Source organism: Borostomias antarcticus, assembly GCF_949987555.1.
Source record: "Borostomias antarcticus genome assembly, chromosome: 1".
Classification (NCBI taxonomy): Eukaryota; Metazoa; Chordata; class Actinopteri; order Stomiiformes; family Stomiidae; genus Borostomias; species Borostomias antarcticus.
In genome coordinates this window covers 22,123,974-22,193,973 of record NC_140234.1, presented here as the reverse complement: position 1 = coordinate 22,193,973, position 70,000 = coordinate 22,123,974, and the positions used below count along the sequence as shown (strand labels likewise).

Here is a 70,000-nt window from a genome sequence, read left to right as displayed (position 1 = left end):
AACGTCAACGGTGCTGGGTGAAATGTTATGAAGGCCAGACAACAACGGAGGATTGAGTCCCGCACCTTTTGACTTTGGCAACTTGTAGGACATGACCAGCTACCCAGGAAACAGAGAGACTTGTAGGACATGCACATTTACACAGAGAACAGAGAGAGAGAGAGAGAGAGTTTCCTGGACACAGATTGAGCCTTGTATTAAAGTAAGAACATTCAATCTATTATTAGGGTTAATCTATGCTGGATACCCCCTCTTCCTCATGACACTTTAGTTAGATTTAGTCAAGTTTACAGTTCAGGATTAGATAGTCCTGCAATCCTTAATTTCATTAAACACCAACATGTCATTTTAGGGATAACGGCAGATAATTGTCTTGCCCATTTAGAGTTCTCAGGTATTTGAAAAGTGGAAGGGGGGTTATCTTAGATTTACCAGCAGCCAATAACCCACCTGGACATGAACAACAGGAAGCGAACATGATTCCCTGGTGGTTCATGGCCTCATTAGTTGTAGTGTCAGTGCTGTGTGAGAGTATTACAGGTATGTCTGGGCCTGTGCTTGCACAAAACAGAAACTCATTAACAGAACTTCCCATGGTGGCGGGGGGGGGGGGGGTGTTGTCAGTGTTCCCCTTATTAGTGAGCCCAGACGTTCCACTGGCGTGTGGTAGTAAAAGTCAGCCCCGTTAGGCCACATGTAGCCCATTAGTTCGACTCGCACCGACTCCGGACCCGTTTCCCTGGCGCCCGGCGTGGCGTCCCCCGGAGCGCCGAGGCCAGACCGGCGTTGGCGTCCCTCCCACCAGACGGGATGAGACGAGCGTGACCGTTTAACACCTTAGCAACGCCCCGCGCCCGCTTTACTGCCCGCCACTCGGCCAGACAGCTTTTGGCCGGCGTCCGGTCCAGGAAGAAGCACATAAAGGAAATTAAGGTGTCTCAAAGTGAGCAGCCATCTTGAAGAGTTCGTTGAGATTTTCCACCATTATGAGGATAATGGGGCAGGTGATTAAAACGTTCAAGATGTAGTCTGCATTTTGTGATGTCATGTAATTTCAGGGTGCTGGTGAGAAATGTTATTCTTGAGGGTAAAAGCTGCATTTTTCCCCCCAAGATTGTCAATCATCCAGTAAAGACAAGATCACTGGAAGCCTACCTCAGTCTGTTCTCAATGAACATACTGTGAAAAACGGAAACTTTTACCCACAAGAATAACATTTCTCACCAGAACCCTGAAATTACATGACATCTCAAGTCATGAAAATATCTATTATTCTTTAAGATGCACTTGCAAATAAAAATAATCATACTGGGGGGTAACACAATTATATACAGTCTGGGTCCCTTCCCACTCTTTATTGTGACCCAAAAATGTAATCAGCCAAAAAAAAAAGTTTCTCAGTCAGTAATTTGTTCGACAAAGTGTAGGGCATAGTTTGTGGCATCTTAATTAGATCCAGGGTCTGTTTTGCTTGTTTCCTGCTGCTTGTAATGTTGTGGGAAAAGTGGAAGTTTGCGGAGGGAAATATGCTGATAGAGGTTTTTTGTATAATCCATTGATTCTGAATTATTTTGTATAATCTTCTGGAACTCAAACCATGCAGCGTCTTGAGGTAAGCACTGAAATCATTCCTCATGATTTTGAGCTCTGCATTTCAGATAGGAGACACATTTCCACATGTAACCGAGTGAAACAAGAGTCTTTGTGAGTTCAGAGTAAGTAGCGAGTTGTTGGGATTCCACTGTGCGATTCGAACCCAAGTCTCCCAGTATAAACACCATCCATCCGTGCCAACGAAGAGCTAGCTTTTCATTGGCATAGCTGGTTAAAATGGCGCCTGTCTCACTATGGGCCCGAAACGAATGGGTGACACACAGAACTAAATGTAAAAACCAGTAGGTCTTCCTGCAGGGAATAAAGGAGGGCCGAAATTATACAGGAGAGGAAACTGGGGGGAGAGAGAGTGGCGTGCTCAGGTTGAGAGAGTGGCGTGCTCAGGTTGAGAGAGTGGCGTGCTCGGGTTGAGGCCCAAATTAGGCATCTGGCCTGTCGGGTCCCTGTGTTTGTGGAGCCCACTGTTAATCCGGCGTGTGAAGGAGAAGCAGAGATTATTTTACAGAGCAACAGTCGCTGCATATTTATCTTAAACAGGGCTCCATATGGCTGCAGGCCTCCTGTTACGGGAGCCAAGGATCTGTTCATGCCATGCTTATTTTTCTTATCAGCCTCTAATGAAATGAAGGGAAAGTGGAGGAGCGGGAGGGGAGGGGAGGGGAGGGGAGGGGAGGTTTGCGTTTCCCCCGGAGCAGAGCGCAGAGTTGTGGGGTGAAACACGAGGGGCTCCGGGGCCCTAGAACACCAGGGCCACAAAGAGGCTGGCGGTGTGAAAAAAAAACCTCCGCCTTATTTTTGCTTACCTTTGTCTTTTTCTTCTTCTCTGGTTTGCGCTCTCCTTCTGGAGGGCCGTGGTTGATAGAATGTGCCCATTGTTTTCCCGTGGCCGCCGACGCCGCTAACACTCATTAGGCTACGACAGCGCTGCGTTTTGGAGACAGATAGACCCCCTACAAAGAACAATTCCACATCACATGCTGTGGTCAGTGATTCTACCCTCTGAAGCCATTGAGCATAATCAGGATGTATGGACAAACTCCCTTTTTCACAAGGTATTGAGGATAGAACTATGCACAAAAATACACACACACAAAACATGGAAACTCATAGATGTATCCATTATGTTTAGATCAAGATGCATGGAAAAATCACACCCAGGTGGTGAAGTAAGTGGTGCAGATTTTTGAGCATCTCAACTGCCCTCTAGTGCTGGAGTGCAGCGGTATTGGTGACTCCTGATTGGTCTAAATCTCATGCTATGAACAGACATATGTCATCACGTTTAGAAGGCGGCTGTTTTATTTATAGTTTTGTCCCATTGAAATGAATTATGGAATGTTTAGTTGTTACAGTGGTGGCAGTTGGTGATGTCCACACATTTTGCAAACTGCTGCTACTCCTACAATTTCCACGGTATTTTCACATATTATACACCGACATATTCAGATTGTTATGCTTTCACTCACATTCAAATATCTAAGCATTGCTATTTATAGTTCAGTAAATATTCAGTGTTATTTGAAAATCATGCCCATGCCCACCCCATTCACACAAACGGCAGAATGTAGACCTTCACTCTAGTGGTAGTTGGCAACTTCAAATTCATACCCATTTTCTAACTTCTCACTACTCCTACAGTTTTTAAGCCACACGGATATTATATATCAAAATGTTCATCTGGTAACCAGGATTCCTACGGTATACTGTATATACAGTATCTAAGCTGTGACATTTTTACCCCTTTTACCCCTGTCTGAAGCAGGCCATGCTTTCTTCATTCCCGCCCTCTAGAGCTGGTGTCCAACCATAGTGGCGACTCCTGATTGGTCTAAATCTCATGCTACGTACGGACACACGCACGGACACACATGTTATGTATAGAAGCGGCTGCACCACTTCAAAATCCATGGGAGCTTTTCTGCTGCGAGACACAGTTTCAGACGTCCCCAAAAATAGACAACAACCACATCATTGGCCTATCCCATAGGCCTACCTGACTAACATGGAGATTATGCAGCGAAAACAAGCTAGAGTGGAGTGGGGAGCAGAGTCAGCAATGAGAAGAGCCAATGTGATTGTCTGGAACCCCAGGAATCCCAAAGTAGAGGCGTGTGCCAACGTTTGCGGCTTCCAGCGCTCGCTTTAGTGCCGGCTGGCAAGGCCGGCCGTCGGGCTCCGGAGCTGGTCTAGTCTTTCAGTACCTCTCCGCCTCTCTCCCCATCTCCATCTGCGCTGTATTACAGGACGCTCGGCCTAGACTCGCCACTCTCCGAGCTGCCTTTATGGATCTAATGGAGGCTGGTTCTGATTAAGGTCTCCGTTACACAGACTGGCTCCTCACTCCCGCAAAAACACCCGGCCTTCCGTTCATGTCCCCCGACAGAGACCGTTTTCTTTTCTGGAGCTGTGACGGTTAGCGGTTATATAGCTGGAACAGTGTTGAGATATGGCGTGCAATTTCGGGCGCAGGCGACTTTTATCCCCCCCCCCGGTTCTCTACTTCCTGGAATCGAATCTTACTCGAGAGCCGCACGGTCACCTCAGTGTTATGCAAGACACTTGATCAGATAGGATTAGCAGTTTGTAGGAGAAGGCAGTTACAGTATGAGCGGTGTTTTCATTTGGCCTTACTACATTGGTGTCCTGCTCTCTCTGGTTGGGTTGACCTCAAATGAAAGGGTCTGGACCGCTACGATGTGGCTTGCACAATCCCATTACAACGGCAGACCAACTTCTAACATAGTCAATCATAGGCCTGGGCAAGTCTGTGAGTGCCTGCAAGTTTGAGTCCTGCGAGTATCTTACTAACGTGCCTGTGTTTTATGCTTCCACCCCCACTGTACGTTATATCCAGAGGAACTGATACATTGAAATGTTGTACATGAGTGTGTTACATTTGCACATAATTGCACTGGGGAATGTAATGTTGTCCAACCCCCGTCTTGCTGGCAGCCATGCAGGGTCTGAGCAGGGATAAGACGAGGGAGAGGTGATAGGTCTCCCTCCCAGGTGTGGCTCCAGAAGAAACACCGCCAAGAGGATGTGGTTTCTCCCCACCACCCCAGCCCGGCTCGGGAAGAATGCTGAGTTATTGGGAAAAACGGGACAAGGAAAAGATACAGTGCATACTGACCAGGGCAGCACTATTTTTCTGTTTTAATAGCTAAATTAGGCACACATGGCCCCAGCCTCACACTTTTTACCTCAGCAGTTTTGTATAAGCTGCTTTTCAGCGCTCTGTATCACTCTGTCCCGACAGTGTGTTTACAACACATGTTTATCAGAGCTTTATGGCTGTTTGTAATGGCTGACTCGTAAAAGTTCCTCAGTCCTGAATCATCTGACCCGGGATAATAGCTGAGAAAGTCCAGAGTTAGCAAGACTGTTTGAAAGGTATGCTTATGGGGGTGAAATACTAGCTGACCACCAATCGAAAGCAGAAGGATCTGAATTTGGATGAACCTGACCACCATTTTGTAGGGATTAATCAAAATTTCCATTCCTATGCTGGGGACCATGTAAATAGTAATCTGTATTGTTTTTGGCTGGGTTTTCTCATCCAATTTATTCATCGACTCATCTATTTTCTTTTCTTCCTGTTTACATTCCCCCCTGAATGTGTTTAAATAAATAAAGACGTTTTTTTTTTAAAGCTTGTTGTAAACAACATTTTTGCCATACCCATATTCTCATTATATGGCAATAATTTAAAGTCACTTCCTTCTTTGCAGTGCTCAAACAGGATTTTAAAAAGTTGATTTTTAAATGGATTCTTGCTTCCCCAGTCACTGTAAGTCCACTTGTCCTTATGCCTGTGACATCGGCTAAGAACCTAATTCTGTGTGCTCCCCTCTCAAAAACCACTGCAGTGCACTCTCCCTGAGGAGAGATAAAAATATGCTATTGTGTTACCCCATTGGTTAAAAGTACAAATCAGGGGGAAGTCTTGAGAGCACGCAATAGCCACAGAGGGAATGGTCGGACAGGGGGTGCAAATCAAAATAAAAACACTGGAACATTCCAACAAAGGTTATGTGTCTTTACAAAAACAGGAGACGCATCACTTGTATCCTAGAGATACCGTAGCATTATTGTTACAACATTATTGTATATTGTAAAAAAAAAAAAAAAGCATCTACAACAAGTATATATGTACAATTCAGTAGTTGTCAATATGATCTGAAGCGAGACCAAATCACCCTTGGCACCCAATGCCAATATCACCCACATTAATAGAGCCTGTCTGTATTTTGTCAAACAAGGATAGAAGAAGAAAAAGGAAGAAGTATAATAGCATATTTACATGTACCTGTACCATTCCTAGAGTAGCCATCAATAAGAAGCCAGTAGAATGCCACAGTTTTTTGTAGCAGTTTTATTGCACTGTGACGTTTATTATGTCTTCTTTTCCTCATGCCCTTGAACAGTCAAGTACTGTGTTGCTATCCTTGAGGTTCGCAACCAACAAAGCGTGCTTCCTCTCGGGCCTGGCGAGTCCCCCCTCACAAACCTGTTCTTGTTCAGTCCTTGACCGGCCGCACTCATTAAGTTGAGGTATCAGTTTAATGATGCCGACCGTGGGCATAGTCCAGATGTCTCGGTGCTCGTGGTTCCATATGAGATGTCCTTTTCTAGCTCCTACTGTCTGACATTCAGCCTGCGTGCTTGGACACCCTCCAGCTTAGGAGCTTTTGTACCCCCCACCCCCCCAGCGCCCTGTTCTTTCTAGACCAAAACAAGCATCTCAATGTCAACTAAACATTACTCATCGCTGCTACACTCCCACAATGCACCCCCTCCTCACTTCTAGCCTTCACACCCCCCCCTCCTCCTCTACTAGTATCAGTTCCACACACAACAACTCAGTCTCTGCTTTCACAGACCAGGAGGCCGAGGACGACCGCGTCCACTGAGCAGCCCCTGCCTCGCTTTATTGCATTACCCATAATCCCACTCGCACGCTACCGTAGAGCGTGGGGTGTGTGTGTTTGTGTGTGTGTGTGTTGGGGGGCTCAGAGTCAGAGTTGGCACGCGGGGCAGGGTCCTCACAGAACAGACATCCCCTCCTCTGCCCTCCAGTGAGAGCAGCAAATGGCACTCGCTCTCCTGGCATAACAACACAGAGAGAGTCTGGGGGAGGGGCGATGTGGGGGGGGGCAGTCTCACCCGCCTGGCATTCTGCTCATTTAGCACCACTGCATATGGTGGCTGAGAAGGAAAATGGGTTGGGGGGGTGGTTAGGAGGGGGATACTGCTGGCTGAGTCCAAGATGAAAGGTGGCTAACAAACTTGCAAATATGCTAGGTTATAGTAGCCAGTTAGCAGAGATGCTAGTTAGCATAGATGCTAACTAGCCTCATGAGACCATTCTGATGTCGCAAGCTCATGATAGAGACATTTTTTTAGCCCGATCGGAAAACAATCTCGCCAATCAGAATTGGTTCTGAGGAATTTGAAATACAAACAGCTACACTGGGCGGGTTTATGACCGCTAGGAGCAGTTGAAGTTAGCGTGTGAACTTCTTAGATTTTTTTCTGATGGTTCATCCAATCACCTGGAAAAAGTAATGAAACCAAGCAAGCAAACAAGACTTTGACAAAGGCCACTAGGCTGAAACGTTGCCTGTTAAATCACCCAGCATCGACAGCTTGAGTGCACGGTTTCATTTCTTTTTCCAGTATATTTCACCCGTTACCGACACTTCTCCAAGACTACAGTGTGTGAATTCTCCTTTTTCCTCATCCAATCACATGCCAAGTATATTTGGTGCCTGCCCTTTTCCAGACAGTTTCCAATGGAGAGTTCCCAGATGGTTATGCAAAGTAAACCATCTGGCACGTCAGGTTAGATGCTAACTGGAATAAATGGTAAAAATGGTAAATGGACTAGGCTCCTACACGGCCTCTCATTCACCCATTCGCCCAGCAGCTGCTAGCCTGCTCATTGGGAGCGATTCAAGGTTCAATGTTTTGCTCGAGGACACTTTGAGATGTGGACAGGAGGAGCCAGCAGTCAAATCGCTGACCCTGCAGTCATTGGACGACTTGCTCTACCTCTTGAGCCACAGCCGCCCACAGGCTGCCCACAAGTAGTAGACAGCAGGTCTGGTGTACCAAAGAAAGATATAAGTCAACTTCAAAATGCTGCAGCACGAGTCCTCACTCAGACCAGAAGGAGGGCACACATCACACCAATCTACCCTACCATGAACCCTACAATCACTACTCTGGTCACTTGTCTGTTTTAGATTTTAAGATTATTCTATTAGTTTATAAAGCACTCCAGTCATGCAGCTGAATACATGTCAGACATGTTTTTAAGATACACACCGAGTACTGTAGGTCCCTGAGGTCCTCTGACACTGAACCTTTAACGGTTGCTGGAGTCAGGACCAGGAGACACAGGGAGGTAGCCCTCAGCTTTTATGCTCCCAGCCTCTGGAATACCTTGGCAATAAACCTAAGACTGGCTAAAACTGTGGGAACTTTTAAGCAGGAACTTTTACTTTTATCATATAGCTGTACTTGTGTTATAATTAAATCTTCTTGATATTAATCTTTTTCACTGTTTCTTTAAAACTTCCTATTCTCTTTTTTTCATATATTATCTTGTCTTGTTTTCTTGTTTTGTGTACCATTTACTATGAACCATGTTTTTATTTATCTTTTCTTATTCTGCAAAGCACTGTGTGCTACATTTGCTTGTATGAACATGTGCTCTATAAATGACTTTGACTTTGCTTTTCTGTTTTGGTGCCCTTTCCTGTAGTACAACAAACATTTGTGTGTGGGTTCAGTAAAAAAAACACGCTGGACTCTCTCAGTGTTCCGTGCGAGCATAATGCTAGGCCCTGGTTTAGCTAGCATAGCTCCAGACCCCCATGGGACTGGTCAAGTGGTTCTGAGGTGGTAGCCCGACCCCAGACCGCTGGCCTTCGTCGTGCCCCCCCTACACACACACACACACAAACACACACACACACACCCCGCTGCCAACCCTGAGGAGATTACAAGCGCACCCAGCGGGCAATAAAACGGGTTGGCGCCAGAGCCTGGGCTTGTAGTTCCACGTTATCCCATCTGTCAGCAGGAAACAGAGATGGATTAAGAGGAGCAGGGCTCTTGTGTGTGTGTGTGTGTTTGGGGGGGCAGCCATGTCTTGTTTGTTTCCCTGTCATGACCCCCCCCCACAAGCCCCCCACATGTCAGCTGTCACTGTTAATGCAAGAATTAATCCCCAAGTAGAAGGAGAAAGGGCCCAGAGGTCTTCATATCACTGTCTCCACCATGGCCTGATTGATAGGTTGATAATATGCAGGCCCCAGCCAGTTGTTAGCCTGAAGCTCAGTTAAACACACGTCTAATGATGCCTCAGGCACGCTAATGCTGACCTCTTGGGGTTACTTTTAGGGTGCAATCAAGTCGAGATGGTTCCAAACATATTAACTTCCCATTACCAACCGCATTACACTTTGAAGGACTTTTATCAGCCCACCAAGAAGAATAGAAAGTATGTCCCATATAGAAAGCAGAACTACTTTTGGACAGGATTCGGCCATTTTTGTTTGTTTGCTGAGCAAACACTGAGACTGCACAGCCTCACCTTTTACAGTACCAGTCGCTATAGGAACTGTTCAGTCGCTATAGGAACTGTTCAGTCGCTATAGGAACTGTTCAGTCGCTATAGGAACTGTTCTGCTCCACAGATCACTGAGTCCCAGCAAGGACCAGAGCTGTGGTCACACTCCACTGGTGATGTTTGTGTTTGTGTGTGTGTGCGAGAGAGAGAGAGAGAGAGAGAGAGAGAGAGAGAGGTAGGCCCAGGCCTGCACCACAGGGGGTAGGCTGTGGACTCTGCACACACACACCTAAAGGTTCCAAAGGGAGGACATGTTCTAGTCTGTTCCTAAAGGTTCCAAAGGGAGGACATGTTCTAGTCTGTTCCTAAATGTTCCAAAGGGAGGACGGAGGATGTTCTAGTGTCTGTGAGCTGTGGAGGAGAGCTACACATGTCTCCTCGGTGGAGATGTACAACCAGACATGTCTGCCCAAAACAAAGCTAGACTAAGGAGACATCCTGCTGACCTCAGTGATGAATGTGGCCATTTCTCCATTGGGTTAGTACAGTGCAGATCAATGGTGTACCTACCTGATGTATGTATGTAGAATAGTTTTGTCTTTTCATACCATTGAAGGCTTAGTTTTTAGTGGTAATTAATGAGTCAACCATTGCTAAGAGGTTAGAGGAAAGGTTGATATTTGGATGTATGGTAAAAACCTGTAACACACACACACACACACACACACACACCACTGTTTATCCACTGACATTTACCATTCCCTAACCCCCCTGTTGATAAAGTGATCTACAATCAGGTAGCCTGACGCTGTCGCTTCTCCAGAGACAGGAAGCAAGATAGGAAGTGCGCCAGTCGCCGCTGTGATAGACCTGATAGGCCACAGTCACTGCTGTGATAGACCTGATAGGCCACAGTCACCGCTGTGATAGACCTGATAGGCCACAGTCACCGCTGTGATAGACCTGATAGGCCACAGCGTTCTCCCAGCAGCCCCGGGCCCAGCCAGCCGGTGGGGGGGGTGTGCTGAGTAAGGCCTCTGGCCCCAGGCCTGCCCTATGGCTCTACCTCAGCAGCGGATTCCAACCGGCCCAGGGGAACAGGCCGGAATGCCGGGACCAGCTGTTTGAGACCAGAGCGTGGGGAGCTAACAGGGTCGGAATGGGTTTAGCTGCTCCCAAGAGACCCCCAGAACCAGTTTAACATTACTTTAATCAGCTGGCTGTATCCTTCTATCGCTTGCTCTGGGTGATAGGGGTGTTGGGGTGGGAGGCTGTGGAAGTAGAGGCTGTTTTTTATTTATTTATTGCTTCTCAGTATCAGGAAGTTCTCTGGCAGCCACAGCATTTGTCAGCCATTTTTCTTTTTGTTTTGACAGTGGGTTTTTGAGTCACAATGACTTGATTGTGTGGGGGTGACATCAAATACATCCATTATACTTTCAGTAAAACAAAGCTGGTTTTGGTGCAACGTCATTGTTTTTTTTCCTCTAAATCCTGGAAAGACTATATGAATGGTCAGTCTTTGTGTCGACTTTTGCATTGAGAAACATCGAACAACATCAGAAGGTCAAGGCGTTTACAGCCAGATCCTTTGAGGAAGTGAGAATTTGAGGAGACTCTCACTCTCTGGCCCCCAGGTGCCGTTCCTGGCAGTGCCATCTTTGACAGAGCAGTCTTGTTTAGCCGTCCCCAGTTGTCGCCAGGGACAGGGAGGGAGTTATCTGGCTCTCGGGCTCCTTACCACATGGTGCTGAGAACGGAACAGCTGCATAGCCGCGACTCTGCCAACGACAAGGGAAGGAGAGAAGTCCTCGCTATTGGAATGGAACCAGGCCCATCGCAAGAGGATGGAAGCATGTGAAGATATCTACAAAATGTGCGAGATTTTATTTAGGCTGTGCATTTTTAAGAGCATATATGGCCTGATGTATGCCGTAGGGGAATTATTATTTGCATGACACCATTTGTTTGTGTACTGCCAGAAAGCGGACATGCCTAGTATATCTGCTTGTTGTCATATCGTAGATATATGGTTGCGTAAATCAGGAGTCTTCACACACTGCTACTAACACACACACACACACACACACACACACACACACACACACACACACACACACACACACACCATGTGACTGGAAACCCCTCTGTTGAGTCCATGTGACAGTTTCACGCAGGAGACCCGGTCTGGAGGGGGTCGTTGGCATGGGTACAAAATAGGTGACCTTGGAGACAAACTGTTTACACACCGGCGTAGGCATGGCGACCATTTAGCACCTCTTTTGCCAGATAGCGACGTGGAGCAGGATCTGTCGGGGGGGTGTGTGTCACTGGGGGGGGGGGGGGGGTGGAAGGGCGTGTCGCATGTAGCACCGTGTGGTGAGGGAAGCAGGATCTGTCAGGGGGGCGGTTTCGTACGCAGCACCGTGTCCTGAGGGAAGCAGGATCTGCCGGGAGGGGGGCAGTTTCACACACAGCACCATGTCCTGAGGGAAGCAGGATCTGTCAGGGGGGAGGTTTTGCACGCAGCACCGTGTTCTGAGGGACGCAGGATCTGCCGGGGGGGGGGGGGGGACGGTTTCACACGCAGTACCATGTCCTGAGGGAAGCAGGGTCTGTCAGGGGGGCAGTTTCGCACGCAGCACCATGTCCTGAGGGAAGCAGGATCTGTCAGGGGGGGCGGTTTGTCACGCAGCACCGTGTCCTGAGGGAAGAGGGATGATCCCACGGTCTGGCATCACGCCATCTCAACTCTAATCCCTACACGCTGGTAGACATGCTACCCCGTTCACACCATCTCCCCTCATGGCTGGCGTGTGTGTGTGCATGTGTGTGCGTGTGTGTCTGTGAAGCGCAAGGGGGATTCTGGAGCGTGTGTGTGTGCGCGTGTGTTTACATGTGTGTGTTGTTTTGTCAAAAATAGGATTATGTCCTCTCTCAGGGTGGTATGATGTACGGAGCGAAGCAGTGTTTTACACGGCAGGGATCAAGGTTGGCCTCGGGGTCCCAGATAAAAACAGGCGAGCCTGTGTTGTCACTGAGAGAGGGGCACTGACATGAAGTGTGAGAGACACACACACACACACACACTTTCTCAGAGAGAGGCACCAGGCAACAAAATGGACCTCACACAAACACACACACCACTGATACAGAACGGATGCCACATCCCCCGACACCCTCTTACCCCCCCCCCCCCCCCCAACCACTCTGTGCCACAAAAATCTGTTGTTATCTCTCCCAACATAGCACCACTATCACCCCCCTCCACCCTGTATTACCCTCACAGATAGCCATATTTACACAGGTTGACATTCCCATTAAAAAACTGCAATAACAACTTATGCACGCACACACACACACACACACACACACACACACACACACACACACACACACGTGTCTGTGGTGCCAGAGGTACCGCATATCAGTGTGAATGTTCCAGGTTTGCTCCAGTGTTATTCAACCAGCTCTGGTTCTCTGGGGGTGATGAGGCCGGCCTGAAGGCATGCGATGCCTGCCCCCCGCACGGCCCACTGATAAGACAGCCGGGGGGGGGGGGGCTCTGTTGGACTCTGGTGGGGGGGAGGGGAGGGGGGGTAATCTGAGTTCCCAGAAGCTCTCGTTGTGGTGAACTGTCAGTAACATATCTGGCACACAAGGTGCCATTTACTTCCACGTTAATGCTCACTTCACAGAGGTTTTTATTACACAAATGGCAAAGTGTATTACCTAAATGAGTTTTTGGGCAGGGCTGGCCACACTCCTAGAAATGGCTTAGTCAGTTATCCCACCCTTACTCCCTCCCTCCGTCCGTCATTCCGGTAAATATTGGCCCGCATCTCTCTGTTCGCACCACAAGAGGCAGTAGTCCCTCCACAGATTAGTTCCGTCAAAGAGTATGGAATGCCAAGAGGGGACACTCTATTTATTCGGATTGAGGGAGCTCTGTTGGGGGGTGAGGGGGTTCTGTTGGGGGGTGAGGGAGCTATGTTGGGGGGTGAGGGGGTTCTGTTGGGGTGTGAGGGAGCGCTGTTGGGGGGTTGAGAGAGCTCTGTTGGGGGGTTGAGGGAGCTCTGTTGGGGGGTTGAGGGAGCTCTGTTGGGGGGTTGAGGGAGCTCTGTTGGGGTGTGAGGGAGCTCTGTTGGGGGGTTGAGGGAGCTCTGTTGGGGGGTGAGGGAGCTCTGTTGGTTGTCAGTAAAAGCTGTGGAGGACGGGGTGACTGACGGGAAGATTGGGTCTGCCGCTAGGGAGAGGTGACTCAACTGCAGCCTAATTCCACACCATGTTAAACCCAATACTTACCATAGTGTATTTGTTCAGATAGCTTAAAACATTAGTGAATCCAATCAGCATTTGGAATATCATTTGGATATCAATTGGAAACACATGGCAATTCTAAGAGATTGATTGAATTTCTATTAATTTCCTGTATCGGCCAGGCGGCCAGGGACTCAACCTGCTTCACCGTGATGTTTCCCTGCTGTTTTAGTTTGAAACATTAAGAGGGTCAGATCTTCAGTGGCCCCAAAGACACGGCATGACACCATCTCAACCGAGGGGAAAATTAGGTTTCAGCTCTGACGTCTAAGAAAGAAAATAGGACTGAATAGACAATTTGAGGGGTCATCGTGGATAGCAGTGCTCACACAGCAGCTGTGTGTGTGTGTGTGTGTGTGTGTGTGTGTGTGTGTGTGTGTGTGGAGCAGATGCCAGCTGGCTGTCTGCAGAGAGAGGGGTTATTAAGCAGGGACTGCGCTCTGAGCAGGAATAATACCTTATCAGGCTCTATCTGCAGCGTCCTGGTTCTGCTCTGAACGTTGAGGTTCCTGAGGGAGGAGTGAAGATGGATCAGGAACTACGACCGATGAACCCTTCACGTTTGACCTCTGGCAGGATAAATGACCAGTGATCAACTACAGTTACTCATTACTTTCTCTAAATTGTAATCGGATTACTTTACTGATTACTCTCTGTGAAAAGTAATGAGATTATTAATTAGTTACTTTCTAAAACCAGATCATTTCTTACCCAAATCATAGAAGTGCTGATCGAAGATCAGTTTTGCATCTGATATCATAATACAGACAAGAAAATCTCATCCTATACCAGCACTCTTGGCACACCGCAACCCTGATGACATAATCAGTCAGTTCAGCCACGACCGCATGCGCATATCAACCGAATGAAAGGGAGCAGGCACGTGCATAAGTAACTCAAAAGCAATCACAATTGTATTAGGTCAGTAACTGTAATTTGATTACTGAAAATTCAAATGTAATCCCTTACATTACAAGTTACTGGGGAAAAGTAATCTGATTACAGTAATTTGCTACTTTGTAATCAGTTACTCCCAACACTGTAAGGTCATTACTCTGGTGAAGGAGGTAACAGTGTTTCCTCTCTCTAGCCCGTCAGCGTGTGAACGGTTACACCCGTTGCTTTAATAACTGAAGTCATTCTTGAGGTGCCCTAACTAAAACTGATGTATCAATTCTGACATAGAACGTCGGGTTAGCTGAAATTCTGGATTCCTCAATCTCCCTTTCTAGAACACCCCCTCACAAGAACACTAAAGATTCACATTTCTCCTAAACAATGGCAGCATCTTCTGGTAAAAGTAGGGTATAGCACTGCTGGTGCGTACAGTCAGACTGGATCTGTTAGGGGTCAAGCTGCGACAAGCCAAAGTCAAACAAATGTAGCAGTTTTCTGAAAGAGAGTCCTTATTGTAATGTTGTTTCTATACTCGCTGAGTGAGTGAGTGAGTGAGTGAGTGAGTGAGTGAGTGAGTGAGTGAGTGTTGGGGTAGAACAGCCTTTGCATGTCAATAATCCTTATGGAATATCTAACAACATACACATTCAACCAGTTTGTGTTTTCCTTTTGGAATGTTTAAATGTAATCAAAGGCCCATAACCAGAACTCAAATCTTGGTCAGGTTGACAAAACAAACTACAATGTGTGGAAAGTGGGGACATGTTCTGCCAATCAGAGCTAAATGACAGTTCTCATTACCACGCCCAGACAGTCTGGGTGAACTTTTACAGTGGGAAATTTAGGCTCAGAAAAAATATGTTTTAAAATATGTTTAAATGACTGAATAATACAAAACAAAAGATGCACATGTTTTGTTGATGCCAAAAGACAACTGGCAAGTGTCTGTGTCACATTCAACCACCATGTTAACTCCTTTAAGAACATGTTAATGCAGGCTGTCTTACAGTTTAACAGGCTGTACCACACAAAACAGTTTGGGTATGAAGTACAGTAGCCTACATCTGCAATGTGAAGTTTGATGGATCCCTTAGAACACCTGAGGATGAGGAGATGTGGTCTTCTTCCTGGCCAGGAGATTCCTCTGAGGTCATCCTGCAACATAGCCAGTACGATGACATCATACCATGTGCCCGTGTTGATGCATTTCCATGTGCTGTCTTCTTCTTTTAACATCATGCTTGTTTGAGCGTGCTCGTGATGTGCATACATTCCGCTCTGTACACGTGAGACTGTGAGTGTGTGTGTGTGTGTATTGCTCTGCTTACCAGAAGTAGGGGTGTCCCATGTTTGCCAGGAGCTGCTCCCATACATTTGTAGTTGACGTCCAGGTAGGCTACTTGTATTGACTGTGACACAGGTCCCTGAACTGGAATACTGACTTGTCTTCTCGTCACAAGCCTGCTTTCCATTGCATCTGGTTTTTCAAACTAGTGATGAACTACGTCAAGGCAGGGGCGAGGACAAAACTAAATTGAATTAAGATTTTGAGATGGAATGGGAACTGAGATTTCAACGATATTGAATCAGAACATTGTGTGTTGTAATAAGTGTAATATGTCTTGGGGAAGAATCTATAGGCACATCTAGAAGAACTGCTGTACTGTTAATATTTCATGTTTTTTGTACAACTTTTTAACATGTATTGCAATTGTTATATTGTTGACATATGCCTGGGGATTGTACTGTAATTGTTATGTTGTTGACCTGTTCCTGGGGACTACAGGAGTAAATTAGCCTCTAAGCTAACTGACACATTGACGTGTGGACTACTGTAAAATATGTATTGGTGTGTATTGTCCCTGCCAAATAAATCTTTTAAATAAAACTAAAAAACTAATGGGTTGAATTTCTGTGAATTAAATTCTGGAGGTGCTCAATGCCCATTCTAACTCCATTCCATAAATTGAACTGAGGAAGGGTCTTTTCTGGGTCTCATGTTCTTACTATTGTAATACCTTGGACCTGTGTGTTCTCTGTGGTGGAGTAATTATGCTGCCTGAGGATTACGGCCAAAAACGGAACAGAAGCGATTTGTGATCCTGTTCAGGAGGAAATGACAGGAAGGGCCGCCTACAGGGAAACACCAGATGACCGTCTGACCTCCGCGTGTGCGCGTGAGAGTCCACAGTCAGACATGGTAAAAAACAAAAACAAATGCATAACTCGGCATTCCCTCTTCATGGTGTGTCGGCTTACAGACAACACACAAAAATAAATTAAAAAAATACATCCCTGCACCTGCTGCGTGGCCGGGGATGGAAACCAGGGAGGACGGGTGTCGCGCACGGCCACGGCTGGCAGGCTTTCCGGACGGTAGATCACTCAGCCCGCTCAAAAGGCGTAATCAAGACTGTATCTCGTGACAGAGGGCCTTGTCTATGACGGGATGCCGAGCGTTCCGATAAGTCCACTCTCATTTGACGTGCTGTTTATTCCCACTCTTACCTGCTATCACTTCACACCTGGTGTGGCTCGCTGGGACAGTTGGCCCGACATTAAAGCGGCGCTCGTGCCATTAACGCGACATGCCTATAGCCGTCACGGCAAGTCGTTCTCAGCGCTTCATCTGAGAACAGGTGGCGAGTGCCGCGCATTTCAGCGCCGGAGAGGGCACCAGTGTGTGCCTTGGTGCCGTCACACGATATTACTTGAGAGAGATAGCCTGACATTGAGCCACACTGCAGAGATAGTGTGACATGTAGGCTACAGTATCCCCACAGCAATCAGACTAGGCTACTATGGTCAAGGTAGGGGAGTTGTGCCTTGGTCAAGGGCACAACTGTACAGGAGGCAACCCTCCGGGCACCAGTTAAGTGGCCTTGTCTGGTTTGGACCTAGACTCACGTGTTTGCTTCAATGCTTTTCTCAACAGGAAACTGATTCATTCAAATTCCATCGCCTAAGGTGGGTAGAAACAAACCTGCATTGCAGAACCAATCCAAAGTCTTTAGTGCGTAGGTTTGAACCAATCCAAAGTCTTTAGTGCGTAGGTTTGAACCAATCCAAAGTCTTTAGTGCGTAGGTTTGTTCAGGTTTGAACCAATCCAAAGCAGTAAGTGTACAGGTAGGTTTGTTAGCGGTTATTCTTGCCGCTGGTCTAGCGACTATCTTGACTGCAGAAATCTCCAGACGGATAGGCGGAGAGCTCCGATTGTCTGGTGTCCTGAGACTAGTTTGGACCAGGGTTAGACCTGGTGACCTTTCAGTTAAGGGTGTGAGGCTCAAACCACTGCACCACCTATTGCCCCAGAGGTAGTGTATAAACTCAACATCATAAAAAACATCAATCAATCATCAATTTTATAATTATCACCATCATAAGACCTCTCATCTGACCCAATGCAAAACTAGCGCCAGTGAGTATCAGTCACATTCACAACTGAAGTTCCTGAAGTGTAGAGTTTCAGTAAGGGAGGCTGACAGTTCGACAGACTGTGTTCACACTTAAAAGGGTGCCAGCAGGACTGATGACAGAGGTCGGCATCAGGCGCCTATGGCGAGCCAGCACAGGCGCTTTCCTGGCACTCAGACCCTCTTCTGGGCCTCGTCCAGAACTCGCCCACCAAGGGCTGACATTAGATCCCGGACGACACAGTAAGGTAGTAGGCTTGATGCCATTTCTCTCACACCCACGGAATCCTTTCATAGTTACTTAGGGGCAGATGTACTAATATGTTATAGCACCTGTTCTAGGCGTACATTTTGGCGCAAAATCTAAATAATAATAATCATTAATAATAATACATTTATTTATGAATACACTGACATAATACATTTACAGTCCTGTAAAACCCTACACTATATAAAAAAACAAGCTTAATCTGACACGACAACATAGTCATAAAAATACTAATATCAGAAAGTAATAGATCAGTCTTTTTTAAACGTCTTAGCATGTCTAAATGTAAAAATTGTAAATACATGCTGCGTGAACGTCCACAAAGCTGACAGAGAGGCTGGCTCTGATTGTCTGGCCTTGACTGGCTGGCCCTGACTGGGTGCTCTGAGTGGCTGTCTCTGAGTAACTGTCTCTGATTGGCTGGCCCTGACTGGGTGCTCTGACTGGGTGCTCTGAGTGGCTGTCTCTGATTGGCTGGCTCTGACTGGGTGCTCTGACTGGGTGCTCTGATTGGTTGCTCTGGGACACGCAGCCGGGCAGTGCTCTTCAGGTCGTCTGTGTCTAGGCGGAGGATTCAGAGTTCGGCTGGCCTGTGGTGGTGATGAGGTCTCTGGGTAGGCTCTCCCTGGCTTCCTGCATCCGCCTCCTCGCTCTCTGGAATGCCTCTGTGTGTGTGTGTGTGTGTGTGTGTGTGTGAGAGAATGACAGACAGACAGACAGACAGACAGACAGACAGACAGACAGACAGACAGACAGACAGACAGAGAGAGGCGTAGTGAAATCAGATCACTCATAGCGATCATACAAGTACGTAGCATGTTAGTGAACATCAGTAAAGTATCTGTTTAAGTCGGGGTGGTCAGTTCTACACAGCTGCCAGCCCAGCCTCCACAAGGTGAGGACAGAGACTTTAAATGGTCCAGGTAGGTCCTTACCGAGGACATTGTAGACGGCTCCCTGCTGACTGAAGCCTCCAAGCTGGTCCAGAACACTCTGCCTCCTCTTCTTCAGCATACTGGCGTCAACAAACGCCCTGGATACAACAACAAACACAGCGTCAACAAACACCCTGCACACAACAACAAACATAGCGTCAACACATGCCCTGCAAACAGAAACGGTATCAACAAACGCCATGCACACAACAACAAACACAGCGTTAACACATGCCCTGCAAACTACAGAAACAGTATCAACAAACGCCATGCACACAACAAGAAACACAGCGTCAACAAATACCTTGCAAACAACAGTAACAGTATCAACAAACGCCATGCACACAACAAGAAACACAGCGTCAACAAATACCCTGCACACAACAGACGTGGATAATAACTAATAAATGTCCAGTTACTTTCACAGACTGATGACAGTAATTCTTATTCTCCTGCTCTAGGAGTGTTCCTCTTTATCTGCGACGCAATCACTTTACCAGACTCGGCATATAAAGACGACATTCTTTCCAGAAACCTTTGTTTTACCAGATACAATGATACTGTATGAATATCCATAGAAGACTTTATAACCGATGTTAACTCCCCTTGTACTATTTGGAGAGGAATGTGAAGCTACTTGAATGCAATTTTACCAATTATACAAAAATGACCAAAATCAGTTATCGAAATGATTCTGAGAAGCTGAAGTGTGGCGATGAAGAGTAGACATGAGGACTCACCTGGCGTGCTGGATACAGTGCAGGGTGAAGGTCACGCACCCCGTGGTCTCGGTGCGAAACCCCAACCGACTCAGCCTCTCTCCCTAAGCAGGCATGCGAAGACCCGTAAAACAAACAACCCTTTCGAACGCATTTAAATATATTTGAAATGTTTTCTTCAAATTGTATTCGTCACAAGCGTATAGTACATTGTAAAACGTACAGCGAAATGTTACTGCCGGCTCCGTGATGTGCTATAAAAATATATATAAATAATTACAAATTACACATAACGTACAGGCATGGATGAATTATGTATATGCTATAAATATAAATAATCTTTGGGGGGTGGGGGTGGATAAACTGTCATATTATGCATTAAACACATATGGTCTAATTAATATAATTTATTGCTCTATAAATGTTCTTAGCCGTTGGACAAACATACTCCAGGAGCTTGCTCAATCGTCTCGTTGAGAGGGGTCAGGGAAGAATTTTTACAGCTCGCTTTTCTGGCCCCTGGGTGATACTGTTTTTGTTTTTTTTACTTCCCCTGGGACGTATACCCACCTCCCTTGTTCTCTGTAAAGCGCATTGTGTTACCTCTGTGTATGAAATGCGCTATACAAATAAAGCTTTGATTGAAATAAAGCTTTGATTGAAATAAAGCTTTGATTGATATGGTCACATTATATACACTATAATACTGACACTATGTACAATAGATACGTTGACACTGTATATGTTAGCTACAGTAGAGTCATTCACATGCCGGATGGCCTGGGGAGAAGAAGCTCTTCCTGAGTCTCTCCCTGCCCACCATGTGGGTGCAGTAGCTCATGCTGCATCCTAACTCTGCCCTTCTCCACAGTGGGGCCCTCACACTCGTTCACTTCCACAGATAGCTGGATGTAAATGCGGACAGAGGCCTGGTGTGGAAATCTCCAGGCTAGCTTGTGTATAAACCCTGATACAGTCTCTAAATCCATGTAGTAGTAGTACACACGCATAGAGGAGAGGTAAAACGCCAGCATACTGTTTCTTTATTTAGGATTCCCATTAGTTATTACCTCAGTAACAACTCTTGTCTTCTCCCTAGTGTCCACACAAGAAGACATAATAAAACATTTCATACTGTGTTGGAGGTCAAGATGGCGTCCTACCTTGAAGGTCCCTGGGACCCGGACGTAGCTGTCGTCCTCCAGCTCAGAAGATCCTCCGATGAAGAAACGCCTCAGCTCCGACACTGTTCCGGTCTGCAGCGGCCGCCAGGAGGAGCAGGTCAATGTGTGCTTCCCTGTACGGCACGCACACACACACGCACACACACACATGCACGCACACACGCGCACACACACGCACACACACACGCACACACACACACATGCACACACACACACAAGCACCCACGCACACACATGCACGCACACACACACACACACGCACACACATGCACGCACACACATTTAGGCATGCACATGGACACATACATATGTATATATACAGTATATACAGAGAGAGAGAGCACACATCAGAGTCTTGCCTTGTCAGTGCTTATTTTGACAATGACCTAAGTTGAATACTGCCACTTAACTACAGCACATCCATTGCAAATATACACATAGGACAACTCATGGGCGCCATCTGGTGGTGACCGGGGCTCCAGCTCTCTGTCAAGCCGGTGACGTCATACCAGGGGTTGCCGGGAGGACCAGGTAGCCGTAGCCCTCCGTCCGGTAGCGCTGCCAGGTGTCCAGGGAGAGGACCTTGAAGTACAGCACCGGCCACTGGGGAAGCGAGTCTGCGGTGACATCACCGAGCGTACGGGAATGCATACGTTACACCAGGAAGCAGCAACTGTATAATGATGCTCTATGATGCTACTGCTGACATCATCAAGTGATGTCGTGGGCTTGCTACGCAGCTACGGGGGAAGGGCCGCGTTGGGAGCTGACCTTCGCTGGCATCCTCCTTCCTGTAGAAGGCCTCAAAGCTGAAGGGGTAGCTGAAGAAAGCCACGTTGTCCTGTGGGTCAGAGCGGACAGTATATTGAACTTCTCTGTAACTATTTGTGCACTCTCCTGTTAGTCATGTCTCTCTTATGAAGTATCTACCCCATGTTTACTGCTCTGTATATGTTCTTAGCCAATAGACAGACATTTTCCAGGAGCTTGCTCGATCGTCTGGTTGAGAGAGGTAAGGGAAGAATTTTTACAGCTCACTTTTCTGGCCCCCGGGTGAAACTGTTTTTTTGCTTCTCTCTGGAATATGTAGGGGTGGGACCTATGCCCACCCCCCCATTGCTCTCTGTAAAGCGCATTGTGTTGCCTCTGTGTATGGAATGCGCTATATTTGATTTGAAGGTTCCACTGTTGTCCCAAAGTGGATCTGGAGGCTGTGTGACCTGTGACCCTACCTTCCCTAGGGTCCGCGTGCGACACGTCTGGGTCACCCCCGAGAGGGACTGGAACGGCAGACCGGACCAATCTACACGTCAACCAAAAAACAAATGTTCGTCTTTAGATATAATGAGAGTTGGAAACAGAACTACTAAATGAAAACTGCACCAGTCAGCATTGACTGTCAAAGACAGAGACAAGTACATGAAGAAGTGCTGGTTTACATGTCTGGTTATGGTAACATTTCTGGTTATGGTAACATGTCTGGTTATGGTTACAGGTCTGGTTATGGTTTACATGTCTGGTTATGGTTACAGGTCTGGTTATGGTAACATTTCTGGTTGTGGTAACATGTCTGGTTATGGTAACATGTCTGGTTATGGTTACAGGTCTGGTTATGGTTACATGTCTGGTTATGGTTACAGGTCTGGTTATGGTTTACATGTCTGGTTATGGTTTACATGTCTGGTTATGGTTTACATGTCTGGTTATGGTAACATGTCCGGTTATGGTAACATGTCCGGTTATGGTTTACATGTCTGGTTATGGTTACAGGTCTGGTTATGGTTTACATGTCTGGTTGTGGTTACAGTGTTGACATAGTTGGCTTTGAGAGACCTACTGTTTGGAAGCTCCATGAAGAAGTGGATGTAGAGGTTGTCGTATTCAAAGCCCTTGGCCGAGACTGGTGAGGGAATGAGAACTCATAAGTAACCTTCCACTGCTATTAATGACACTTGTTATACTTTTAAGTTCCATTTCTGCATTTTAGTCATTTAGCACTTTTTTATCCAAAGCGACTTACAATTATGAGCTAGTGTTGGGATTAAGCGCCTTGCTCAAGGGGCACAGTGGTAGGAAACGACTGATTGGGAAATCACTTGACAAAGAGTGGCCTGGTCTCGAACCAGCAACCTTTTGGTCACCAGCCGGATGCTCTCGCTAACCACTGGACTACCAGACGGTCACTTTTCAACTCACCGATCTCTCCGTTCACCAGCAGGCGTAGAATCCCAGGAGGAGGCTGGAGGGGAGGACACACACACATCCCCTCAGGCATCCAGACATTTGAATAAACCCAACAGTCTTTACTATCATTTGCTTGTCCTTTGCTGTTGATGTTGTTTTATTTTACTCTATCTATTTACTTACCACTATTTGCTTGTATTGTATAGAACCAGTAGGAGGGAGAGGGAGGGGGGTGGGGTTGAACGGTGTTTGAATTGAACTGTTTCACTATCTCTGTACTAACAGGGGAAAAATCTTCAATTCAGTCTTCATGCTATTTTTGGTCTGGATAGGACTGGTTTGGACTGGTTACCAGTCATGGTTACTTTACTGAATAACTTTTAAAAGCTCAGTGCATACCAAATGGTGCATACCATTTCAAAGTCTTGTCCGACGAGGCTGCTGAGGTAATCTCTATGCCGCACGTATAACTGTTGACGCAGAAAAGATTTGAAAACACCACAAGTCTGACGGCTCCAGGGACTGGCAGTCTCTTCACCGCATGATGGCTCAAATTTTAATCCGCTTAATACTGTATGTCCCAACAAACATTAAATAATCATATATTAGCTTAATGAGTCTTAAACAGTTGCATGTCTCTGTAATATCTCCAACACATTCACTTGATGATTGAGCTATCTATTAATTTGACCTCTGTAGTCACTTACATTAACTTACAGTATTAGGACTTCCTTTTAGAAATCCCTGGTCTGACAACACTGGACTAGTATCAGCTGTTCAGAGGAGCATGTGCTTTCACCTATCCAACCATGTTTGATCAGAGATCAGTTCAAGGGGGGAACTGGGCGTTCTCTTTTAAACGGGGTGGCCGGGAACATACGTCTTTGTACATGCGCTGCTCCCTCTCCCTCTCCTCTGGGCTGATGGCGGCCGACACGTTCTCCAGCGTGAGGCGCCAAACCTCTCTCTTCTCCCCCTCCGTCTCCACCCTGGACCCGGGCACAGACAGCGCAACGTCACCGGCCGAGCCCCAAGGACACCCCGAGGAAGGCCCCCCGCACAAAAATGTGTCTGTTTGTAACGGCGCTGTAGGCGCTTTGTGATTTCCTGTTAAGACTTAGGAAAAATGTTGAACTATTTTGAAAAATGCAACCGAAAAAATCACCCTTCAGTACTCCCTCCAAAGCCACTCCTACAAACTGGGAGAAAACAAATGACACTCTCTAGGCAGGTAGATAGGTTGAGGTAGGTAGGTAAGCCATCCAATCATTTCAAGGTGGCAACTCAGAATGATTGGACACAATTATAACAGTCCTGGAACTTCCATAGACTACATATTTATTAAATTTTAGTGTCAGAGCACTTTATTTATTGATTGTTGTCATGATGTAATGAAAATGACAAAAAATATAACAAAAAGTACTTCAGAGCCAAACCGCATACTGCACCTTTAATGAATATGTATAGTAAAGTGTAACTGGTTCCTATTCACGCTGACTACCCCAGTCATATAGCATCTTGTTTGAGCCTACTCCCTGCTACACAAATGAGGTGTTGTTAGTAGCAGTCATATACCAGGTTGATGTGTCCAAAAATGAGGGCACTGTTAAGTTGTGATATCCAGTGCAGTTCTGTTTGCTGCTCCCATGTTTCACTCTCCCATGTGAACTGAGGTGTGGATATAACAGCCATTTGTCAACTGCTCCTCACCGCAGGTCTAAAGCGCGGCTTCAGGAAGTACAATATGTAGAGAGTGGGTCGTATGCCCACCTTCCTTGTTCTCTGTAAAGCGCATTGTGTTGCCTCTGGGTATGAAATGCGCTATACAAATAAAGCTTTGATTGATTGATTGAAATACTAGCCATGTATTTGCTCCGCCCACGCACCAGCTGATTCTAATTAGCTCAACTCTTCAGCCAGGTGGGAGGAGTAATCAGTCCGACCAGCTGGGTTTGGTGCATGCGGGAGCAAAATACATGGTTAGTATTTGTACTTTCTGAAGGCCTCACTCACCTGTAAGGCTCTTTGCCTTTGTTGAAGTCCGGTTTGATGGTGACCACTCCGTTGCTGTCTGCTCTAATGGTGCACAGCAAACACTCCTTCAACTTTTGACCCAGTCTGTGAAGCAGGCGGACACAAAGTTCAGTAACGCTTTATTTGAACGGGTGTGCGTAAAACTGACAAGACACTTTTTTTTTGCGAGGCAAAACGCCCACACGCGCAAATCATGCCCTCAACAGGGCTAGAGACTGCGACCAAAATGGCTGCATATGCGACCATTATTTTTGAGAGTGCGAGTTAAAATTGAACGCGAATGCATGATGATCAAGACACGTTTTGGTGCACGCATGCACTAACATATTTCCATGTCATAAGATTCCTTCATGTGTCATGTCATGGTTATGACAGTGTCATGACAGTCTTATTATGCACACCCCTTCAAATAAAGTGTTACCCAAAGTTCTCAATTCAACTCACAATACTGTACCAAAGAGTGGTCAGTAAGCTACTACTGTATGTGTCAGTTGTGGACTCGATCCATGCAAAGCAGTCTCAACAAAGGTTAGTTGATCTATAAGAAGATCTATAGTTAAGCATAATGCAGAAAGGCATCTGTGTTGACTTAATACTGATTTAGGGTGATTCGGTATGCAGAGGGTTATGGTACAAAGATTTCTCACAGCTAATAGCTCTCACAGTCCTAAGCAATGGCTTATTGTGTACTATTATGTGAGGTGATTGAACAATGTGTGGTGATCGAACAGTTATGACAGAAAGCACAACGGCGTTGAGCAACAGTGGCTCAACATCACTGCCACAAGCCGTTAAGTGTGAGTGAACGGTGTAATAGCATTCTGGTTAATGAACAGTGCATAATACCCATTATTGTGAATAATGGTGTACAAAAGATGGCGCACTAACACCGTCCCAGTCCTACTCACTTGCCCGGAGGTCCCAGGTCCCCCATGATGTGCATCGTCTGCACGGGCGTGTTGACCACGTGGCTGGTCTTCACAAACTCCTCCGTGGGCTCCCAGGTGATCAGCTTAGACTTGGGGATGCTGCTGTCTCTGCAGAACAACAGAAGAACGATATCAGAAACAGGGGATGAGTTCTTCAAGCCCGGTCGGGTTCCTCAACACGCCGCCGTCCGTACCTGAACGGAACGACCGTGAAAATTAGAACTAGCGTGCAGCGGACTGAACACCGCGGAGCACTGAACATTATGGAGTGGAATGACAATCACCATTACGTGTGGGAGCGCACTTTGTATTTATAAGTGTAATATCTCAGAAAATGTGCAAACCTCTCCGCTGGCTATGTTCACTCATACCAACAGGCATCGTCTGAATTTAGTGTTAGTTTGCACTGCGCCTGTGCATCATGTAATGTACCCTCACGTAATGTACACGAGTGACTGGACTGAAACAGTAGGTCACTTCTCTCACGCTGACACTATCAAGTTTATTCAAAAAATCTGAAAGATAAAAGAAAGATTTGCTCCGTTCTTTGACAACCTGGAGGCGGTTATACACAGACGTGGGATATTCTGATGAGTTGTTGAGTTTGTGACCTACACCGGGCGCCTATCCTGGCGTCTGTGTCTCACATTGGCCATCCTCTCCGCCAGGAAGGTGGGCGTGGACTTCAGCGTCGTCACCGCGCTCTGGGAATGCTGCAGGCGGGATCAGAACAACGGCTTTAGATCGTGGCACCGCGACGCACAGCCAGAAAAGTTTTGTGATAGTGCACCTACTTAGTTAAGAACCCCTGCTAGGCTTTTTGGATTCATATCACAGACTATCACAGCTCTACGCATGTGGTTCAGCAGAGAGCTGATGGTCCCATGACTCTTATAAAAGCAAGATACAAAGTCAAATCGGAGTGTATGAACTGGTGTGTGAACCGTACCCCCTCCCAGTTGGTGTAGCGGTCGAAATCGGTGTATGTGAAGATCCTGTGGTTCCGCTTTCCCCTGGTCTCCTCCATGGCCAGGATCTCGGTACGATACTGCCTCTCTAGAGGGGTTTGGCACACGGACTCACCCTGAAACAAGTCCACTTCATACTACACACACACACACACACACACACACACACACACACACACACAAACACAGAAACTGAATATATTTACACCAAATGTAAAGGTAGCACATACAATGCCATCTATATGGAACTGAAGAACTACCTGACTAAACAGCTTCTCCTGCCAACCAACAACCAGCTCTTCTTCATCATCGCCAGCTGAAATACACCAACAGTCAACAACACAGTTCACGATTAGAGATAGATATAACTTGATTCTGATAAGGCCCTGGACAGTTAGCCTTGTGAGACCATCCTTTCATCCTGAAAGAGCTGGATCAGGATGGTCTGACAAGGCTACTGGACATAGAAAGTTTAAGTGTAGTAGTAGTACCTTCTGGAAACCTATTACTCCACAGCAAAATACAGTAAATACCTGATCGACCCTGTGAGAATGTGTCCATTTCAATGTCTCCTCTCTCCTGTTGATTCAGCACCTGCTGCTGGAGGTGTTGAGACAGGGCAGCTGTGGAGGTAAACCTCTGAATGTGCACCCTGTGACAGATACCACAGTTTACATTCTAACTGGGCCAAACAAGCAGTGTCCTGTCTTGTGCTATTTCAATTAATTTTATAATAATTTCAGATAGTTAGCTAAATAGTTATTGGCCAGTCGTGGTGCCATACAATCTGTATATATGCCAATACATGACTGCATCATGACATTATCAGACAGCTGTGACATGTTCAAAGACGTTTATTTGACTAATACAAGAAGATGGTTGTACTATGCAACGAAATTATCAATATACACCACGTGGCTTGAAAGCCTAGCTAGAATACCACTTCTACAGCTTACATGCATATATGATTGGTCTTACTTTATTTTTAGGTTTTTGACAGCATCCCGTGAACGGTACACAGCCTCTCCTGTGTTGGTGCTCCAGCCGTCCGCCATGGTATGGAGCTAAACGTTAATGTTAGCCAGCTAAACGTTAGCCAACTTTTTCTTTCTTGTGTGCTGTTTTTGAGTGTAGACCTGGCTAGCAAGCAAGCTAGTCACTGCTACTTAATAAGCCAAACTAGTTGTCAAGCTAGCCAGCTTACTCATTCACGCAAGAGCATGTGCATCTCGACGAGGTAGTTAGCTAACCACTTACAAATATAGCAGCTAACCATATACTAATATCTAGCTGGTTAGTTTAGATAGAACGTTACGCTAGAACCAGCTGTAAAATACCGTATTGTAAACAAACTAAGGACGATTAGCTGGCCGCCATGCATACTAGCAGGAGCGTCTAGTCGTTGCATGGTAACAGAAGAGTTTCTCTGGTCCGATTCGCACTCACTACTGGTGCACTACTGCCACCGCGTGGTGGGAGGGGGGATGTCTGAGCTTAATTATAGGCATTAGGCCTGGATGTCCATCAGCATTTAGGAACAATTGAATGGACTAACTGGGAAAATAAGGACTGACTGAGCCAGTGAGTAAGCCCCTGACACACTGGGCCGATAATCATGGGCCGTTGTGAACGTACGTGAGCATCGTGGTGATCAGAGTTTGTGCGGTATGTCCATGGAGGTATGGGTATGTCCATAGCATGGAGGTATAGGTCCATAGAGGTATGGGTGTGTCCCTCCATGGATCACTCTGAACCATACAAACGGTCATGGCTTAGGAGGTAGAGAAGGCCGTCCAATGATCGTAGGGTCAGCGGTCAGAATCCCAGTCCCTGTCCACACATCGAAGTGTCTCTGGACAAGACACTGAACCCTAAATTGCTCCCAATGAGCAGGCCAACACCTTGCATGGCAGCTACCGCCATTGGTGTGGGGATGTGTGTGTGAATGGGTGAATGAGAGGCCATTGCAAAGGCGCTTTGGATAGAGGAGCTGTATAAGTGCAGTCCATTTACCATATCCAGTACTTTTAGATGTGCCACCACAAGTATCTTGTAAGAGATGTAATATTTTACATTTGGGCCCAGGATAAGTGTTTGAATGATTTAGTTTGGAGGACACTGGTTTGGTTGAGAGATAAGGTTACATTTTTACTAAACCTTTTTTTTTTTAAATATTTTTTCCCCAATACTACACAGCTGATCGTTGCCTAAGAATTTGGTTGTCCACTATACTGCACACATTTGTTCTGCAGACATGTTCGGCACAGTTGATAATAAAACAAGTATATTCTAAAATACTGGGCTAAGGGCCAACTGGGTGGAGGTATGGGCTATCCACTTGTGCAATTTTTACCACACTATACAATGTGTGCAAACACTGAAACAATGCAGAAAGGGGTGATCACAGTGCAATTAACGTTATCACGCTCACACGCATGCCAAACAGCGATGGGTAGGACCTGTTGTAGAATCCATGTTTTCACCCATTTTCACCCAAAGTTGGGCTCAAGGTTCACAAGAGAACAATTGCCCTGTGGCTTCCCTCATATGGAACACACCATAGGACAAGGCTTGACTGACATCCTTAGAAAAACACTCCAACCAGTCTCCTAACGTCTCTGTTGGGCAGCTCGGGGAACTGTATGGGGCAGTATGCCAGAAGCTCTCTGGGGTAGGCTGGTGTCGATCATTCTATTAAGACTGATCTAAGGTGAGAACTCCAGCTGAGTGACCTTTAATTGGTACCGTCTTAAAGTTCAAGCTATTAAAATTGCTTTTGGATGGAAATCCCTCCTGCGGGGTCTCAACGCCGCCTCCCACACCTCAAACCTAGTTTCATGGTCTTAAACTAGATAGATAGATAGATAGATAGATAGATAGATATAGATAGATAGAGAGATAGATAGATAGATAGATATAGATAGAGAGATAGACAGACAGACATGAACTTTAATAAAATAATAATAAGCCCAAGCCCCAAATGAATGGTGGTGAAAGGGCAGTTATTCTCTGTACTTTTAATGATACTAATCAACTCCAAACTGCTCAGAAGCACATACTGTAGCTAGATTCTGAGGAATCCAATGATGCTCACCTCTCTACATTTGGACGATTTTACTGACTGCTACATCGACCAGAAGATGACTAATTTCATGCAACAACTAGAAATGGTGCTCAGAGAGCACAGACCTCCGCCCCTGAATACATTTTGTGGCTCTGTGAAGTGCCAAAATTCGATGAGTTCTAAATTGGTCCATGCTACTGTACACCCCCTCCACCGAGTTTCATGATAGCAGTCAGGTAGTTTTAGTGTAAACCTGGTCTAAAAAATGAATGGAGGTGAATGGCTGGCCGTGTTTGGGCGGTTTGTGGACCCGACCTGTGATTTGGATCCACTCCAAAATTTAATGGGTTCTAAGTTGGACCATGCTACACCCTTCCACCGAGTTTCATGAAAATGGGTCAGGTTGTTTTTGCATAATCCTGCTAACAGACAAACACATGGCACCGATAACATTACCTCTCGCCCTGCACTGTCGCTGAGGCAGAGGTAAAAATGACTGGTGAGGTGAATGGGTGGCTGTATTTGGCTGGCTCTGTGGTGCCCCCCTCGAGTCACAGCCGGCGGGGGGCAATGTGGTGAACTCTGGGCTCTACCTCCACACACCCCAGTCCAAACCCTGTGTCTCTAGCACCCCCACACAGGGAGCTGGCTTCGTTCTAAGTACTGTTTTCATTCGTGGGTCCGGCCTGTGCTTAGGATCTGCTCCAAAATGTAATGGGTTCTAGGATGGAACATACTACACCCTTCCACCGAATTTCGTTGTTCTTGCGTAATCCTGCTAACAAAGGCACAAACGCATACATGCACCCACCTACCCAACAACACCACCGAAAACATTACCTCTAGCCCTGTGCTTTTGCAGAGGTAACAACTACTGTTCTGATCGTTAACATTTTTAGCATAAGTGAGTGAGTAGAACATAGGGAAAATAAGCATCACGGTATAATTTTCTGTTTGGCAAGTCCTGCGAGGTGTGTGATCCAAGATGGCGGAAGAGACGTGTTCTCATTCATTCTAATTATTTATCAGTAATTTGTCATATAGTTTAGCATGCCGTCGCCAGCCGGATCTCGCGAGCTGACATTCGATTTCACTCCACAGATCAGTCTGGATATCCAACCGTTCTAACGGAATCCGCTCGAACAGAAATGTGGTTTGTGCCCATCACAACCGTTTATCTAATATGGGGCGGGCTTAACAAGATGACGGAACAGAGGGGACGTTTCCACTGATTGGTTGTAGGTCTATCCAATTGTGTCCAGAGGCATTTTGATCTATGCCTATTGGTATCCCTGGTATCCATGTTCCCTTGGGAATCGGAAAGCAACTGTTTCCAGACCCTTTGCATTTTTGCAAATTGGGTCTGGCGAAACCAGACTATATGTAGTTGGCCCTAATTATTTCAATGAAAAGCAGGCTGTCACTGTCTGTCCAGGACCTGTGCCAAATATGAATGCTCAGACCAACAGTGTTAGGAATATGGGAACAGGAACAGATACAGAGATACAGAGACAGAGTTCCTCATTTATGTGTTAGATGCAGTTAAGTCAAAAAACAGTTTGATATGAAGGAATGAAATAAACATTTTATTGAGATTATTTTGGGTATGTCAGTGGTTTATGGGAGGAAACGCCATAATGACTAAAACTTTTTGCGTCCTTGCAGAAGCATAATGTGGTAATTATCCTCCGGTAACATCGATACCACTGAATGTGATAGGTCTACTGCATGTGTGGAGAACGCAGATCAGTTTTTTAAAACTTTAATCTAGTTGTGTCTAATGTCAAACGATGCCATTATCTTCTGTCGGGAGGGCAGAAGGATCCAGTCCACACTGCTTCATCTGGACGGCAATGTCGAAAAGATAATCGTAGCATTCACACATCGTCTTGGCTTTCTCCCATGACTCGCCCCACACGTAGACGCCGTGTCGACGGACCAGAACTGCACAGGAGTCCGGGTACTCATCCATCGCCCGCGCCATACGGTCCTTCAGGTCTCGCTCCTCCGGGGTGTTCTCGATGATGGGCACCACCAGTGTGTCGTCATATCTGTAGTTGGTGCCAGAGGTACCCATACGGATGCCCTTGATCATCTCCTGGTGAGTAATCCGGAATTCCTTACCCGGATACAGCAGTGTGGCCATGACAGCAGCCTTCGAGTGAGTGTGTATGACAGCCTGGGCCGCTCTCATGGTGAAGGCGTTCATAAACAGAGGCGTGCACTGGCTCTTCTTCAGCTTCTTCCAGGCGGGAGGGACACTGACGTCTCTTTCTTCCACATCACAAACGAACATGTCCTCTGGCTGTATTCTCTCCTTCTGCACTCCCGACGGGGCAATGTAGATCTGGTCTCCGCGTCGCAAACTTAACCCACCGCCCGTCCCTGTCACCCAGCCCAGCTGATAGAAGAGCCTGCATAACTCTGGGATGAGCACACGTGGGTGTTCCTTATCTTCCGACTCAGACGACTCTGAGTGGGGGCAACTCTCCCCATTGCTTTTGCCACACACAGATGACATGTTTTGCCTGTAGTCTGTTGTTCTTGTTAATTCCGCTCTCTCGTGTTGTTGTGTCTGTCTGAAGATGTCTGACGTTTGGCTCCCACCTCTAACAAGGCTCGTGAGCCAATAGTATTACGACGCTGGTACCACGTGGTATCTCTGTGACGGAAGTGATCTGGAGTCGTGATACTATTGGCTCACGAGCCTTCAACTCAACTTTCAACTTTAGCCTTGTTATAATTGTTATTATTTTTTTTTAAACGATTCGTCTACACAAAAATGTAGCACCTTACCAATGTTATTAAATTTTTTGATTCCTTTCATCTTCAAAAATCTAGACAGTTGTGAGGGTGTATGCTATGACGTCACACTTCCGCGTTGAGCAACAGTTAGCATGCTAGCTTGTAGCTAGTTACTGATGTAACTATTAACTGCATGCGTTTAGCTAGCTATAATTTTGGGTGTTCTTGACAAATATACACTCAGCCAACATTCAGCATGATCTCCCGAATAGTTTTCAAAGATGCGGTACATACGTTCAAGAGTTTAACGCCTGAGTTTAGTATTGGGATTGTGTCCCTGATCATGCTATCCTGCGCTTTATTTACCATCACCACGTATCTTAGTTTATCAGAGGACGTCTTCAGTCTTGGGACCAGTGTTTTTGTCAATGGGCATGGTAAGGCAACTACAGAACGAGGAAGGGGACATATGTAACTCAGTAGTAGGCTATACCACTGAAATGCAATGCGCATCTTGAAGTGTAAACTACTGAGAAACCGTTGTCTCACCCATGCCATTTGGCACTATTCACGAGATATACTCATAGCCATTTTATGAAAAACAAAAAACAGCTACTCCTTTAATTCAGTACATTGACCATGCCACCCCCTTCCCTTCACAGTGCACAAGCTGCTTACGTACTCCTTCCACCACAAGACCAAGATTCAGATACTCCTCAGTACAGGGGTCCTGGTGCTGCTCTGCAGTGGCATTGAAAAGAGTGTGGGCACCGTCCGCTTTCTCTTCCTGTTTCTCCTCCTCTCCACCAGCACTGGGGTGTTGTACGCCATATTGATACTCTTGGATGCCTCTCTCCAAAGCCAGGTGGACGGGTTGGTGCCTGTGTCCCTAGCCTTTATCGGTGTGACCACAATGCACTCCCGTATGACCAAGGCCTTCCTGTTTGGGGTCAGTGTGCCCACCCTGGTCCTGCCGTGGCTGTTTCTGATGATCATAACACTCCTGGTCCCAGATACCGTGTTCCTCTGCAATGTCGTCGCCATCTTGACGGGGTGGATCTGTATCCTTCAGTCAAGGTCTTTCCAGGGTGCATTTTGAGGTACTGCAACTGTATGTAAATAGGCCTACTGGTGTTGTACTGTCCAGCCTCGCGTGTTTAGAAATGTGAACCGTCGCATCACTGAGCTCCCTTCAATAATATTAATACTTCCTTAGCCCGTGCTTGATAAACAGACGGCAGGGGTTGGTTCTCTGTGCTGGACATGTCCGAGAAGAGAGCGTCCATCCTGGACAAGAAGATGCCGTTCAGACTGCTGAGGAAGTGCGGCGTCCCGTATGTCCCCGCGTCCGTGGAGGAGAGGAGAAAACTCCATTCTCGGTGAGGAGTGCGGAAATGGCAGCAGGCAGAGACACCCTGCGTTGCGAGGGAGATTATAGATCTCCATACTAGATGTCATTCAAAGGGGATGTACTCGATGATGTATAAGAGGTTCTAGGCGTACTACAAGCAGTTACGCCTATGCCAAATTACTTTCAGCGTATCCACCCCGCTCTCTCTCTGCTTCTCTCAACCTTTTCTTACTAATTGCAGGATCACTCCAACCCCGGGGTCCTATCCAGTGCAAGCCTACGCGCCGGCCTCTTCTCCCTCAAACATCCAGGGTACAGAGACCACACCAAAGATGTATGAGGGCTGGGCCCACTCTTCCTACTCTAGTCCTGGTCCACCCTCTGGCCAGCATGGACACAGCCATGGATATAGCCTGGCCCAGAGCTTCGGTCTGAATCACGAGCACAGCCATGGGCGCAGCTGCAACCACAGCCACGGACAGGGTCATGGAGGGCACATGTCATCTCCTCAGTGGGTGAACAACATTCCTAATTCCCATTCCCAACATTCCCACCTCAGTCCAACAACAAATATGTTTAATGTTCGCCCTATTGGTGATGTGCAGCATCCAGCTGTCTCTCCAGCAAGCCTATCAGAGTCGACGTCTGTGCTGGTTGACCTGGGGCCACCGGCAGGTTCTTCTATGTAGGCGGCGCACTGTTACAGAACTGTCACATGACCGATGTAACACCGTATGTGAGGTCATGTGTTTGATTGGACAAAAGGTTCGTGGCAGCATTATGTTGGACCGCTGTTTGCGCTGATGTTTTTAGCTCGAGAATATGAAAGGTCCTGAATGTTCAATGTGAAATGCTGGACTTGGATTCAAAATTGTAATACCATTCCCATGATTTTGTCTTTTTACAACTGTTGATTGTAGCTTACTTAAGATGTTTAACTAAATAAAAATTGCAGTGCTTCAGCTTTTATTATACAATGTTTGTTTAATAGTGTCTTCTCAGTTAAGATTCCAAAAAGTATCCAGTCATCCAAAAATGTAATTCAATTATACTGCCTACTTTGCAATGGCCAATATGAATGCATAATTCAAAAATGAATAACCAAATATATCTGATCCATTAATAATAATTTAAAAACATGATTTTCAAGTTATATTGTTTATATACAAATTACTAGTTTTGCATATAAAACCAAAAAAATCAAGTGTGTGGCTGGTATTAATGCTGGGAATCCAAAATAAAACCCCAAATCTAAAAAGGCACCAATTTCTTTGTTAAAATGACACATTAGTCTAGTTTAACAATTCAACCCCTGCCATTTGCATGTTGTGGTTTATTAGTATTCAGTAAAACAAAACAGAAAACAGGTGGTCTGGAGAATAATAGCACTGTTACACCATCCACTTGATAACAGTTCATACATGAGAAGTTCAAACCTCATAAAATTGAAGTAACCATCATATTGCCCCTCCAAAATCTGAACTTGAAAAAAAGAGGAAAACAAAAGACACAATAAAAGTTAAAACTCAAGAGTGGCAGTTAATGTTAGTGAATATGGTCATTCTCCCAGTAAACCATGACATCTGGGACTGATAAATAATTGATTTGACGAGATATTCCAATTCCTGACCATCTGAAATGTGCATGAATGTAACTTACAGTAACCTAATGCATAATGCAACTTCATATTTGAATAATTGGCAGTTTTGTAGACTGAATGTACTGTACAGAAACAGAACACTTTGCCTACTGCCCATCTCAATCTGCCAGACATTTTCATACTGTACCTGCAATGTGGTCAAATAGAGATTTATCCATGTCCTTCCAAACTAATCAGATTAGATTGTCAGATCTAATTTCATTATCTGCCTATATTTACAGTTGTCTACAGAGGTTGTGCAACTATCTTGACATTCAGTATGAAGTGAACTATACATTTCATATATATAAAAAATCCACCAGTGGGGAAGAGTATCTTCACAGCATGATACACACACACACACACACACACACACACACACACACACACACACACACACACACACACACACACACACACACACACACACATCTAGAGGCTTGTACATCACAACCATCAACGTTCACCACCTGCATCATTTCCTGGGTTTGCGGACCAATGTGGAACAACCCATGTGCCGTACACAACAATATAGACACTGCTTTCAATATGGAGTTGAACACTTATGCCAATGTAACTGGTTACGACAGTGTCTTTAGTTTTAGCGTAGTGCTTTACCCCACACCCTTTAAACGCCTTGTTAAAAAAAAAAAAGCTTCTGTATTCCAGGTCATCCAAAATGAATCGAACCCATCCTGAATGCACTCGTACCCTCAAAAGCCTTCAGCGGACAGTCCAATCTTTTCACCTAGTACTTATGTGAACAAGAGTGTTCATTAGCTTCCAGAAACAGTCCAAAAGGTGTTAACCGTTATCCAACGAACCCTCGGACTGCTGACAGTAAGGCTGAAGTCCAGTGGGTTCTCGGGGCTAGTTAGTGTGTTAGCTGCTTAGCGTTTAGCTCCATACGTCCTGAGAGTAGCGACCCTTAGTCATCAGCTTCTTGACGTAGGCCACGGCCTGGGCGTGCGTCAGGCCTCCCAGCTCCTCTGCCATTTCGTGGAAGGCGTTCAGGACGTCCCGAGCCATGCTCCTGGCGTCCCTGAGGGAGGAGACAGAGGCGGCCATGTTTACTAGAGGGAGCATGTTGGGAAAAGTGCTGTCCATTGTTTTGACTCTCTCACATCCTTGAGAGAGTGTTTCCAGAGGATATACTGTAAGCTATGTATTGAGGAGATATTGAGGAGATAATTAACAGTGTTGTTTTACAATAGGTTCTGTGAGCAAAAAGGAAGATGGCGCCAAAACCCCAGTGTTTGCACAGTTGCCATACCAACTGAAACATTAATGCAGTGACAGGGCAAGGACACAGTTGAGTTTTCCACTGCTATAGCTGGCTCTTATGATAAACCTATAACATGCACTCTTACCCGCAAACGTAGACATGAGCGTTGGCAGTGTGGATCAGCTTCCACAGGTGTTCCTTGTTTTTCTTCAAGAGATGCTGGACATACACCTGAGAAGAGAAAATACTATTAGCATACAGCAGCTGGGTGCACTAGCATAGCTGGTAGACGTGGTGGGAGAAATCGATTCATGCAAGAACTGCGATTCTGTTCTCTACGATTATCGATCGATTCACCAATAAAAAAGGTGGGTTTCTTCTCAGAAAGTTTTCACCCACTTTGGTTTTCAGTCCGTTTTTGTACACTAAAGATACAGACATTTTGTTGTCAAAATGTTGTATGCTTGCCATTGGTCCAGCAGAGGTGCAATAATTTTGGTGTGTTTAAAGGGTTACTGTAGTCAAACAGTGAAAAAATCATTTGAAATTATAAACGATCACAACGATAATATCGACAATAATTTAAAACATTTCAAAATCGAATCGTGACCCCAAGAATCAAAAGCAAATCGTAAGATCGTTACAGATTCCCACCCCTAATAGCTGGGACCGTTATGTACAGTAGCCAGGCTAACTGGCAACACACTAGCTGGCTAGTGTGTAGTAGTCTGGCGTGATAAACATAATATACTGGTTGACAGTTTCACTGCGTGGTGACAGCCATGTTGCCACATACCTTTTGCTCCTGGTCTCGTGAGAAGGCCACGTTGAGCTGAGTCAGCACCCCTGCCTTCTCAAACTCCTCCAGCTCCTGCTGGTACAGGAAGTCCTCGTTTCTATGGCGGCAGCCAAAGTACAGTATGGTCTCTCCAACCTCCTTTCCTGATGGCGAAATGCACCATATTCTGATTTAGATTACATTCAACTTAGTCTCGTGATACATGACAATCGTAGATCTCCGCCTTCCGAATGTATGGAGATTTATACATAGAAATAATTGCTGGAATGAACGGCCAGTATTAACAAGTGCCTTGGATTGGTTCAAACCTGAACAAACCTACAGCCTAAAGATGTTGGATTGGTTCTGAAATTCTGTTTTTTGTGCGAGGCTGTAAACCAGCGTACCTAGTTTAGCATTTGTCCAGTTATCACTCCCTCCCTGCTGGCACTAGTAGAGGCAGTAGTCCCAGTACACCAAAATCAAGTAGGACACCAAAATCAACCGGCCTATCTCCATTGCACAAGTAGAGTAGTGGTGAAAGTATTGGACTCCCACCCGGGAGATCGGGGTTCAAGACCCGATGGGGATGACTTTATGGGACTATACCCCAAACCTCCACATGTTCATCCTTTCACTCAGACCTTTACCCCTTGCCTTATAGGTCAGATACTGTCCCAACCCCAACCCTATTCTAACCCCAACCCACACTAGGAACTGGAAGAAGGACACCAAAACCAACCCGCCGATCTCCACTGCACAACTAGAGTAGTGGTGAGAGCATTGGACTCCCACCCGGGAGACTGGGGTTCAAGACCCGGTGGGGATGACTATGTTATCATCAGTGTAACTGCTTTAGCCACTGACCGCTACCATTAATTTTATGGAAGCTGCTGCTAGTTGTTGTGAGCTCATGAGCTAACTAGCTATCCCGCTCTTATTGTGCTGGATTAGCATTGGATGCAACTTGTGTCCAGGCGACAAGACCCATCTTAATTTATTAGAAACTATTGCATGTCATTTCAATTCACAGCTATTTCAGTGTCATGACTAGCTTCCGTCCTACCAGTCCTGAACAGAAACAAGCCAGCCACGCACATAAGCCAGGCTGGACTTGGCCTGGTTTTCTTCTATTTTACTCTCTTGGATTGGTCCTGCAATACAGTTTTTTAACTTACTAATTATTTCCAACCATTTTAAGCGACAAAATCTGAATGAAAGTCCTCAGTCTCTAGTCGAGCGAAGCATTTCGTAGAACATAAGTCTACATTCCACTTATAGTCCATCCATGGAGGTTTAACCCCGTCTTCAGTAGGAAAGACTTGACTGCATTTTTGTAGACTAGTCAAAGTTTGAATTTCAGAATGTCAGAAATGGTCCCAGCAATAATAATGGTATGAATTTGTTTCAGATACACTGTTGTCTTTTTTTTATTTTTTATTTTGTACTGTCAAATAAAATCAATCAATAAATCAGCTTTCAGAATGCTTCAAGACACACTAGTTAATAACCAGACTCTACTGGTGCTCCGTGGTGGTTTGGTTACCTTGTTCCCTGAGCCAGGCCCTCTCCTGGAGGAAGCCCATGAAAGGAGCAATGCCCGTGCCCGGTCCAATCATCACCACAGGGTTGCTGGCCTTGAAGGGCAGCCGGAACTGGGACTTCCTCACGTACATGGGGACGGTGGCCTTGTGGCCGTTGTCCGTCACCGTCTTGTTCTTCAGCCAGTTGGTCGCCACGCCCTTGAACGTGCGCCCCGTGCTGGTGCCGAAGACCACCACCACAGCGCAGATGCTGATGGTCGTGGGGTGCACCTGCCGAGGACATCCAAGATCAAGATTCAAGATCTCTTTATTTGTCACATGTAACGCACGTGTACAGTTACTGTGAAATGTGCTGCCGGCTCCAAGATTATGCTCGATACAGATAAACTCAAATACTCACTTTACTCACTTTACAAATTTACAAGTTACAAATTCATAAATTACACAATAAGTAACATTTCTATACAGTATAACGATAGCGGTAAGATAAGATAGATACCGGTCTGGATGGATTATGTACATGCCATATGTGGATATGAATAAATAAATAAATAAATAAATAAATAACCGGGGAAATCTGTTATGTACAGACAGGCTATAGCTATAATAAATAATCCCGGACATCAAGTCAGACTAAATTCTACTGTGTGACAAGAGCTAGTAAGAGCTTCAGACCACCTGGGCCAGATGTTAAAACGTACCGTTCTTATAACCTCACTAAAATCCTTCTGCTAAATAACACAGCTGACAAAACACCATCAAGTGAGCTGCCATGCCATCGTTTACCACGTTGACACTCGTGCGACAAGGCTGCCCGAGCATACCCGAGAGAGAGAACAGCCCTGGTGTGTGAACGGGACATTTTTTACATTACATTACAGTAATTTAGAAGACGCTTTTATCAAAATCGACTAACAATAATTGCATTTAACACAGGGAAAGCCAAGTACTACTATTTTTCAGAACTCACAAGTGCAACCTCTTTCTAAAACAAGTGACTAAGAGCATAATCTAGTGCTGAAGGCATTACATCACATGACGTGATGTGATGACTGCCATAAGGAGAGTATGAAGCAGAGGCCTGTAGCCGTCTGACCTTGCCGGAGGAGGCGATGGAGTAGTAGCGCGCCTGCAGGCGGGGCAGCAGCTCACACAGGTGGTCCACGGCCGGCCGGAGGGAGGGCATGTCCTCCAGCACCGCCACGATGCTCCGCTGGGCGTCCAGCACCCAGCTCTGGTACAGACCCTGAGACACGAGAGGGATTTAACCCGCTGACCTTTGGTTTACCCAGCCCGTTTCTCTCGACGTCGAAACTCTCGCCCGACTGACAGCGAAAGACCTAAGCTGTTATATCTAGATGGTTGTTATATCAGTGCTAGTCAAAAGTTTGGACATACTTTCGGTCAACAATTTGGACACACTTTCTCACTTTTGACTGCTACTGTAGTTAAGTCAGTAAGTAAGTTTGCTGCTAAATGTGTCTTTTATTATGTGGTATCTATCTTATTATGGGTTACTGGCATATAGCTCACATGCACTGTATAGTTGCCTACCATACAGGTAAATATATATATATATATATATTATATATATATATATATATATATTATTTACTCCTCTATTTTTGACAGTGTTACTTATTAGTTTCTTATAATGTAGTATTTATGCGACGCATATGTGCTCTGTAATATGTTCCTCTGATATAACTAAAACCTTTTCCAAGAAAGTGATCAGTCGTCTCGTTGAGAAAGGTCAGGTAAGAATCTTTAGTTTCTATTGGCTCAAATGGGTGAACTGTTTTTTTGCGTCCCTCTGTGGAGAATTAGGATCAGTACATGTATATTCTCCGCCCTATATACCCATTTATTTCTGTGAAGCGCATTGTGTTGCCTGTGCGTATGAAATGCGCTGTATAAATAAAGTTTGATTTGATTCGATCGAAGCTGTAAGCTCCCCAACGCGAGGCAGTCACTGTAAACTGGGCGAGAGTAGGAAGTAGAAAGTCGGTGGTAGAAGACGAGGCGCCCGGCCCACCTTGCCCTCTGGGGAGGCGGAGGCCATCTTGCGCAGGGTCTCCTGGTCGGCGTTGTCGGCGGCGTACTGCGCCAGCTCGAACAGCACGTTGGTGCGCGGGGGGTTGCTGATGTCCAGGTAGTGGGTCAGGGCCGTGCGGTAGCTGGTCGGGCAGGGGAACGGGTGCTTCTTGTTGGACACCTCTGAAACAGAAACACACTGAGCGCTCGAGTCTTGACGTGGGGAAATCAGTTTTGACCACTTGCGCTGTCGTTCCGTTTCCCTGAGGCGTGTGACTATGCGGACGGCACACACTCAATCTAATGACATCATCTGTTGCGGATCACACTGTACGAACGATGATGTGTGCTTGATTTACACAAATGTCTGTGCCATTGCCCTTGATGGAAACAGATACCATTGTAAACCTTGCTTATGTATTTGCATGTGGCTAGGAAGAAGCAGACAAAAAAATTAATTCCCTCTATGCAAATACAAATGCAAAACAACCTGCCTCCATAGGTACAGTGTGATGTGCAACTGACCGTCCAGGTTATTGAGTGAGAAGACCGTGTCCAGATCCACATCCAGCAGCTGGCCTATCCTGTTGACCATGCCGGCGTCGTTGGTGGGGTAAGCGGCCACGTGGTCTCCGGAGTCATATCTAGAGAAAGAGAGGCCGGGGTACAGGCGAACAATACACCAATTAGCTTCATCAAATCTGTTTCATCAGACATGGATATCATTACCTACTGCACTTACAGGTTGACAACATGAGAGAGAAAAGCCATGGAGATCATTAACTTGCAGGTGGGCAGGTAGGATATAGCATGATGTGTGGTCTGAGTGCACAAGAATAAGCTCGGTATTGCAAGTCATGTGAAGCCAAGGGGCCCCAAAAGTGTGGCGGTTAACACAAGTGTTGTTGTTGCTGCTGTTGTTGTTGTTGTTGTTGTTGTTGTAGGAGTCTCTCTCACTCCCGGTCTGATTGGCCCAGAACAATGAGCATTTACTGTAAGTGCGTCTTTCACCTGTACATTCACAGACCCCATTCAAGGTTCAGCTGGCATCCCCCTTGCCCCATCACCATGGTTTCAGTAGATTAGCATGTTCACAGGACACCAGGGACACGGTCAGAAAATGTTGTTCAATTATTGGTCATCCATATGGGTAAAATGACAACCAATTTACACTATTTCTACCTGGATATCATATAGAGATGTAACGGTATGAAAATTTCACATCACGATTATAGTGACCAAAATGATCATGGTTATCAGTATTATCACGGTACTGTTAAAATATGCTGAAAATGTTCAAAAACTACACTCTGAAAACATTTCACTAAGTTTTATATTGAAAACCACTAATAGTTTTCAAATAGCAGCACTATGCACTTTTTGTTTGCATAAACATTAAAATAATGCGTCTTGGAGACTGTTGCTAACTTTGGTTGATGCTGGACAGTATTTACAGTAGAGTTTTTCAAAGCATGGTAATAGTGAACACGGTTTTAGTGATCATTTTATCGCGATATATTTAATCAAATCACAGTTTATCATTATACCGGTTATTGTTACATCCCTAATATCATAGCCTATGGTATGATAGCCGTAGCCCAGTCATTTTTATGTAAAAACATACATTTCAATATGGAGGGATAACCGGACAAAGCCATTTCTAGGGGTGTCGCCAGCCCCGCCCAAAAAGGGACAGGAAGGGCGCAAGAAAAAGGCGCTGTGGGCTACGGAAGAAGGAGTCGTTGAAACAAGCAACTTTCATTTCATTGGAATGAATGGGCCGCCATCTTTGAACACCCCATCCAGAGTTTAAAACCTCCATGCATAACAGTACTGTACATGAAAGACGGACATGTGTTGCAAGCCGGCGTCAGACCCATTTTAACATCAAAACAAACGGAGGCGCTCCGGTACCTGATTTTGGAGGCGGAGATGTCCAGCTCTAAGTGCATGAGGTGGCGCTCTCCCGCGCTGTTCAGCTTGCGGTTGATGACCACCGTCGCCAGGTAGGGGTTCTTGGCATCAAATGGCCTGCAAACAAATATGGAACATAAATCTTATGTCTTAATTCCTAATAGGTAGCTAAGAATAAAGACAGGCCGGCAGGGGAGAACGCCCCCTGCAGGTGAGGTGACATACAAACTAGCCCCTTTCATCATCAATCAACCTGGGATGACAAAGCGCTTATTATAGAGAAGCGCCATACAGACGACCTTTAAGGCTCGGTGGAGTGAGAATCAGGTCAGCGTCATGACAACAAGCATCTCTTCTGTGCTCGCCCGGCCCCCGCCCGAACAAGAACAATAATCAATTACTTTCGTTTCATTAGCCGCGATGATGCAGCTCTGTAGTCATGTCACACACACACACACACACACACACACACACACACACACACACACACACACACACACACACACACACACACACACACACACACACACACACAGGTTGCGCGCCTACTCACGGTTTCTGGGTCTCGAAGCTCTTGAGGCGTCCCATCTCGCCGGCGTACACCTCGTCCGCGCCGACGCCGGCCGACACCACCAGCTCGTACTGACGGATACTGGGGGCGGAGAGGACGTGCGGTTACTTTCCGCATGGCGTCGACTCGACACCTCAGGATGTAGAAGAATCATCTTGCCGATGCCTCAAAGGGCCAACAGGAGTAGGGCTGGGTATTGATTCGAATTTCCAGAATCGATTCGATTCCGTTTCACAAGGTTCAGAATCGATTATCACGATTCAATTCGATTCGATTCAATATCGATTCTGTTAGTGTTACTAAAAACTTTTTTCTTTGCTGTAACCTTAATTACATGACTGCCAAGTTATGCAACACATCAATACTAGGGCTGGGTGTCGATACTGATTTCCAAAAATGAATGAATGAATCATTGAAGGAATTAATGAACTATTCATTCCTTCATTTATTCCTTCATTAAATAAAAGATCGATTTTGGGATTCATGAATCGATTCTGAATCCTTTGATTCAGAATGGATTAATTTTTTTTTTTTTTTTTTTTAACCCAGCCCTAAACAAAAGGTGGGGCACTTTTTCTTTTAGGCAATGATTGGCCCCCTGTGTGATGCAAATGTGTTGACGCATCTGCGCGACGAGTCTGCGGGGGCCACACGAGACATCCGCTCAGCGGCAACACAAAGTGAGGGGCCTCAAAGCACAGAGGGAGGCATTCATGCTGCAGGCCAGAGCTTAGAACGCCATATTTGAATTGGAAATGTGATATTGTTGATATTGTCGTTTCACGCGGCCGTTTAGGTTTTCATTTGCAAATGAATGGCGACGGTTGTAGTGACTTCAAACATGCAGGATGTGCTGTTTTATTTCTTAGAACACGCAAGAATACATTAAATCAGACCGCTGTGTGATACAACCAAGATATTACTAAGATGGATGGTGTTTTGTCAGCACCGTGGGTGATATTTACTCTTCAATAAGTGAATCAATATCCTTACGAGATGCGTCTGTTCCTTTAGCTCAACGACTTTTTTGGAAACAAACGTGACCGTAAATGTATGACAACAAATGTGACCGCAAACGTATGAGAGAGAATGTGACCGTGGGACAGGTGAATGTCAGACAGGCCGGCCGGTACCTGGCGTCATCCCCCGTGGCCTCCACGCCGAAGTGCTCGCACACCGCCGGCCAGAAGCCCTCCTTCCACGAAACAAAGTCTTCCTCCAGACTGCCAGAGAACAAGAGCAGGGAACACACCTTGTAAAACGTGTCTAAAGTAAATAAAGACCTGGAATGTGACTACTGACTGTTGTTAAGACAACACATGTACTGGTGAGGTGGGTCAAACATAAATAAATAAAAAATCACTACATCTTCTGGCTCTGATGCAAAGATATATTTTTTCAATGTTGAGTAATGAAATAATATATTTTTGCATTAACATTCCTATTATGAGGATATCACAACTTACTTGCCATCGTCGTCCCCCAGACCCAGGTCAAAGATTCTGGTGGCCCCCAGCTCTGCTAACCTCTTGTCTGTATATTTCCCCATGGCGTTATAGTGCTCGTATGTTTTATTACCCAGCCCAAACACCTGAGGGTACAGAGTCAAATGTCAAGTCAAATTAGCCTAAATGCTAAAGCTTGCTTACATCTCTACCATACACACACAGAAACAGACACAGACACACACACAAAACAAATCATGACAAAACCCTGAATTGAAAACAAAAAATGTGCTGCTATATCTCCTTATATGCCTCAAATATCCAGACAGTATCCACCACATTCATATCTTCTGGATCAGACCTGTGCGTTTTTGTGGCTGTGAGAAACATTAAACAAAAATAAAACATGGATTCCCAAGACAACCCCCTCCCCCTCATCCTCCACCAACAACAACACGGCCTGAAAAAAAAGCGTTCTCCGGAGAAACACGCACAACGGACCAGAGGAAGCCATGGTTCGCATTGTTCAGCGGTGATGTCAATGAGAAAACACTCAAAATGGAGGTCTCTCGATGTCTCGGGGAAAAACCACAGAGTGCCAGTGCTAGCCAGCTCTGCAGACCCGCGGCGCTCGCCCAGCCCAGAGCATTGTTTGGCAGGGCCACATGTTTCCACTTGGTGAGCGGAGTTCGGAGTGAACAGGGAGGTTGGGGGGCACGGACCAAACTGTGTGTAACATTCCCACCACCGGGGTTTTCTGCGAGGGGGTAAAAAACCTTGGATGAGATGTCTGAGAGTCAAAACTCCCTGACTGTCCAGTGAGGCCGGACTCATGTCTGAATATGCGTACTAAAATGTCCTCTTTACAACGACATTGTTCTTTGAGAACCCCTTTTAGTGTTGAACACACAACAGTCCCTGACGCGTCTCTTCCTGCGATACCACTGCTAGGTGCAGTAAGATGGCGCCGTGCGACCGAATTCAGACGATCCGAGATACTGACCGCAAAATTGACACCGTTCAGGTCTTCGTCGGTGTCTTGCATCCAGTCGTAGAAGTCCTGAGCGTTGTCCGTGGGGTCGCCCTCCCCGTAGGTGGCCATGCAGAACACGGCTAGAGAGTTCTCCACCTCCGCCAGACGAGGGAGCTCCGACTGGGCAGAGAGAAGACCGAGGAACATCAAACTTTTCACTGAAAAACATCTCAGTCCTCATACTCTGGTGCCAAAAGACTACAGGCCTTTGATTTTGCCTTTGGCGGTTAACACGAATCTAACCTAAAATGCTCGGCGAAAGTTCGTAGGATAAAACGCATTTAAGAACGCGGCTTGACCGGACCAATACCATGTCATACTCTTCGGGGTCGGCGGACATGCCCCTCATCCCGTAGCGCTGGGCGTCTTTAGCCAGCCTGCCGGAGAACTCCTCGGCCGTACCCATCTGGGAACCGTAGAACACCACTATGTTCCTGTTCTGGAGAGAGACGGTAGAGAAAGACAACGGGTCTGACGTGAAGATCAAACACTTTACATGCCCCAACGTCCGATTTACACATGCTCAAATTAAGATCAGACTAACTACACACACTGCTCCTAACGCTAACCTTAAGCATTATCTATAGGAGTAGTGGCCCTTGAAAGTAACACCCTTTCCTTTACAGCCTAGGCCTCTTGGCGGTGTATACTTCTGTACCTCTGTATAGTGGCCCATCTTTATCTTACCATTATTTCTAACAGGACTGAGGTAAAAATACACCTATATTTACATGTCTCTCAATCTACATGAATGCCATTCTATTGTGTACTGTTGCTTAAAAACTGCAACGTAGTAGGCTGGCCATAGTGTTTAGCAGAACTCCCACCAACCGTCTTTTTCATCTTTTCAATGAAGCTGGTTTCTTGCTGCGGTGTGACTCTGGGGACAGAGAAGACGAGAGACAGATGTCAAACGTCAGAGCTACCGAGGAGCCTCGTTTATTCAGTCTCACTTAATGGACCGGCACAATGAAACCAATGTCTAAGTCCCGTTAGTACAAACTCTGGAGATAAATCAAATGCACCTTGAATACTTTCACATACTTTCATGTTTTCGGCCTGTATGTTTGAACCAGATCTGTTTTAGCGGAATGCCTGTTTTATCGGAATGCCTGTTTTATCGGAATGCCTGTTTTATCGGAATGCCTGTTTTAGCGGAATGCCTGTTTTATCGGAATGCCTGTTTTAGCGGAATGCCTGTTTTAGCAGAATGCCTGTTTTAGCCGAATGCCTGTTTTAGCAGAATGCCGGCAGAAAAGACGCCTTTCAAAGAGGTGGAGCAGAGAATGTTCTGAGCACTGGCACTCTCATTGTATTTTCCAGCTCATGGGAGAGAGTGTTGAAATGCTCGCACATGGACAACCGAGAACACAAATCCCCCCCAACTCACCACATCGTTAGTAAACCGAGAGAGGAAACTGTGGATTTTGTGGGTCCCTTTCAATGAAATCAAGAGGATCGACTTTTTGAAAGTTGAGGGTGTAACAGGCTAACTGTTATGGAATTGTATACGTTTTTGAATTCTCCGAGATGCGTTAAGGTTTAAACGTGTAATTGATGAAAGAATAGTGAGAATGACAAATAAGGCATGGCAATGTCATACAGATTAACTTTCTTCAATCAGCATCCGTCATGCACTGCAGACATAAGATTCACTATGAATGGCCAAATGACTTTCACAGGATGACAATTTTCTAGCATTCAGTCTAATAATTCAAGCTGGGAAAAAACAACACATGAATGCATAAAATGAACAGCAACATAGAGACTTGCCATTTCAGGCAATGGCATCCATTTCCCTGGAAAGCGTCAAAAAATGATGGACAGTGGAAGATATTGGAGTAGACTGTCACTGTCGCTGTCACTCACACACACACACACACACACACGAGAGAGAGAGAAAGACTGACCTGGCTGCCGCTGCCTGTCTCTCTTTGGGCAGAGAGAACACGCATCCCATGGCTAGAAGCAGTGTTCTCCAGAGCGCCAAACACACACACACACACACACACTTGTTTGATCCACAGTGGGAGCCAGTCCTAGAGCATGGAGGGGGGTCGTTAGGAGCTGACTCTGCCTTGGCCTCTCCCTAGTCCACAGTGCCGACGCTGGAGTTGATTTCCATACCCTGACTAACCTCCTTCTGCCTCACACACACACACACACACGCACGACGTGTGCAAACACACACGCGCTTCTACTGGAGCGCGCGCGCGCTCTCTCTCTCTCTCTCTCTCTCTCTCAGTGGGATCACAGCACGCACGTAGCCATGACTGTTCGCTCCTGCGTCTGCAGCCTCTCGCTGGCGGCCCTGGGGCGAACTCCAAGCTCGTGTTCTCCTCAGAGCGGACGCATCGCCGCTACGGCCGTCCCTCTCCCCCGGTCACGGGCGGCCGCCGCCGACAGCTGGCACGGAGGAGGAGGAGGATGGAAACAGCGCGCGGCGTGCGAAGGCTGACTGGACTGACATCTCCCACCAATCTCCTTCGAGTAAGCCAGCGGGACTCCGTCGAGAACACGCAAGAGCCCTGCCATGCCCCCCTGCACAGACATACGAGCACACACACGCACGCACGCACAGCAACCGCGCTCACATCAATACGCATGCATGAAAGCCCTCTACGTCCTCTCCTCACTTCCTCTGCAATCTGTAGGGACTGCGCGACCTCACCCGAGTCGCTCTGGCAACCATTAACGGCGTAAATTTGTTCCTGTTGTCGATGCGTTATTGTTTTTTTCTCTCTCTCTCTCTCTCTCTCTCTCTCTCGGAGAGACGAGGAGGCGCGTCTCCGGGAGCCGCGCAGTCCAGGGGAGTGTGTCACTATGGTTACCTAATCTATCATAAAAGGTCGTCGTCTGTGACAGGCCCGCTCCATTCACGCCTCGTCCAAAGCTAATTAGGGACGGCTCTTCTCACGGGCCGAGGCCGCCAAGCCGCGAGAAAAGCTGGACTTTGGCCCCCAACTTTCCACCTCGCAGCGTTCTCAAAGGGAGAGAGCATCCGCCGAGGAGGAAACGTCCAAAGCGGACTTAGCTCAGGGTACAGGGAGAACAAAAAAAAAGGTTTCCACAGAGACGGGAAGAAAAAAAAACAGCCTTCCCTGCGCACAGAGAAAGACCAGCACAGATAAATGTGTGAACCAGACGGGCGAGAAGTAGGACGAAACTCCTAGTTCGCTCTCCTTTTCCTGCTCTCCCCGAAACAAACCCCTTCCTGGAATGTTCATGGCTTCAGTTGTGGGCTGTTTCCTCCGTCCTGCATATTTCCTTCAAAGGGGTTTGTTGGTGCAGAGGGGAGGCCAGGGGGACCTCTCTGGGAGAGATGGGGGGAGGGAGAGAGAGAGAGCTCCAGTAATTAGGCTTCCACTGGTGGGTAACTTTGAGCCTCTCTTTAACTGTTCCCATTGAGAAAGAATGAGAGTAAGAAAGAGAGGGAGAGAAAGGGGAGGGGGGGGTGATAGAGACAGAGAGAAACGAGAAAGAGGAGAGAAAAGGAGAGCTAGTGGGCCCCCTTCCTATTTCCAGTAATTAGAATCCCCTTCGGGTCCATTGTCTGGGGGGAGGGTTAACTTGGGCATTCCCTCGAGGAGGGAAATGGATCCAAACCCTCCCATAAGAAAAGATGCCCACAAACGAACGAGAGCAAGTGGTACTGATCAAGCTTTAGATGCAGAGAGGATGAGAATAAGATGGCCATGCATGTTCTAACATTTGCAGGCAGAGGTTTTCAAGAATCATTCTTTCAGAGGGTTGGCAAAAATCAATAGCTTATATACGTGTGTTTTCATTTACAGTGCATTTGTAAAGTACTCACACTCCTTCAGTTTTTCCACATTCTGTTGTTACAGCCTTATTTCAAATTGATTAAATTATTTTTTTCCTCAGCAATCTACACACAATACTACATAATGACAGTGATTTTTTAAATTATAATTTATAATTATTTTATTTTTTTGTACAAATGTATTAAAAATAAAAGACAAATATCACACACAAGTACTCAGACACTTTTCTCAGTACTTTGATGAGGCACCTTTAGCAGCCATTAGAATAGTGATTAGTTGCAGCGGTCCACCTGTGGTAAATGCAATTCACTGGACATGATTTGGAGACGCACGCCTGTCTACTGTACTGAATGTAAAGTAATAATCCCCCACAGTTGACCAAGCCATGAAGTCGAGGAAACTGTCCATAGACCTCCGAGACATCTGGGAAGGGGTACAAAAAAGATTCTGTAGCATTGATGGTCCCGAAGAGCACAGTGGCCCCACCAGGACCCTTCCTAGAGCTGGCTGCCTGGCCAAACGGAGTAATTGGGGGAGAAGGGCCTTGGTCAGGGAGGTGACCAGGAAGTGGTCCCTCTCACAGAGCTCCAGCGTTCCTCTGTGGAGATGGGAGAACCTACCAGAAGGACAGGGGTCATGTCTGGAGGAAACCAGGCACCCCTCATCACCTGGCTAATACCATCCCTACGGTGAAGCATGGTGGTGGCAGCATCATGCTATGGAGATTTTTTCAGTGGTGATTTTTTTTTCAGTGGCAGAAACTGGTAGACTGGTCAGGACTGAGGGAAAGATGAACTTAGCAAAGTACAGAGAGATCCTTGATGAAAACCTGCTCCAGAGCGCTCAGGACCTCAGACTGGGGCAACGGTTTACCTTCCAACAGGACAACAACCCTAAGCACACAGCCAAGACAACAAAGGAGTGGCTTCGGGACAAGTCTGTGAATGTCCTTGAGTGGCCCAGCCAGAGCCCAGACTTGAACCCGATTGAAAATCTTTGTAGAGACCTGAAAATAGCTGTGCAGCGACGTTCCCCATCTAACCTGACAGAGTTTTAGAGGATCTGCAGAGAAGAATGGGAGAAATACCCCAAATACAGGTGTGCCAAGCTGGTAGTGTCTTCCCCAAGAAGACTTGAGGCTGTAATCACTGCCAAAAGTGCCTCAATAACATACTGAATAAAGGTGTGAATACCTATGTACATGTGATATTTAAGTTTTTATTTTAATAAAAATAAAAATTTAGTGAAAAAAAAAAACTATTTTGTAATAAAGCTGTAACATAAAATGTGGAAAAAGTGAAAGGGTGTGAGTACTTTCTGGATGCACTGTAAATGCACCCTTTAAAGCACAAAATAGGAAAAAACATTATGCTAGCCTTTACATCCTACATCGAAGACCTTTAGAATTTGGACAGTTTCATTTGGGTAAGTGTAATACTTCTTCTTGGTATTGTTCCATATTCTGCTCCAAAAACAGTTTCTTTCTGTAGATTCTAGGCCTCTTTCAACGGGGTTTCCCAACAGATACAAGTTCAGAGATGAGCACTGTGAAGCTTCTTCTGCCATTCTAACAAATAAACACAGACTATCCACCCACACGCCACGTCACACCACACTACGCTCTGCGTACAGGCAAGCAGCTGTGCTTAGCTAACGCAAAAACAGCAATCCAGTTCACATGCACGACTATGATCACAGGAATGAGGAATGAGTCTTTAGCCATCAAACAGCAGCAGATGTAAACAAATGTGGCCACCGCACTCATTCCCTCAGTCAGAGCCTACATGAGGTCAAACTCCCGATCCTCTGCCCAGATGACCACAGTGTGGTGTGGGGGGAAGGCCATGCATGGGCACACTTCCAACGGCTGCTTTCAACTCCTCTCCGAGTTCCACGGCAAGACGAGTCCTAATGACTTCTCGGTCACCGGGGGGGTGGCTTAAGGACCGACCGACTGAACTTTTTGAGTGGAAATTCTGAGTCAGAAAAAGCAACGCGTTAAAAATAGGCTACTGGATGACTTGTGAAAAGAAACAGTTGGTCGGAGTGAGCGGCCAAGGCAAACGAAGCAGAGCGGCCCTGGCCTTCGTCTTGGAACGCGTCTCGGCGCCGCGTTCAGAACCGGCTGCTGAGCGCCGGCCCGGCCGACGGAGCTGCGGCGGGTCCTGACGGTCACTTCAGTTAATGTGGGGGGCGCCCGAAGGAAACTGGCCGTGCATCCTGGCACAGCCGGTCTGATCCCGGCGTTCCATGACTCTGACAAAGTAGAAGTGGTAGTACTAACGTCTACCTAATGTCCCTTTGGGGACACCGTAGCCGATAAATCCAGGGATGATACACCATCCACTCCACTTACAATTCACACACTACACCCCCCCCCCGCACACACACACCCATAGCCAGTGACGAGGAAAGCTTGGACAAAGACTATAAACTAACGTCTTTTAACTTTTACTGTAAAGCAGAACATGCAGTGAAATAATCCTATTACGGGTAATAAAGGGTGCTTTTTTTAAATGAAAAGGCCACTTACACAGTGGTGAGCCCCCTGACCTCGGGGCCGGCCTCCTCAGGCTTCCTGCGGTTCATGTACCAGTAGATGAGCAGGCCGACGATGAGGGTGAAGAGGAAGATATCCAGGTTAGTGAAGAGAGGCTCCTCTTCCACGGGGGCCACGTCGGGGCCCTCGGGGGCCATAGGGTCCTCCTCCATGGGGCCACTCGCTCGCTAGCTGTGTGATTGGGGAAACACGGGCCTGCTGGTGCCAGGGGGGAGGGCAGAGCCTGTTTAACACACAGACATGTCTCAGACGTTCAGGTGGTCTTAGCTCTGAGGTGAGATGGTTAGCTTGAATGAAAATAAGCTGCAGTCCAGGCGGCATCGTGCCTGATCTTACACACGACATTGGCATGATGACTATGCAAATCTTACTTCCGCTGCTCAGCATCAGGCTAGTCAGTAAGAAAAGTGCTTTGACACATGGCCTAACAGGGATGCAGTAACGCAGGCAAACACCCCTTAGTCACATTATGGTGCTGTATACCGCTGCTTAAAACAGATGTAATACCGAAGTTGACCACAAGAGGGCATGCAAATGTTTAAAATGAGAAAATGTACATGGTGTACTTTTTTAGGACGCCAAACCCATTGTAAACCATTAAAAAGTGTGCTTTTAAGTGTAACCTAAAGCAAAACGGGACATCTGGTTACTCAAAATCAATCATTTTAGACAAGAAAGGAGCATGCTTGGAGAAAATGCATGGATATTTCATTACATTAATACATGGGTATTCTGTTAAGAAATCCAGGGAGATTCAAACTCCCTTTGAACTGAGCAAAGTTCCTATGGTCATTGAGACGTGACAGGTGAAATGATCGGTTTAATGAACATCCATTAATTATATTCATTCATCAGGATACATCTGGCGATCAAATTTCTAACATACTCATGACTTTGCTACATCATTAATTCTGGGAGTAGAGCCAACAGTCACTTTTGCAAGCAGAACCCACTCAACTCCATCGGTTTTCTTGATTTCAGTAGATGCATGATAATGAATGAAGGATGAGTCATATGTATCATAGCCCTCATCATTATGCATAATTGTACTGGGACAATTACCACCTACTTAGTCCTAAACTACATCCATAAACAACAGATTGGAGATGGACAAAGAAAACATTCCCTCATGACAGCAATGTGACATGACAACGGCAAACATAATGATATATCATAAGTCTGAAGTTGTTTAAGGTTAGCTTGGATGTAACTTTAGGCATAATATTACAGCAACGTAGACAGTATAAGTTTTAGCCAATGACTACAAGTTCTCTTGCATAGCAACATGTTAGTCCGTAAAGAAGAGAATTTGTGTATCGTTAAATTCAATAATAAGAAACAAACTCTCCTGGATATTACTTGACTTTGTAATGAGCAAACTACAAACTTTTGTACTGCATTACGTATTACAGTACCAAAGGTTTAGCTAGATAGCTAACGTATGTTTGGTTCATATCATGCTCTTCACTTCATATAGCTAACAGCTGGTTATCAATATTTGTTTTTGAAATGTCAACTTCAACAATAATCACCCTGCTTTCTGAACTAGTACACACCAATACTGTTCAATGTTAGCCTCGCTAAGTATACACAAACTATAGCTAGGCTAGAACCATTAATAATTAAGTACTAGGCTGGTGTAACCTACCTGTCCTGCAGAGCTATATGCTAACGTCAACTATCGCACCATACATGCATACTACAAAGTAGTTATGCATGGTTGACTTTGATATTTCAAAAGCACAGCTTGCTAAGTCATAAAAATAAAAAAGCTTGGCCTTGGAGTTTAAAATCATACCTTCTGCACCTGTCCTCCAGTCCCGTGCAGCTAGCTAACAAGCTAGTGGCTCAAACGATTGCCTCAGCTACGTCATCCATGTGCGCGGTCCCCGGTGTGTGACATCACGCCTTCACGTCCCAGACAGCTCATCAAGTTTCAGACATAGGCATGCATAAAGTTTCAGTGTTTAAATCATAGGTAATTCACATGGGATGCCTAGCTAATGGTTAGCTATATAATTTTAATTTAATAATTATTTTGTGCAAGTCATAGAGTTGGCTGCCTAGTAATGTAAGGCTAGTTAGCTACTGTAGCTATGGTTAGCTGCCGAGTAATGTAACTTTAATGTCTCGTGTGTGGCATTCTTTTCTCAATTTTGACCATATTATTCTAACTAGTTATGCATGTTTACTAGAAAGAGTTCGAATACCGTCCCTCTCCCTATAGCGTCCACGCAGTGGGACCAGCTTAATCTGAATGCAAAATTTCAGCTTTATGCATAACATTATATTTTGTTGTATAAACACGGCCTCTTTTTTTCACGAACTCTTTTCAGGTGCCAATTGCCAGGGATTTATGCCTAGACCTGTCTGCACAGACAGGATGTGGTGGTCCCTCTTTGTGCCGAAGCCAAGATGGAGCGATTATCTGCACGTGCTGCTGGTCGTGTGTGGAACCTCTGTCTGCTGAAGGTGGGATGGAACTGCCCTCCGCACATGAAAGTGCAGACGCTCTGTCAATAGACACTGGAATGGACAGACTGTCTGCACATAGTGGTGATGTGATTGTGGACCCTTCACAAAGCCCCTGTAGGCACAGACAACTGGGGACCCTCCATCCCGGTCACTCGAGCAGCCTGGCCTGTCCCAGACGCTCACCTGGGCCAACTGCCATGAGGTGCTCCGCAGTGGCCAGACAGTGTACCCTCCCTGGCTGTTCTGCAGCTCCAGCTGCCTCTCCTCCTATGGCAGGAAGCCCCCTGTACGGAGACGTAGTGTGTGCAACCTCACCTGTAAGGTACCACTGCTTTGTCAATAACAATGATCTTTTCATCTTCAGCGACACATTTGCAACATGGCAGGGAGTTGGAAAAGGAAGATAGGAGGAAGATGAAGTAAGATTTTTCATAAATTGAGAATGGATATTACTAATTTGAGAATCAGTACTTACTAATGAAATGCTTCACATGAATAGCAGGTCCAGTGTTTATACACTGTAAATAAGTTAGTCGAATGTTTTAATGGGTCGTTCAATACTGATGTTAGAGGTGGTCTAAAGTGGCCTGGCTCTGCAAGACACAATTCGCAAAAATGCAAAGGTATGAAAATTCTCTGTTAATTTTTGATTCCCAAGGGCCATTATCAACGCAGACCACTGAACACCTGTGTTCAAGTCTATACAAATATTGTCAAAATAATTCTAATGGCATGAGGAATTGATGCTAACTTGTGAGGATCTAGTTGAATTAAGACCAGGGTTTATTCTCTGTGTTCTTTTCCCTCCTGGCTTAGATTAGATCATCCATGAGGTGTGCAGTGGGAACATGTTGAATCTTCTGTGTAGCAACGCCTGCTTCAACACCTTCCGGGCCACTAAGGGCCTGAAAACCAGCTGCTGTGATGCCTGTGGCTCCTACATCAACATGCTTGGCTTCCAGACCTGAATACCTGCTCCTTGAGGGCCAACAGAGAAGATTCTGCAACTCATCATGTATGAAGCCCTACAAGATGGTGGGTATTTGTCCACCCTGATGAAATCCATCCGTGTACAGTTAGTCTGTGCATGCATGCATTCATACAGTTGTTACTGTCTATGGGGAAGATGAGAAATGTCTTTCAATTAAATAGGGTGTGAAGCCAGGCCCAGTGGACAAAATGGTTATCTTGTCTGCGAGGCTTAAACCAAAACAGAAGATGATGGCTGATTTTGTGAGGTAAGTTCTGAAATGTAAATCTGACACGTAATTTACAATAACAATACAATTTATAGCAATCTGGTACTGCAGGTGCATAAAATATTCAGTTCATTGTTTAAAAAAAATGGACGTCTGCACACAGCACTCTTGGAAAGGATCATGGTACTGTAGCATGTGCAGTGAGAGTCCCTATTTGTTTTTACAATGAAACGGTTTAGGAGAGTTGTAAGACAATGAAACAGACAATTTAGGAGAGTTGTAAGACAATGAAACAGTTTAGGAGAGTTGTAAGCAATGAAACAGACAGTTTAGGAGGGTTGTAAGCAATGAAACAGTTTATGAGAGTTGTAAGACAATGAAACAGACAGTTTAGGAGGGTTGTAAGCAATGAAACAGTTTAGGAGAGTTGTAAGACAATGAAACAGACAGTTTAGGAGAGTTGTAAGACAATGAAACAGACAATTTATGAGAGTTTAAGACGATGAAAGTAAGTAAGTAAACTTTATTTATATAGCGCCTTTCACAGCACGAATGCACAAAGCGCTTCACAATACAAATAACACATAAAAAGGAAGAAAGAGCGACATACAACTACAAAGTAAGGGGAGATAGAAAAATGCAAGCGCAGGAGCAAGCAGCAAAAGCGTCTGCTCTGAACGAAAGCAGGAAGGAGAAACAGACAGTTTAGGAGAGTTGTAAGACAATGAAACAGACAGTTTAGGAGAGTTGTAAGACAATGAAACAGACAGTTTAGGAGAGTTGTAAGTCACAAGGACTGCTGAGAGGGGAGTAGAATGGAGGACATGAATGTCTTTTTGCTGGACATGACCAGCCTACAGGGAAAGTCCGTTAGTGAGTGACTGACTGACTGACTCACTGACACCATTGACAAAATACGCATGCTGCGCAAAAATTAAGTTACACATGTTACGCAAACACTGTTCCATTCTGTCAATTTGGTTTCAATAACGTTTTCTCTGCTTCTGGGAGGATATAATGGAAGGGGGGTCACAATTGTGTCATAGCAAGTGTGTTTTGAACGGGCATAAATCTTACAGTCAGATCAATAGTTGGTTGTTCAACGGCTGAAACGGAGCTGCTCAAAAAGTTCCAGTCAGACTGACTTCACTGTGGAATTTCAGAATAAAGGCCTTTCAATGTGCACTAAAACACAAGGTGTTCTACTCAGAATACTGTTAGAATAAAACTGTTTCCAATCACTAATTCCACAGGACCCCAGGTAGATGCAACTGTCACGTCAAAGGCATTTGGACCGCTAAAAAGCTCAATTTTATCTACAGTTTGTTTGGTGAACAGTGATTTTAACTGATTCAATTGATTTATCTACTCCTGGTGTTCTGAGTAGATAGATAGATAGATAGATAGATAGATAGATAGATAGATAGACAGACAGACAGACAGACAGACAGACAGACAGACAGACAGACAGACAGACAGACAGACAGATAGATAGATAGATAGATAGATAGATAATTTAGACAGACAGACAGACATAGATAATTTAGACAGACAGATGGATGGATAGTTATAGAACGAATGAATGAATGAATGAATGAATGAATGTGCAGAACCACAACGGTCCCAGGGGCACTGTGCATTAGTGTTCTTAATGACATTTTTATGTTTACACAGGAGTGCACTCTACAAGGCTTATCAAGGAGAACTACAGTACCAGACCAGGCAGGAAGTCCACCGCCGTACCAGCAGCCGCTGACCGCAGGCAGTCAAATAACATTCCACCCAGACTCCCCTCCTCTGCGGCACTAAAGACTGGACCGATCAAACCTCACTACAGACTGGATCCATCAAACTGCACTACAGACTGGACACATCAAACTGCACTACAGACTGGACCCATCAAACCTCACTACAGACTGGACCCATCAAACTGCACTACAGACTGGACCCATCAAACTGGACTACAGACTGGATCCGTCAAACTGCACATTCATGTGCAGTGAAAAGGAACATCTGTTCCTAACATCACCGGAGACCATGTGGGATATGGCTCACACTCTGGACCAAAGACCAGAGGGTGGTCTCCGAATGGTGTTGTCAGCTGAGAAGAACGCGCCTCACCCCCCCCCCCCCACTTCAGGGAGGCGTGCCAGGTCAGAGGGACGACTCCCGCCGGACACCTCGCTGACAGGAGCGGGACCGGTCAGACAGCAGCCCGGAGAGGGTTCTGGAAGTAGACATGGAGGCCGGTGCTGTCCAACAGTACCGTCAGACCACCCCCACGCACCCTGGCCAGGGGTCGTCTCCTGACGGATTGATTTACGACCCCGCGGAGAGCTCATCGTTCGGCCCGCTTGAGGTGAAGCGTCCTCACGCAAAAAGATACGCCGACTGCTCGTACAAGAAGCTCCAGGGAGGTTAGCTGAAGCTGAAGCAACGAGGCATCTACTTCTGGCAAGCACAAGAACAGCTGCCCGTCACCGGACTTTGACTTTGTGGTGTTCGCTGAGGAGGACATGTTTATCTGTAAAGACAGTGGCATTACGAACACCCTCAGAGAAAGGGCTGACTGTTTCTTTTTTTACTTTTACATGTCAAGATGCCTGAATGATTGAATTCATTATTTGTTGAATCCATGAAATTGGTTGTGAATTATTTATATAGGCTATAATATATAATATACTGTATATAATAATATATAATAAACATTTCCATCGTTCTAATCTCATCGGCATCCTGTGCATTTCAGTTTCCTCAATGGCCTGCAAATCATTGTAAAAATTCAGATTCAGACAACTTTATTGAAAATGTATTAAAGTTTATGATAGCCTAAATGGATACATGAAAGTGGTAGATTCCTTTCTGTAAAAATGAAATTATAGTACTGTAAAAATGTTTAAAGGTGGGATAGGTAGTTTGCTTTTGGCTTTATTTGGTAAAATTGGCATAATATCCTTTCAGCTATCAGTAACAGAAGTGCTCTGAGAATAAACTTGGATCTCCGTGTTTACCGCTGCCTCTGTATTTTGGATTCAAAGAATGCACTGCGCCCGAATGTATTGACCAATCAGGGTCTCTATCTCGCCACACCTACCAGTCATGTTTGGAGGGAGGGACTACAGTACATCATGATTGACAGGAGGGAGGGGCGGGTTCTTTTGAAAAAGATGACCAATCGGAGGCCTTGTTGACGTCAAACTACCTACCCCACCTTTAAATGTATACATTTTATACAGGGTAATGATGGCCATGGTATAGGTGGTATGAACCACCAGGAGGCATGAGTGAGTTAAAAAAATTCTTTATTGTAAATATATAACAGCTCACAAAGTTCACCTCTAGAGCATGAATTTGTGTATATTTTGACTAATAATATTTTGACTAGTAATCTAAACAATTTGGTTCAAAACAATTGTGAGAAAGGAAATGGGAACTTTAGGTTGGGGAATGTTTCCCTTACAGTATGGCCCATGCTTTGACCAGTCCGTTCTGGTAATTATTTGAGGTCCGTTCTGGTAATTATCCGGAATCAGAATCAATTTTATTGCCAGGTAGGTTTTTACACATACTAGGAATTTGTTCTGGTCAGGTGGTGCGATTGACTGTGTGTCTTGAATGTCTTCCTCAAGCATCTGAGTCAAGGTCTGGCCGGTACACCCTGCAGGAATTGAGATCATCGATGGAAAAAGCTCATGATGGCCATGTAAAGGGTCAAGAGAGGTGTCATTCCTGATTGTTTGAAGATCTCGTTATCACTGTATCTAAGCATAGAGGACTGAAACCAAGGTCATGGCTCCATGTGGTGCCTTTCCCAGCATGCTCTTGAAGGTGCAGTGAAACTTGAGAACCCTTGGCTCTATAAAAGGAGGGAGGATTTTTTTTTTGCGCTGGTCAGGGTGTACTTGGCAGATAAAATATTTCAAAGGGTACAGTATTAAAAAAGTTTAACCACTGTTATAGAAGGTGCACAACAGAACAGCAGCTGATATAACCAAAATATAACCAACATTAAAAAAAATGTCCAGTCCAAAGAAAAAATACTGTGCCTGTGCCTGACTGTGAGTGAGCATTCTCAAGTTATGGTCTTTTTTGTCACCTTTCCCCTATTTGGACTGGCCTAATTTGACTCTTTTTCAGAGGGTTAGGTCTAAAGAATAACCATGCAAAAAACTATTTTGCCCCAAAATAAAACTTAACAATCCATTTAATTAATGGGAGACACATGGGATATGAAAAAACACTACATCGGGTAGGGCTATCTGGAAAACTAAAGCCTTTTTTGAGGACTTGCTGCTAGACTGTAGGCTAAGTCATGAGCTTGTATAGGTGCACTGTGTTGAGCATGCAGCCTGCTGCCTCACAGTGTGTTGGGTAAACTGCTCCACACACGATGGTGAAGCACAACAGAGGATGGTGAAGTCAGCTCCAGACAAAAGCCACACTGCACACTCACTCTCAACAGCCACCTTGGCGTGCACTCACTTTTCTCCCTTCCAGATACCCCTGTCCCCATGCACCCCCCCCCCCCCCCCCCCCACACACACACACACACACACACACACACACACACACACACCCCGGGGAAGGAGCAGGCCTCAGACCTCCAGGCTCAAAGACAGCTTTACCTGTTTCCACACTCATATTTTCTATTTAGTATTTAGGCATGTTTGTATTTTTATATACTCCTACAGTATTATGTGCTATTTTTCTTACCGTTTTGTGTTTTATTGTTTGATTTATTTTCTTATCTGTTTTTACTGTCTAATTGAAGAAAAGCTCTTTAAGTAAGTATTTCAATAATGTAGAGTGTATAGGCCTACTGTACTATATGCCACACAATCCTATTTGAAGTTGAACTTAACTGGACTTGAATAGAAGAAATAAAAAAACACCCACAAGCAGGCGCTGTCGCCTTGGGTTATGGTTAGGTTAGCCTATCAATATTGATATTAGGCTACGCTGTTTTAAAAATTAAACAAAATGTCCTGTTTTGTTTTTAGAAATAATTTGTTTGGTGAATTGTAGGCCTAGCACACTTCTGCGCCTTTTTGTGCATACTTTAGAAGAGAGATGTTTTAGTCTACTGGTTTTAGTTTTCTTTGTCCTTCTCTGCCCTCGTGTGGGTTTACTTTGCTATTAGCCTACATACATTTTCTGAGTCTGACTCTGTCCCCCATGTTTGGGCTGTATAAAGGCTATATTTTCTCATTTAATGTTGGTTATCTGTGGCAAATTTGCATTAGGCCTACACATTCTTCTACATTCTTACCATGAAGAATCTCCGGTGCTTTGACTTTGTAGTTTTGACACAGGAAAAACACTCGCTGGAACTTACAGCACCCCTTGTTTATCTTCAACTGCCTATTTCTACCCTACAAAATCCATTATTGGTCTTCATCTACTGAGGGAAACTAGGTTAAAGTAGTAGCCTAATTAAAGATACAGTGCACGCGACTCCCAGTCCTCGTTGCTAATTGGTGTTGAGATGACTCTGTCAATGTTGGAGACTGACCGTAGATCCAATGGACCGTTTGGATTCCTCTCTGCTCCTCCTCCCAGTACCGCTGCTGTTGGGCGCAGAGCAGAGCAGAGCGGGTGATCACTGCGCTAACCCACACTTATGACCACAGCCTGGAAAGGTCTCGCTTTTAGCCCGTAGCCTTGATCAAACCAACTCCTCTAACTGCTGCGCAAAGTTATCATTTGGAGAAATGATTTGACACAGTCAAAGAGCGATGATTGTTAACGACGGAACAGACAAATCTGTGTGTGAATAGTTTTCTATCGGTCGCGTCGCTTTCCTTCCCTCCTGACACCTCGCTGTTTATGTGGACTGCTCTCAACCTTACAGGACCATTCCATCGACATTCCCTGGTTGGGTGTTGTGCGCAGTAAGTCAGGTCAGGACTTTGTTTGCTAGGCCTATAGAAATTGCAATTAATGTCATGGGCGCTGCCACTACTCGCTAGTAGCCTAAAGCCATCTAAAACGATGTGCTCTTCGAAATATCTGAACGGACTGTGTCGTGGATAAAGGACATAGGCTACAGTAGGCTACTTTTGTCACTGAAGTAGGCTCATTACATGGTTTGTTTGTAAGGGTTCGTAAACACTAATGAAACTAAAATTGTCCTTCATACGTTTGCTATCGGACTGTAGCAATAGGGCGTAATGCTTATTTTTCGAGCAACATATTTTTTACTTTGGCAACTTATTAACGAATGATGAGTTTACAACTGAACTACTCCAAGTGACGTTATAGCCGATCAGGCTAGGCTATAAGGCCTAAATGACCAAATGTAGATGTTGTAACATTCCTGTGACACGTCTCGCGCATCATTTGTTCACATTCACAAATGTGTTGCTTGTATCTCAGGTTATAGAAATGGCAACGGCTCTCAGCGGCAGAAATCCGGGTGGACGCGGACCAAATCAACGTAAAGGTCGGATTTTAGGTATTATTGACGCTATTCAGGATGCTGTTGGACCGCCAAAACAAGCTGCTGCCGACCGCCGAACAGTTGAAAAAACATGGAAACTTATGGACAAAGTTGTAAGTGTGCCTATGTTGATTCTCACCAACTGTGCTTGAAGTGACAATCCTATGACCCAGCTAGGGCTGGCTCTACGGGGGGTGCAGCTATTGTTCATAAAATCCCACCCAGAATGTTTTACTAGAAACCTATTAATAATGTAATTACATTGCTATAAATTAGCCTCAACAACACAAAAAGGTCTGAGTGCCCACCCAAATATATCACACACACTGAAGTGTCCGGTAGTAACCCAGACTCCAGTTAATTCTATACAGTACTTGAGGGGAATACTTAATGTCCATACTTGAGGGGAATTATCAAGGACAACTTGGGCCTGGTGACCCAATTCCCTTATTTGCGATATGAAATAGCCTATCTACTGTAGGCCTGCACACACTACGCCTACTGTACACAGATCGAAGGATAAACATTGAGTTGGAACAGGATAAAAGGTGCACTTACAGTAACAGCACCTACGGTAACTGTATTCACATTGTGTTTCCTGCTCCACAGGTCCGTCTGTGTCAGAACCCAAGGCTCCAGCTGAAGAACAGCCCTCCGTACATTCTGGATATATTGCCGGACACGTACCAGCACCTGAGACTCATACTGTGCAAGTACGAGGAGAACCAGAGACTGACTCAGCTCAGTGAGAACGAGTACTTTAAGATCTACATTGACAGCCTCATGAAGAAATCCAAACGGGCTATCCGCCTCTTCAAAGAGGGCAAAGAGAGGATGTACGAGGAGCAGTCCCAGGACAGGTAAGAGAAACGCAGAGGGAGACTCAAAAGATGTCACATAATATTAACGCTGATCCAAGCATATTACATACAGTAACTCCCATCAGTCGAGGTTTAAAAAATACACAACAGAAGATTTTAATTGATTTGGAAGCCTAAGGGACAGGAAGCTTCAAAAAGTAAGTTCAAAGACGCTCGGCTAACCTTGTGTCACCAGGCTCTCCTGGGGGGACAAGAGCCTGCTTTCCATTCGCTGTCAGATTCAGATCCTCTCTCGAGCCCTACTACTCCAAAACTGCAGCTGGCGGATGCAACCTAGCCTTAGACTGGTAACATGCAAAGCCATTGGCCCCAGACTATCGCCATAGATCGATAAAATGCAAAGCGATTGCCTTAGACTTCCGTCTAAAGCGGCAAAATGCAAAGCAACTGCCTCAGACTATTATCTTTAGTGGTAAAATGCAAAACGATTAGCTCCAGACCATCTAGAGCCTGTCTACTCCAAAATTGTATCCGGCGGATGCAACCTCGCCTTGGACTGGATCTACAATGCAAAGCGAATGGCCCCAGACTACACTTACAATAGCTAGCTTGATGATGAACTCAGACAGAACACACAAGCCTATTTCTTTGAGCCAGTAAGGGTCAAATCCTTTCAAAATGTTAGGATCAATTAGTCACAGACCTGACTAAGACCCACACAGGGTTGAAACGTCACAGTTTTTCAAGGAATAAAAGGATATTTTTGGAGCAGAGTGTCGGTTCTACATTCATTCTTTACAGGATCAATTCGCCCAACATAATTTATAATTTTTATATGTTACTCTTTATTCGTTTTTTTGTTATCCATTCAATGCATTTGGTAGCCTTGAGCCCTCTGACGCCCGACACCACACAAAGACAGAGTGATACATTTGTGATGAAGATGAGAGGTGAAGTCAGTGACAGGTTTGGTCCGCTGTGACGGGGTGACTGGGAGGACACTGGGAAGTACTGGTTGGTGGCTGACTGTCTGGCCCTGTCACGCCCGCTTAGATCACGGGTCTGTGAACTCTCACGTCGCGCTGAGGGACAGGGGGAGCGACAGGGGCAGGGGGACCGCCGAAACATACGGAAGGTGGAGATATAGAGAGGACCTGTGAAAGACGAGTGGAATATCATCCACTCTTGAAAGCAAGCTGGCGGCGCCGGTCATTATAGGCCTCTGGGGGAGTGCTTGACTGCACACACACACACACACACCATCATCGTCATCTGCGATCACTTGAGACGAGTGTGATTGTCCTCCTGTCAGCGGGTCTGGTCATTCGTGGGTCTTCAGGTGGCTTTGTAGGCTGATCCTTGATCCATAGGCTCTGTTGCAGTGGGGGCATGTGTGTGGTTGTCCTGGTAGTGGTAGTTTGAGGAGCCATTTTGGTGGCGTATCCTTCCTTTTTTGTTGCCTTTTTGTTTCATGGTTGAAACACAGTTGTTGAGGTAGAACTTTCTCTTTCTCAGGTGAGTGTTGATGATGTCAGTGCTTCTTCGTCGTCGTCCCCCCTCCCCCCCCCCCCCGGGTGCGTTGCCCTTCCTTCAGCCGATCATAAAGAATTTATTTTGGAAGTCGGTTGTTTGGCGTACGTATGACGTGGCCTGTCCATCGTAGCTGGTGTCGGGTGATGGTTGTGGTGATGCTGGAGATGTTGGCTTCCTTCACATACACACACACACACACACACACACACACACACACACACACACACACACAATAACAAGGGGTCTGTCTGAAGCCCACCCCGATTCGTCTTTTGATCATCGTCTTTTGAAACGAACTGCGGCAGGCATTATGCTAATCATTCCACTCTGACCTCTAATTGGCCAGATGGAATATTGGTGCTATTCCACCGATGTGTAAGAATCGTATATTTTAACCATGCTTGGTCATGATTGGTTTCGTATATTTTCCTATAATCCCTTCTTTTTTCCTTGTCTCAGATTTTTTATCTGGAACAATTGAAGGGAATATCATTCAAAAACGAGCCAAATCTACCAAGTCCTCCGCACTTGTGCCAGAGAGCGTCTCAAGACGCTAGCGTATCCATTCCCGTCCAAACCAAGGATTTGCCAGTTTGCTTACAGGTCAGGCAGGCAAGAGGCTTTTGGGGGACTCCTCTCTTGACCATGTGTGTTGTTTTCATTCTTCTCAGTTTAGAGGGTTTAGGAGGGTTAGAGTGCGGAGAGAGGGGGGGGGGGGGGGGGGGGAAGGAGAGAGGGAGGGGAAAAGCCCCAAAGTTACATCCTGTTCATGTGTTTCCTTTTTGCGTTCACTCTTTAATTATCACCTCACCAAGACTGGGCTTCACCACGTCTCGGCTCTGCTCCTCTCCTACTGTATAGCCTGGGGACTAGGGGCCACACACACACACACACACACCCTCTTCATACTGGGGATCCTCTGTGCTGATACAGTACAATCTGAAAGATATAAATGTCTCTTAAACTGTTAGGCATCTTTAAAGAGGTTTGTTTGTGTCCATGCTGGTGCTCCAGGTGTTGCCTAACGATCCCCCTCCTCATCTCTGGTCCTTGTAGGCTTCTCTGGGTTTCTCTTTTGTTTCATCTTTATCTCCCTTCCCACTCTCTCTCTCTCTCTCTCTCTCTCTCTCTCTCTCTCTCTCTCTCCCTCCCCCTCTGTCTCTCTCCTTCTTTCTCACACTCCTCAGTTTCAGGTGTGTTGGGTGGGTGGCTATAGTCCTCCTGCCTGGCGTGGGCGGACATCATGATTTCTGCAAATGTTCATCTTTGAAACCAGAGAATACTTTCTTTGTCTCTTGGGCCTTCACTTCTACTGGAAGCTTTATACCCACTGATGGAGCTCATGAGAAAGCCTTTTTTTTTGGGGGGGGGGGGGGGGGTTGGCTGTGGTCAGGAGAGATCGATACTCATTATGACAGCTTCTGTTTCAGTTCCAAGGAAGCTGTCTTCAAGGAGCGCTCAGCTTTGTCCCTTTGTCTGTTTTTGTGTCGGAGGAGGCTGTGACATGTCCGGCGTCTTCAGTCGCTGAACGTTTTACCAAAACATACATAGAAAAAAGTGTCCTCCGTATGTTTTCCTTTTACTTCCCCTTTGAAGACCCGGGGCTGAATAATGGCCCGTCTGGCTTGTGTTGTCGGTTCTCCTGACAATCAGGGGCCACATGCTGCATGCTGGGACTCTGTGACGGCCGGTCTGCCAAGTCCCTGTCGTCCCTGCATTCACTTGATTAATTGTAGTGTGGCATTGAACTCTCCGCCCCCCCCCGTGCGCCACTGCACCCCCGTATTGGACCATCTGACCCCCCACCCCCACCCTCCCCCACTCCACACACACACACCCCTGTCCCCACCCCTCCATACACACACTGTCTGTCTCACACCGGTAGCAGTAGCTGACCAGAGGAACATGCGTCTTCGCCTAAGCATACCCTTATTTCTGCAAGCAGCAGCAGCCCGCGTTCGTGGTCATTGTTAGCCAAATCCTGCTTCACCCCCAATCCTGCTTTGCCTATATGGCTCTTGTCGTCCGGAGTTTGAGTTTGAGTCATGAAAGTTCCTGATGGAGACAGAGGTTACTGTAGAGGAGGACTTCGCCCAGGGAAAAGCTCTTCCTCTAGCTCACTAATTCATTATTCCACACATTGTGTTAATTGCCTATGACCCGGAGGTGAGGCTGTTCATTTCCTGACTGAAGGCCTGTCTATTCTAGCACATGCTCAGCGTTAGCAGATTTGGCTCGCGTTCTTTTATTCAAAGCCCCCGCCTTTTCCCATCAAAAGGCTGGAGGCTGTCCTTTTAAACCCCTGCTTGATAACTAATTAGGGTAATTAATCCTTCTTGACTTTTGCTGCACAGACCCGTTTTTAATTAGAGGCAAATGAGAGTACTCGTCAGCTGAGCGTCTCTTGTCACGACTGGACTGAACTCTGCCTGTCCTCCCAGGCTGATCAGCAGCACATGACTGATGTTCTTCTAGAAGGACGGTTGATTTCTTATCCTCCTGTATCCTCCGCTCCTCTTCCAACTCTGCTCTGAGGAGATCAGGCCGCCATTAATCAAGTGACAATGAGAAACTCTAGAGCCACTGTGGATGTGTTTTTGCCGTCAGTAGAGCTCTCTACACGCCTGGACTTGCTCCTTGAGGAACAGCAGGTAGCCCAGTGCTTAGAGCGTCCGACCATTTGAAAAGTTGCTGGTTCGAGACCGGTGCCGGGCCAGTCTTAACAAGTGATTTCCCATGAATTGTTGCTTACTGTTGTGCCCTTGAACAAGGCACTTTAACCCCAACACTAGCTCATAATTGTGAGTCGTTTTGGATAAAATCTTCTGCTAAATGTCTAAAAATGGGAATGTATCTTCCAGCTTCTATCCAGACTGGATTTGAGAGGCGGTGGCCTGTGTGATGTGTGTTCATGCGGTGAGATGGGAAAATGTGAGTCTTGTGTTTGTGCTGTATCCACAGAATGCTGGACTGTTAGCACACGGATATGATGATGCCTTGGAGACACATTAAAGACAGTTTTACTTTTATGAGCTGAACTATTAACACCCTTGACGATGATTTGAGAGTATGTATCCTGTCCTGTCTTATGCATCTCCACAATGATATGCTTGAGCAACCAGGGGCAGGGAATATGATGTTAGCGAAGCATCAAAGAGCATATCCTTCTCTTTTCCAAGAGTAGCATTGAGCTCACGTGAAATGATTTGTAGAGAGAGCCGAAGTAAGTTAGATTTTTATTGCTAGCTTGACAACTGTGCCTTTTGGCTGCTACCTAAAGTAAATTGCCTCCGAATGAGCCAGATAGAAAGCACTGTGCTTTTGCCAAGAAGCAAAGCGATGCTGAAAAAAGTCACAGAGCCATGGTTGTTTTCACTAAGCAGTTACACAAATAGCTATTGTAAAACCACAAAGATGAACTTTCAGTTGGTATTAACACATCATGATAACTCATGATCCATCATTAACATTGATGCATGGGCAGCCATGGAGACTGGAGAGGACTACAATGTTGTGAAATCCTAGTTTTGTCCAAGTTCCTCTCTTAGCTGGGCTGTTTTTTTTCCTGCTTCACAGTATAGCATTCTGTTGACATGGAGCTCACATCCTAGTATTTTCATGCGACCATTTTCCCTGCAACGTTTGACTGCTTTTGCTGATTGTCATTGTAATGGCAAAAATGGGTCATAGGCTGAGAGTGGGCTTGGCCTACCTGCTGTGTTTTTGAATTTGTTTTGGATATAGCTGGAGATTCAGAGATGATAGCATCATGTTACAGCATCAACAACTACCAAAAACATCTGCTGGAGATTACTCAAGCACCTCTGACAACTTGAATAAGAAGTTCTGTCAGCATCAAAAATATTTTCAGAATTGATGGTGGAGGTTTGTCTGCCGAAAGTATCTTTTTACACAAGATCATACTTGAAATAGCTTGTTAGCGAAGCAAAATGTCAGCATAGTCTTTGAAGTTTTAAGGACAGGCTTGTCAAGTTAAAGTCACTGTCTGCATTAACATTCCATTCGATTGGAATGGTTAGTCAGGGTCAAAGGTTAGTCTTGGGAAACGCACTGCGCTCTTCTTGATGATTTAACCCGTTTCCTTTCTTTTTTTTATTGACTTTTTGCTAGAAAATGTCTCTTGGCCACAGGAGACAATGGGGTTGCACTGTTCCTTTAAACCTTTTACCTTTCACATTGTCCCACACCTATCTTCTTTGTTTTCATCTTGCCAGCGCGCTACGGTATGCAGATGAGTCTATCTGGAGGAGGATGTGGGCAGTGCTGAGGAAAATGAACCTACAGTGTATTCTTCTACATGATAATGATGCAGTGTTACAGGAAACGGTGCACACCCATGAAATTGTGGTCTGGTTGAGATGGTACATCACCCCCTTTAAGGATATCCCTCGCACCAGGATATCCTCTTAATAATCTTCTCGCACAAAATGCTCCCGTCTCCTTAGACAGGTTTTCATATTCTCAAACTATAGATGATCCGGGAGGAAGATGATGCACTGCTAAGTATATTGAAGCTGATCCCAAGTAGCTTTGTTCCCCTAAAGCTTCAAACAGACTGGGCTATCTGTCATAAGAAGGTTAGGACCTCCAGCTGGCATATACACCACCGCGCTAAACATCGGTGACGTCAACGGGGAACGTACTCTCCCACGAAAGCCCTGGTAGGCGCGCTGCCCGAGACGAATACGGCGTGCCGAAAGTGGAGCCACCTGGGCAGGAAGTAGGGAAGCGGAGTAGGAAGCGAAAGAGCTTCAGCCAGGAACCCGGGGCCCAGGACAC

At 45.8% G+C, this 70,000-nt stretch overlaps 5 protein-coding genes across 6 annotated transcripts in view; 2 read left to right on the top strand and 3 right to left on the bottom strand.

Moving 5' to 3' along the window:
* Positions 1 to 18,643: 18,643 nt before the first annotated feature.
* On the bottom strand, positions 18,644 to 28,109 carry mks1 (MKS transition zone complex subunit 1). Of its 2 annotated transcripts, none has more exons than XM_084438379.1 (18): positions 28,024 to 28,109; positions 27,570 to 27,697; positions 27,306 to 27,361; positions 27,027 to 27,182; positions 26,693 to 26,790; positions 26,057 to 26,185; positions 25,128 to 25,232; positions 23,995 to 24,103; positions 23,528 to 23,584; positions 23,127 to 23,169; positions 22,768 to 22,830; positions 22,163 to 22,233; positions 21,702 to 21,771; positions 21,440 to 21,547; positions 20,910 to 21,043; positions 19,768 to 19,850; positions 19,028 to 19,125; positions 18,644 to 18,757 (listed from the first exon to the last, which is right to left on the bottom strand). In XM_084438379.1, the coding sequence occupies exons 1-18, from the start codon at positions 28,098 to 28,100 to the stop codon at positions 18,654 to 18,656; spliced, it is 1,689 nt and encodes a 562-aa protein (XP_084294505.1). In that variant the 5' UTR covers positions 28,101 to 28,109; the 3' UTR covers positions 18,644 to 18,653. The 2 variants fall into 2 exon arrangements, with proteins under 2 accessions (XP_084294505.1, XP_084294504.1); XM_084438378.1 differs by having other exon boundaries at positions 27,579 to 27,697.
* A 3,570-nt stretch (positions 28,110 to 31,679) lies between these two features.
* Positions 31,680 to 32,687, bottom strand: apip (APAF1 interacting protein). Its single transcript, XM_084439907.1, has one exon. It carries the CDS (start codon positions 32,628 to 32,630, stop codon positions 31,893 to 31,895), a length of 738 nt encoding a protein of 245 aa, XP_084296033.1. The 5' UTR covers positions 32,631 to 32,687; the 3' UTR covers positions 31,680 to 31,892.
* Positions 32,688 to 33,001: 314 nt separating this feature from the next.
* rhbdd2 (rhomboid domain containing 2) lies at positions 33,002 to 35,157 on the top strand. The gene is made up of 4 exons (XM_084439932.1): positions 33,002 to 33,291; positions 33,517 to 33,915; positions 34,089 to 34,233; positions 34,447 to 35,157. Exons 1-4 carry the CDS (start codon positions 33,111 to 33,113, stop codon positions 34,892 to 34,894), a joined length of 1,173 nt encoding a protein of 390 aa, XP_084296058.1. The 5' UTR covers positions 33,002 to 33,110; the 3' UTR covers positions 34,895 to 35,157.
* A 169-nt stretch (positions 35,158 to 35,326) lies between these two features.
* LOC311311004 (NADPH--cytochrome P450 reductase-like) lies at positions 35,327 to 54,590 on the bottom strand. Its single transcript, XM_084440616.1, has 16 exons — positions 54,532 to 54,590; positions 52,707 to 52,956; positions 47,220 to 47,268; positions 46,699 to 46,827; positions 46,359 to 46,508; positions 45,377 to 45,501; positions 45,044 to 45,133; positions 43,893 to 43,991; positions 43,340 to 43,456; positions 41,951 to 42,069; positions 41,427 to 41,608; positions 40,488 to 40,637; positions 39,394 to 39,661; positions 37,866 to 38,011; positions 37,215 to 37,300; positions 35,327 to 36,886 (listed from the first exon to the last, which is right to left on the bottom strand). Exons 2-16 carry the CDS (start codon positions 52,883 to 52,885, stop codon positions 36,742 to 36,744), a joined length of 2,034 nt encoding a protein of 677 aa, XP_084296742.1. The 5' UTR covers positions 52,886 to 52,956; positions 54,532 to 54,590; the 3' UTR covers positions 35,327 to 36,741.
* A 7,577-nt stretch (positions 54,591 to 62,167) lies between these two features.
* cblb (Cbl proto-oncogene B, E3 ubiquitin protein ligase) overlaps positions 62,168 to 70,000 on the top strand; it is a 63,089-nt gene continuing 55,256 nt past the window's right edge. The window contains exons 1-3 of the mRNA XM_084444968.1: positions 62,168 to 62,298; positions 62,783 to 62,959; positions 63,456 to 63,706. Coding sequence (XP_084301094.1) covers positions 62,792 to 62,959; positions 63,456 to 63,706 — 419 coding nt within the window. The 5' untranslated portion in view covers positions 62,168 to 62,298; positions 62,783 to 62,791. The remainder of the gene's footprint in view (positions 62,299 to 62,782; positions 62,960 to 63,455; positions 63,707 to 70,000) is intronic.

What these genes read in the sequence shown, in the direction of transcription:
- LOC311311004 (XM_084440616.1), bottom strand. Translation starts at nt 52,885, where the DNA reads ATGGAGGAGGACCCTATGGCCCCCGAGGGCCCCGACGTGGCCCCCGTG. An exon ending in GTCAGGGGGCTCACCACTGT is followed by an intron (nt 47,269 to 52,706) that starts GTAAGTGGCCTT and finishes CTCTGTCCCCAG; the next exon opens with AGTCACACCGCAGCAAGAAA. An exon ending in CACGAGACCAGGAGCAAAAG is followed by an intron (nt 37,301 to 37,865) that starts GTATGTGGCAAC and finishes TTCTCTTCTCAG; the next exon opens with GTGTATGTCCAGCATCTCTT.
- mks1 (XM_084438379.1), bottom strand. Translation starts at nt 28,100, where the DNA reads ATGGCGGACGGCTGGAGCACCAACACAGGAGAGGCTGTGTACCGTTCA. An exon ending in GACCTGGGACCTCCGGGCAA is followed by an intron (nt 25,233 to 26,056) that starts GTGAGTAGGACT and finishes CCTGCTTCACAG; the next exon opens with ACTGGGTCAAAAGTTGAAGG. An exon ending in GAAGGAGGATGCCAGCGAAG is followed by an intron (nt 21,548 to 21,701) that starts GTCAGCTCCCAA and finishes ATGTCACCGCAG; the next exon opens with ACTCGCTTCCCCAGTGGCCG.
- rhbdd2 (XM_084439932.1), top strand. Translation starts at nt 33,111, where the DNA reads ATGATCTCCCGAATAGTTTTCAAAGATGCGGTACATACGTTCAAGAGT. An exon ending in CATCTTGACGGGGTGGATCT is followed by an intron (nt 33,916 to 34,088) that starts GTATCCTTCAGT and finishes CTTGATAAACAG; the next exon opens with ACGGCAGGGGTTGGTTCTCT. An exon ending in AGGAGAAAACTCCATTCTCG is followed by an intron (nt 34,234 to 34,446) that starts GTGAGGAGTGCG and finishes TACTAATTGCAG; the next exon opens with GATCACTCCAACCCCGGGGT.
- apip (XM_084439907.1), bottom strand. Translation starts at nt 32,630, where the DNA reads ATGTCATCTGTGTGTGGCAAAAGCAATGGGGAGAGTTGCCCCCACTCA.